General features: G+C 42.3%; 6 protein-coding genes across 7 annotated transcripts; 2 read left to right on the top strand and 4 right to left on the bottom strand.

Moving 5' to 3' along the window:
- The first annotated feature begins 21,836 nt into the window (after positions 1-21,836).
- Positions 21,837-31,260, top strand: LOC143211168 (uncharacterized). 2 transcript variants are annotated; one of them, XM_076428628.1, is made up of 3 exons: positions 21,839-22,346; positions 22,487-22,652; positions 23,971-31,260. In XM_076428628.1, exons 1-3 carry the CDS (start codon positions 22,252-22,254, stop codon positions 24,019-24,021), a joined length of 312 nt encoding a protein of 103 aa, XP_076284743.1. In that variant the 5' UTR covers positions 21,839-22,251; the 3' UTR covers positions 24,022-31,260. The 2 variants fall into 2 exon arrangements, with proteins under 2 accessions (XP_076284744.1, XP_076284743.1); XM_076428629.1 differs by having other exon boundaries at positions 21,837-22,346; positions 22,487-31,260.
- A 2,080-nt stretch (positions 31,261-33,340) lies between these two features.
- On the bottom strand, positions 33,341-38,191 carry LOC143211202 (uncharacterized). The gene is made up of 2 exons (XM_076428666.1): positions 34,276-38,191; positions 33,341-34,160 (listed from the first exon to the last, which is right to left on the bottom strand). The coding sequence occupies exons 1-2, from the start codon at positions 36,061-36,063 to the stop codon at positions 33,930-33,932; spliced, it is 2,019 nt and encodes a 672-aa protein (XP_076284781.1). The 5' UTR covers positions 36,064-38,191; the 3' UTR covers positions 33,341-33,929.
- Positions 38,192-38,750: 559 nt separating this feature from the next.
- Positions 38,751-44,092, bottom strand: LOC143211211 (uncharacterized). Its single transcript, XM_076428674.1, has 2 exons — positions 40,029-44,092; positions 38,751-39,075 (listed from the first exon to the last, which is right to left on the bottom strand). Exons 1-2 carry the CDS (start codon positions 40,407-40,409, stop codon positions 38,869-38,871), a joined length of 588 nt encoding a protein of 195 aa, XP_076284789.1. The 5' UTR covers positions 40,410-44,092; the 3' UTR covers positions 38,751-38,868.
- Positions 44,093-45,001: 909 nt separating this feature from the next.
- On the bottom strand, positions 45,002-48,856 carry LOC143211210 (uncharacterized). The gene is made up of 6 exons (XM_076428672.1): positions 48,797-48,856; positions 48,672-48,704; positions 48,493-48,605; positions 48,191-48,408; positions 46,384-47,727; positions 45,002-46,301 (listed from the first exon to the last, which is right to left on the bottom strand). The coding sequence occupies exons 3-5, from the start codon at positions 48,506-48,508 to the stop codon at positions 47,626-47,628; spliced, it is 336 nt and encodes a 111-aa protein (XP_076284787.1). The 5' UTR covers positions 48,509-48,605; positions 48,672-48,704; positions 48,797-48,856; the 3' UTR covers positions 45,002-46,301; positions 46,384-47,625.
- Positions 48,857-48,888: 32 nt separating this feature from the next.
- On the bottom strand, positions 48,889-58,309 carry LOC143211209 (uncharacterized). The gene is made up of 11 exons (XM_076428671.1): positions 52,301-58,309; positions 51,533-51,831; positions 51,392-51,445; positions 51,289-51,321; positions 51,158-51,190; positions 51,032-51,064; positions 50,909-50,941; positions 50,800-50,832; positions 49,928-50,048; positions 49,382-49,541; positions 48,889-49,295 (listed from the first exon to the last, which is right to left on the bottom strand). Exons 1-11 carry the CDS (start codon positions 52,307-52,309, stop codon positions 48,916-48,918), a joined length of 1,188 nt encoding a protein of 395 aa, XP_076284786.1. The 5' UTR covers positions 52,310-58,309; the 3' UTR covers positions 48,889-48,915.
- LOC143211208 (uncharacterized) lies at positions 50,585-55,454 on the top strand. Its single transcript, XM_076428670.1, has 4 exons — positions 50,585-54,967; positions 55,060-55,092; positions 55,159-55,271; positions 55,356-55,454. The coding sequence occupies exon 1, from the start codon at positions 52,756-52,758 to the stop codon at positions 54,625-54,627; it is 1,872 nt and encodes a 623-aa protein (XP_076284785.1). The 5' UTR covers positions 50,585-52,755; the 3' UTR covers positions 54,628-54,967; positions 55,060-55,092; positions 55,159-55,271; positions 55,356-55,454.
- Positions 58,310-71,293: the final 12,984 nt, after the last annotated feature.

Here is a 71,293-nt window from a genome sequence, read left to right as displayed (position 1 = left end):
CGTACGTGGCGAGCGCCCTCGCGTAGCATTCTGGGCCAGTAATACAGGCGACAGAGGCGAGTTAGCGTTTTCGCGATGCCCAAGTGGCCTGCTGTCGGATCATCGTGAGACTCGCGGAGCACTCGTTGTCGATCGTGCGTGGCTACGCATAATTTCCACTCGTCTGTCGCCGGGTGTTCGTCGAAGTCGAGCGTGTGCAAAATGTGGCGATACAGGCGCCCTTGCCTGATGCAGTATTCCGGGTGATCTAGCGGTCGTTCTCGAACTGCTTTCAGTTGGCGGTGGTACCATGGACACTTTTTCTTTTCTTTCCTACCGCATACTTGTACTGGTTGTCTGGATAGTGCATCGGCCACGGTGTTCTCCGGCCCTCGTCGGTATCGTATCTCGAAGTCCCACTGGCTTAATTCCATTGCCCAGCCTGCGAGTCTCCCGGACGGGTTGTCTATTTTTTCCAGCCATTTTAATGACTGATGGTCGGTCAGTACCACGAAGTGGTATCCTTCCAGGTAATGGCGCACTTTCCAAATGCCCCACCGCACCGCGAGGCACTCGAGTTCCGTTGTTGAATAATTACGCTCCGCCTAGTTCAGTGTTCGGCTTGTGTATGCGATCACTCGTTCTCCGCCCTCGCCTTCCTGCGTGAGCACGGCGCCCAGTCCTTCTTGGCTGGCGTCCGTTTGTAGGGTGAATGGTCGTTCCCAGTTCGGGACCGCCAGGACTGGGGCCTCCGTTAGCTGGCGTCTCAATTGGTCAAATGCCTCTTGTTGTGGTGTTTCCCATTTCCATTTCGTCTTCTTCTTTAGCAGTTAATGGCGCTGCGACTCTGGAGACGTCTGGTAGAAAACGGCGGTACCAGGACAGAAGGCCCAAGAATCGTCGTAGTTCTTTGACTCCGGTGGGCGGTGACAACTGTGTTACTACAGCCACCTTTTCTGGGTCGGTGTGCAGCCCTTCCTGATCTACGACGTGCCCTAGGTATTTTAACCTTTCGCGCGCGAAGTGGCATTTCCCCCAGTTCGGCCGCAGGTTCGCTGCTCGGAGCCGCTGGAAGACTTGACGTAGAATTCTGACATGCTCCTGGAAAGTCTTGCTGGCAATGACTATGTCGTCCAAGTACGAAAAGGCGTGTGGTGCCATATCTGGCGAGATTACTTGATCGAGTAACCGCTGGAACGTAGAAGGGGCTGAGTGGAGGCCAAACGGCATCACTTTAAATTCCAGTAGTGCCTTCCCTGGTACGGTGAATGCTGTCAGCGGCCTGCTGGCAGGTGTCAGTGGTACTTGCCAGTACCCGTTTTTGAGGTCGATTGTCGACAAGTATCATGCTCCCCGCAGTTTGTTCAGCGTTGCGTTGATGTGTGGCAACGGGTAGGCGTCCTTCTTCGTTACTTTATTCAGTCTTCGGAAGTCGACGCAGAAGCGATGTTTCCCGTCTTTTTTTCGTGCGAGCACAATAGGTGAGCTCCATGGACTCCGTGACGGTTGAACCACTCCATCGTTCAACATTTTCTCGACTTCTGCGTCGGTTATGGCCTGCATGGCTGGATTGCGTGGGCGATACCTCTCATTTGATCGGGGTTGGGTCTTCTAGTCGGATCTCGTGTTCCGTCAGTGATGTCGCCCCATGTATCTTCTCGAATTTCTTCTGCTCCTCCCGGATTAGCTCTTGTAGCTGTCCGTTCTCGTCTGCCGTCAAATACGTCAGCCCTTTCTGGATGGTGGCGGTACAGGCATTCGTTCGGTTCGGTCTTTTGATCGGGTAGATCTCCTGGTTGCCGATACGTATTATCAGGCCTAGTTTCGACAGGGCGTCCATACCCAGTAGCACTTCGTGCTCCATTGACCCCATCACGAAGTATTGGTGTTCCAGTTCTGGTAGCTAAAAGTTCTGTACGCTCCATTTCAGTTCTGTCTCCGTTCCGTCTGCCATGGCAGCCAGTGTATTTTCCTTGGCTACCTGCCATCCGGCGACGACACATTTCTTGGCCATGGTGTTGTTGACGTTGGAGCAGACGGAGCCTGAATCGAGAAGCCCTTCGGCGTGATGGTCGCTGACGGTGAAGTTTGTGAAGATCCTGTTCTCGGGAGGGTCGATGGCCGGGTCGTAAGTTACATCGGCCCGGCCAGTGACCCGTTTCCCTGGGTTCCGCGGTGGCACTGACAATCACGCGTTAGGACCCCGTCGCTGCCGCAGAAAGAGCAGAATTTTAATTGCCGGTTCGTACACTCAAAACGGTCGTGGCCCGGTTGCTTACACTTCCAGCAGTGTGTTGGGCGGGAGTACGGTGTTGTGACGGCCGTGGCTGTTCTGTGGAGCGCCTCTTGCTTGACGGTCGATGATCGTGCCCCTTCCGTTCTCCAGTTGTTGGCCTCTTTCTTCATGGTCATGAGGATCTCTTCGATCTCCCCCACTCTTTGGATGAGTTGGGCGACCCCTTTTACCTCGTCTCGGCGGATTCGGAGCTAGAACTCGCCTTTCATATTGTAGTAAAGGGCGTCTAGTTCCTGGTCTAGCGAGTATCCCCCGCGTCTTCGGATCAGCGTTGTCATGGCCGTGACGTAGGGCAGGATTTTTTCGTTCGGTCCTCGTCGTCGATCGGCGATCTGTCGGTCGAGGTGGCGTCGCTCTCCCGGCGGTAGGTAGTACTCTCGCAGTTGTTCCTGAAGCCCGATCCACCAGGTGACGGACGTTGCCGCACACCTATACCAGAGTTGAGCGTCTCCCCTTAGTAATTCGGGGAAACCCTCCAGTATGTGCCGGTCCGATAGGTGGTACGCCCGCTGGAGTTCGTTGACTCGTTCTAGAAACACACGTGGATCGCGGCCATCGAAATAGCAGTTCCATTTTCTCATCTGGTCGATGACGGTGTTTACGGCTGGGGCCGCCGTAGCCAGTTCGGGTGGGTTTCTCGCCGTTTGATTATTGCGAAGCGGGGTGGAGGTGCTCGAATTGAATAGTCCGGCTGCCAGCTCGTCGTGGAAGTCGAGCAGGTCTTTGGTGACGTCGGCTTCCTCCTTGTAGTCCGGATCATCTTCCGGTTTCTCCGAAAAGATTTCTGAGTTGCGGCGTACATAAGCCACTAGTCTTTGGCGCATCTGGACCACAGTCCCTTCGGTGCCGATTCCATGTGCGTGCAGCTCCTGGATGAGCTGCTCTTTCCTTAGACGGTACACCCATGAGACACCCATGGTGCCTCCTTGATGTGGACGTGCGGACGCGGACTAGTCGGACGTTTGATTCGATCAGGGGCGTTATTCCAGGCCGGTACGCGAACAATCAACAATTAACCGTGCGTAATAAAAAAAAATTTTCTGGGAACTCGCGGTAGTCCCTTACCCCGAAACGACGGGTGTTTCGGTTATCGGTGCGTATTATGACTGCGCTAGGTAACAATTATACGTGAATAGATAAATAATTACGAGTACGCAACTACGAACACGAATACATAATTCCGGCGGTTCCTCCCGTTGCTTCCGTTCGTGGGTTTCTGCGCGTTACGAGCGCGTATGGGTTAACCAATAATTGAACAGATAAATAAATAATTACGCGTACATAATTAAGAACGGACTTTAACAAACACTGGCCGGGGTTATCCCCTGTGACTTTTCGCGGGCTTCGCACGCGGTCGCCGGCAAAACCTTGTGACGTTGCAAGCGTGCGAACTCGGTCAAACAGCCGAATTACGTGTGGACCGGACCGACCTTTTTCGGTTACGAAAGCCACCTGCAAGCCATAAGAGCACTCCGAGAGGAAAATCTTCCGATTTCCATGCACCGTACTGATGCCATCTGTTGTGCGTACGGAGTACGACGTTTCAGGCAATCATCGACAATAAAGAAAGCGTACGAGTCCGAAAAGGTGCCGAAGGATCAAATACCGAATAAAAGGATGGCCAACGATCGAATCCGGCGCCGGAAGCAGCGAAACAAGTCATCACACACGGGCGAACAAACCCGGAGGCGCCGTCGTGGGACGAAGAGATCCTATAGCGAACAACAGCATTCACGAGTCCCGCCGCCGTCTCATCCCGCTCAACTAGGATCTCAGCGTGGGTGGTGTGTCGAATTGGCTGCCGAGGATTATGCGAACCGCTCGCCGAGGGCGAGCGGGAATTCAAATGTCGCGGTAAACTAAGAAGTCGCGTAAAGTCTGGGGCCCTAGGACTTTTTCGTAGTTGCGATCCTGCGACAACCTAGTTGCGTTGCGTACGGCACCTATCGGAAAATTCGGCAATACGCCCGGAGTGGGGGGAACCAGGATCGATGCGTTCCGTCGATGCGGATCGAGGAACCACTGTCGCACAGAGGCTCGTCGAGTATAGTCGCGTTTTCGCTTCACATAATCTCGTCCTTTTCCGACTACCGAATACCGTTCAGTTTCGCGTCGCGGGTGGCTTTTCCGGATCCAGCGCGGAATCTCGATCGAGGGGCAACCTTCAGCGAGGCCTACGAAGTCCGTCGGTAGCGGCTAGAACAAATATCGTCAACGGTAAGTCGATTCTGTGATTCCTCGATTCGTTTATTGTGGTGGCTCGTGTTATTCGCGCGAGGACGACACGTGTTGTGCGCCAGGACGCTGTGAGCATTCGCGACGAGAGTTCCCTTAATTTCGTAAATCGGAAGTCTTCCTCGGGAGTTGTGTCGGTATCGAATAGTCTTCGGTTCGGGTAGTCGGCGACAGTAGAAGCGTAGGCGGCATTACGCGTGAACCGCGGCGGTCTACGCGCCTCGAATCCCGCGTACGGCCGTGGATTATCCATCGCACGTCGGCAATTTCGCTTCGTCTCGGACTCTCGCGACAGTCTTAGGAATTGCGCCGTTCATGCGCGCCTCGCGGAATCTTGTATCGACGAAGAAATCGAATATTGTACCGTAGTATCGTACGTCCGCGATAAAATCACGATAGACTAACGCGCTCAGCGAACGACCATCTTCCGCTAAAGTGTACAAAGAGCGCGGGCTCCCGTTTCGCGGCCTCGTGGCCGCTCGCCTGTATCTTTTACTTTCGTGACCATTAAAGATCTAGAGCCAATTTCGTATTGTTGATTCTTGACCTGCGAGACCCGTCCTGCCGCGAGGGCTGTCCCCGTTATTCCCTGTGTCCGAACTCTTGGCAGTCCGTGTCGTCGAATTCCGTTCGTGATTGCGAGAAGAGTCGAAGCTCGTGTTCGACGTCCTCGAACACGAGACTTTAGTGTTCTTTAGTGCGGTACTTCCGAGTACCTGGCGCCCGAACAATAGTTAGCGTTCCATTCGATTTTTCTCGCCAATTACATTTGTCCCGAGAGGACCGTGTCCGCGCGGCCAAAAAGCCGAGCGAAGACGGGCAACGTCGCAACAGTTAATGTGGTTTTGGGTATTGTAAACGTGTCAATATAATATTAATAAACTTTGGGACATGTTAATAATAGAAAAGGTGAAATTAATATCCATCCATTTCACATACTTAATGTTTGCATTGCCAACTCTTCTTTCGTAAATACATGCACAAAGAGATTGTACGTGGTGATTGTTTTTGGTAATATATAATTTAAATAGCAGAAATACAATAATGGTATTATATTTTTCAGGGTCTCTTTTGAAAGTTTTCAAGGCAACAAGTATCAGCCAACTATCCAAGGATAATAGAAAATACTACCAGGCAGTGGTAGAAATGCATAAGAGGATTAAGCAGTGCAAGATTCAAAAACGGACATACATGCAGAGGTTACAAATAGCAAATAATGTTATGAACCATAATTTTTGTAATACTGGGCCCGAGCACATTAAAAATTTATTTTTATGCTACAAAAGGAACGTGAATATACCGCGATGTAGACGATCATTCACGTTGAATGAAAAAATAATTGCATTATCTATTGTGACGTGGCAGCTTAGCCGACGTCTGTCCGAACCCTTTTGACCGAGACCGGGTCACTCGCGAGCCGATACGAATCGAAGCGAGCGTAGCGATCGATCTCCCTGGAGACAACCGGCCTCCAGCGGCGGAAAATTTATCGCATTTGAATGTCGCGCCGCTGGGCGCGACACGGAGTTTCAGGACCTGCTCCCTTGCAAGGGGAGCCTACACCTATCCGCAGCTGCTAATTGGCGAAAGCCATTACGGGAAGACGCCCGGCCGACCTATCACGCAACGGCGCGAACGAGGAAGACAACGGGGATTGGACCGAGCTCGGATTCACCAACCCGGAGATGCCGACGAGGAAATGACTTCGTAGGGACGTTCAGCTGCCCAACCTTGCCGACTCTCACCCGGGAACAGCCACGAGAGCTCACCTGGAATAGCTCGGGTCCATCCCCTCGCCCTCGCAGCGTTATCGGACGCGGCCCCGAGAAAATGAACAATTGTCGGAGGCCCGGGTCCGAATTCCCTGAATTCGGCCCTGTAGCGAGGAGCCACGCGATAGGTCCGGCCGTCGTAGCAGCGAGGCTAGATGAGGAAGTAGTGGGGGACGCCCCGTTTCCGCGTTCCGAGCCGACGCGAAGTGTGTCACTAGGACGAAGGACCCAGTAGTAGCTTCACGTATCCTCTAACCGCGTTGTCGTCGAAAAAGTACTGTGCTACGACCGCCATTGTCGGGCTTTAGCCGTGCCGTTTGGTAAGTACCGGTCATAATACTGCGAATAAAGTTCTGTGATTGCTCGTGTTGGCTCGGGACGTCTTTTGGAAGGTTCTGTAACCTATTTGCGCGGGCTAAGTGCTTCGGCGCGTCCGGGGTCCGAGACGAGTGTTCTCGCGCCGGCGCCGAAGCAGTGTGTCGTAGCGATCCCGAGTGGTTTTGCGGGACGTACGAATTTCGATTGCGGCCCTTTAGATTCACGATCCTCGGAAGTTCCACGGTGGGACGACGCGACGCGCCCGCTTCGATCTCGCTACGTGTTTGCCGTCGTCGCCTAGTCTCTTCGCACTGCGACGCGTATTCTATCGGGGCTCGGCGGAAATCGTGCCTTTCCAGGCTTGTATCATTCACGCGGAATCCTGTGACCGCCGAGTCCGACGCGAACCGGGAATATTACGCGCGAACGACCGAACACCCGTCGAAATCGATCGAGATCGCGCCGGCGGCCATCTTGTTTGCCACCGGCTCTCGCCGGTGGCCTGTCAACGTTAATTCCCGAGATAATAAACGATCTTTGTCTGCCGTAAATGTCTCGGTTCATTCTTTCCCTGTGAGAAACGTTCCCGTCGCGGGGAATGCCCCGTCCTTCATCCCACGTGTAACCTTGGACCCTTCTACCGCTATCCCAGGTCGCGCAATCCTCGTGTGTTCGGAAAAGTGATCCCTCGGGTTTGAACCCCGATTGTTTTCGTGCGGCACGAGTGCGTGTCTGGCGCCCGTAGGTTCCTTTTCGAGCGCTCGAGGGAGAACAATTTCGAATACGCGAGTGATTGTTTGTCCCGGGAGGACCACGTTTCGCGCAACCGAGCGTGGCCCGGCCGTCAGGCCATAATTTCCCGAGTCCGGCCACCGATTCTGTCGAGAACCGGTGAACGGCGTGACAAATTGGCGCCCGAACAGTTCAAGTCTCTCGCAGAAGAAGCGATTTGAGAAAAGGCTTGTTCGTAGCGACACGCGGAGAGGCTCGGGGCTCTCACGGGAGAAAATATATTATCGGCGAGGAAAGACGAGTCACAGAGACGAAGCGAGCCGCGGCGTAATAGAGACACGCGACCCGTGTAAACATTTTTTTTCTCTCTCGTTCATTCAGTCGGGAGAATCGAGCCAGCACGGAATCGTATTACAACTTGATATTTACTGTCTACAAGGTTCACCTTGTAATTGTTTCGTGTGCCATTCCAGCGGCTAAGCGTAGATACCGGGTGACCACAATTATACCGATTAAATATTTGATTATTTAATAAATTATTATTTCTGAAAGTGTTGGTCTGTTGGTTGCAGTATTTATTTATTTATTTGTTTGTTGAAGAGTTTATTTATTTATTTATTAATTTATTTATTGTAAATCTCTAGTCATGTAATTCGTTCAAATTATTTATTGTTACTAAATTATTTATTTATTAATTTATTTAATTACTTATTTGTTGTCTACGAATTTTATCATTTATTAATTTTTTTTTAACGTCTCCAAAGAGGTTTAGGGGGGACAACCTTCGTAGGTTGTGGGGTCTCGCGGTCGGTTGCGTGGTACGGGCGACTATCGCACTTGCTGGTACGGGACGCGCCAACGAGTGCGACCCACCAGCAGGTCGAGGGTGCCCCTCGCAAACCGGCACGCGGGATATAGCGCGCGGAGGTTGTACCACTAAAACTCGTCCGAGGAGACGCAGTTTAATTAAACCCCTATTTTGTTTTGTCGGGGTCACCCGCCAAAAAGAAAATTAGTTATCGAGGCCTGGAATGACGCACGACCGATAGAATTTATGCAAAATTGATTGAAATTTGCTGTGTATTTTCCCCAAAAGAAAATTTTTGTCGCCCACCCACATGTTTTTTTTATATAATGTTTTTTTATGTGTGGTGTTGGGGGAGAATATGGTTTGAGGTGTCAATGTTGTAGCCTAGACGAGTGCCGTCTTAACCTCGATTAAATTAGTTCGGGTGTATTTGTGATTTTCGAGTTAAATTGGCAAAATATCGTACACCCCTCAAGTATACATTACGACGGCTAGCGCTGGCCGAGAAAAGGAGGAGGGGGTACGACGGGTAGTTACGATAAACGCGTATTAACACTGTCGACGGGCAGTAGAACGCGATTAGGATACTCAATAGGATACTTACTCTTTCCTGCCGCGAAAAGTAGAGGAAGAAATTGCCGGGGGAAGGCCATGTAAGAAAAATCGGATTTTTCGTTTGCTCGCGGGTACAAAATAGATACGCGTTCTCTCTCTCTCGAATAATTTCCGCAATTAGCGGGGCCGTCATTCGTGTAGCGCGGCCGGCGAACCCGATCCCTATCCATCATATCGTACAACCGCAACCAGAGTAGTCAGGTACCGAAACCCCGGACAAATGAGAAGCCTACTTAATATACCGAAAAGGGAACGGTCCAACTCGGAAGAGCGATCGGTTTACGGAGACGCGATGGAACAGGAATGGGTATCCGAAGCGGGCCCCTCGGGGTACGTAAGGGGCAACAGAGAGAGGTCACCCCCTCACGAAGTAATCCTCCCAGTCCCCACATCCCGAGTACCGAGCGGAGCGAGACCTCGAGACCTTTATTACCAGGGAACACCCATCGTCGACATAATGCGACGATGGAAATTAAAATTCACCGGAGAACCGGAAGAGGACCCTGAGGAGTTTCTAGAAGATCTAGAGCTACAACGGGAGTATTGTAATATCGCAAGAAGCGACTTGTTACGTTGTTTAGCGGTATGTCTCGGGGGAACCGCAAAGCATTGGTACAAGGAGGAGGGGGCGGAGTGTACAACATGGGAGGAATTCGCGGAGGCTTTTAGGGAATTTTTCGGGGAAACGGACTACCAGGACACTCTGGTACGCAGAATAAAAGATAATTATCAGGAGAAGGATGAACCGGTACGCGAATACATTATGAAAATGTCGGTCTTATTTAAGAGATTACAGCCACCGTGGTCGGAACAGAAAAAGGCGAAGCGGTTATATTGGGGCGCAAGGCCATCCCTGCAGCGTTCCATAGCGATCGGTTCGATAGCTACGGTGAGAGAACTGCGTAAACAGTTAATTGAAGCTGAACGGGAGATAGAGCAAAGGAACAAGAATGGGCCGAAATCCTCGCGGTAGGACCGCCCCGGTTCCGCTTCAGATTCCCCCCGATACTCGCGCTCTAGATCGGAAACGCGGAATAGATCAGTCCGTTTCGAGTATGCGAACGCGGTAGCAACCACCAGCGGGGACGAGACGGGAGATTCGGACGCGAGTTCATTTAAATCTGCCGGGGGGAGCTCGAGATCTGGGTCGGGAACTCGCGAACCCAAGGCGGCGCTAAGGAAGAGTGTTCCACAAGCCACGCCGAAGGGAAGCGAAAAATTCCGATCCGGAAAAACATCACGGGACCCCTCGCGTGAGCCCCGCCCTCGCGCGGCGGAGATGACCGCAGCCGTAACAACAGGCCAATGGGACTCGCACGATAAACAGCGTGCGAACGGAGGGATTCGGCTGCAATGTTGGAATTGCCGTAAGACCGGTCACCTCTCACGCCATTGCCGAGAAGAACGTCGGTTACATTGTTACGGTTGCGGGGCGGGAGGTGTCACGATGAAACGTTGCCAAAGGTGTCGACCGCGATCGGGAAACGACAGGGGGAGTCAATCGGAGCGGCCGGAGAGACTCCACCCGAATTGATATCGGCCCGCGTAGTAACTGTCGGGGACAAATACCGCCCTCCTTTGCTAACCGTAGACGCATTTATCGGCAAAATGGCCACGCGCGCCCTAATCGATTCGGGGTCGTCCCTGACATTTGTTAGTCGGGACGTCCTCGGTAAAGTTAAGGGCACTAGTATCGAGCGCATTAAAGCGGAAAAACCGTGCTATTTCCTTCTTGCTACGGGGGCTTTAGATCGTGCCGAAGACGAGGCACATTTTCAGTTAAGAATAGGCGAAGAGAGACGCGTGATAGCCGCGAAGGTCCTAGACAATCTCGTGACCCCCCTACTGCTAGGTACGGATTCGATAGCGAAGTTCGGCATAGTAGCGGAATACCATAACGCTGTCTGGTATTTCGCGTCGCGGCCCGGTGATAGGTTCCGTTTCGAAGACACCCCCCCTAGCGCGGTATGTTGTGGTCTGCAGATTTTAACGGACAGTGAAAGGAGTCGCTTAGACGCCTTCCTCGAGTCCACGTTGCCGGAATTCGGCAAAATGACGGGCATAACGGACTTGATCAGCCACAGAATCGATGTGGGTGACCATCAACCTATAAAACAGCGATATTATGCCGTCTCTCCGAAAGTACAGGAGGCCATATACCTGGAAGTAGATAAACTACTGGCCGACGGCATAATAGAGCCGTCGCAGAGTGCCTGGTCAAGTCCGATAGTGATGGTCAAGAAGGCCAATGGTACGTACCGCTTCTGTCTCGATTTTCGGAAAGTTAACGAGGTCTCGAGGAAAGACGCGTATCCGCTGCCGCTCATGACACAGATTCTCGACAAATTACGTTCGGCGAAATACATTTCAACAATCGACCTCAGTCAGGCGTATTTTCAAATTCCCCTGGAAGAGAAAAGCCGGGAAATAACAGCTTTCACGGTCCCGGGGAAGGGCCTATTCCATTTCCGCCGCATGCCGTACGGACTGTCAGGCGCTCCCGCAACTTTTCAGAGATTATTAGACCGATTGATAGGGCCGGAAATGGAGCCGCACGCGTTTTCGTATTTAGACGATATTATTATCGTCACCAAGACGTTCACGGAACATCTCGTGTGGCTCGATAGAGTGTTGAATAAGATCAAAAAGGCTGGTCTAATAATCAATGCGAAAAAGTGCGAGTTTTGCCGACAGGAAGTCCGGTACTTGGGCTTCGTGGTGAGCCGAGAGGGGCTAAAGGTAGATGCGGAGAAAGTGCAACCCGTATTATCGTTCCCTCCGCCGAAAACGGTGAAGCAGGTGCGACGTTTCCTTGGAATGGCTTCTTGGTATAGAAGATTCATCCCGGGATTCGCCACACTTGCTGAACCATTAAATGGCCTTTTACGGAAAGATCGCGCATGGGAATGGAAGGACGATCAACAAACCGCCTTCGAATCCCTTCGAGACGCGATAGCCTCAGCACCTACCCTCTCGTGCCCAAATTTCGAAGTCCCCTTCACAGTACAGACGGACGCAAGTACGGTGGGACTAGGCGCCGTATTAACGCAGGAGGTCGATGAAGTCGAAAGAGTTATCGCATTCGCGAGTAGATCTCTATCGGTACCGGAGAGAAAATATTCCGCCACGGAATTGGAATGCCTCGCGATCGTCTGGGCGGTAGAGAAGTTTCGACCCTACTTGGAGGGGTACGCGTTCACGGTGGTGACGACCACAACAGCCTGCGCTGGCTTAGAACGTTGAAGAACCCAACGGGTAGGTTAGCACGGTGGGCCCTGCAGCTAATGGAATACGATTTTAAAGTGGTATATCGGCAGGGAGCCCTGAATAAAGTGCCGGATGCACTATCGCGAGCATTCGAGGGGGAGGGGGTCGAAGAAAACGGGACACACGTTGTGGCAACAATTCGAGCGAATTGGTACGAGGGGAAGTTCGCGGAAGTAGAGCGAAACCCGAATAAAAATAAGGACTGGTCCATTCGGGACGGGGAACTATTTTGCCGCCGTACCGATCCCCTCATCGCGGAAACACTAGGGTCAGATGGGTGTGAATGGAAACTGGTGATACCGGAGGAGCGCAGAACCGAGATCCTGCAGGAGGCGCATGACAATCCGCAGGCAGGGCATCTGGGCGTCGAAAAGACGTACCAGCGTATCGCGTCCCGCTATTACTGGCCTGGCATGTACAGGACAGTGGTCGAATACGTGAGACGCTGTAATACCTGTCAACTCACGAAGGTGGAGCAAGCACTTCCACCGGGGTTGATGGGTCGGCGCCGTGTTGACACGCCATGGTCAGTGGTAGCAGCGGACATAATGGGCCCGTTTCCGCCTAGCAGGACCGGCAATGTTTACCTCCTGGTGATCCAGGATCTATTCACGAAATGGATTGAGTGTACCCCGCTCCGAAAAGCGACCGGCCAAAAGATTGCTGAGGCACTCGAGGCGTTAATCTTCTCGCGTTGGGGGACTCCGGACGTCCTATTAACGGATAACGGTACGGAGTTCGCCAACAAAAGTATTCGGGAGCTCGCGGAAGAGTACGGGATCCGACTCACTACGACCCCCCCGTACCATCCGCAGGCCAATCCGATAGAGCGCGTTAATCGAATTCTGAAGACAATGATTGTAGCTTACATCGGTAGGGATCACCGAGATTGGGACCTCAATTTACCGCAATTTAGATTCGCGTATAATACCGCGTACCATTCCGTACTACAGGCTTCTCCCGCGTTTCTGAATTTCGGGCGAGAGCCACGACCGGCGAAGTGCCTTAGGGCAAGCGTAGACCCTCCTGTCGACCTCGAGGTGACCTCCAACGATACGTGGAAGAAGAGAGTGTCACAGTTGCCGTCGTTAAGGCACTGGATGTTGGAGAACCTCGAGGACGCGTATAAGAGACAGGCGCACTATTATAATATGCGGCGGAGAGATAAGGAATTTAACGTCGGGGATAGGGTAATGAAGCGACAACGAGTACTCTCCTCGGCGGCAAACTATGTAGCGGCAAAGTTAGTACCGAAATTTATTGGCCCCGTCACGGTCACGGAAAAGTTATCGCCGGGGGTGTACGTCCTAACCGCGGAGGACGGACGCAGCCTCGGCAAAGCTCACATTGAGGATCTCAAACCATACTTGCCCCCCCCCCCCAGAGACCACCTAACACCAAGTAATACTATAAGATGTTACCACTATACAGAATACCGTTCGTTCCCAAGAAGAAGAATAACGGGTCATGGACACCTACGAATGGGTGGAAGCCTGGATTCAGGCGATGGCGGGACTTCCGAATGTGGAGGACGGGCCTGTAGTCGCGGAAAACGTACCGGGGGAAACCCCCGGCCAGGAGGAGGACCCGGCCGTACGAAGACGGGAGGGAACGCTGGAGTCTTCGAGTGAGGAAGAGGAGGACCGGGAGGAGACGGACGAGATGAAGGACATCATCCGTTTAGAACTCCTTACCGTCCTAAGGGCGCTGTACCCGTCGCAAACGGGCCTAGAGGAAGAACCGCCCTTCCAGGAAGAGGAGAAACTACCGGGGGGGCGCCAGTAGGACCCCTCCCTGTAAACAGGCCGACTTACCAGCTAAGGACAGAACCAGAGGAGGAGAATCTGGTTGCGGCATGGGCACGAGTGTTCGGCAGGGGAGGACCGCGAGGTCACGAGAGGTGGGCCAAGCTGCAGGACGCTACTTCCAGGGGTGTGCCGACCCTCAAGCCGGAAGTTAGACCGGGACCAACCCCGAAAGGACTGCCGACGGCCGTCGTGCCACCGGCGCAAGAGAGAGCGGTGCAGCAGGAAGGCGTGGCAGCACGTATGCAGCGCATACAGGCGCAACTCCGCCAAGCGGTAGACCTTCCGGCCCCGAGAAGGCAAGAACAGGCACCCCGGGGGCCGTATGGGGGAAGGCGCGAAGAGCAGATTCCGAGGGGCGGACCAAAATGGCGGGGAGCCGCGAAGAAGAAGCGCGGTTGCGAGGTGGAGTTTGGCTGCTGGCGATGCCACAGTATGCAACACACGCATACCGAGTGCCAAGCACCGCAAAAGTGGGAGTATTGCTTCCGGTGTGGGCGACCGTTCTACACGGTGAAGACCTGCCCGGAGTGCGCGGACTCGTGGAAGACAGGAGGACCGCGACACGACCGACGGGCAAGGCGGTGAACGGCCGCCCAACATTAGGAAAGGAGCCGCAACACCGCCAAAAAGGGAAAGAAAAAAAAAAGAAGAGAGAAAAGACTGAATCAATAAGAAAGGACACTTATATTTTCTTTTATTTTTTTTATTACTCCCACACAACCATTTTGCCGCACCAATAGGAGCGTAGCGGAGATACCTCGTTTTTTTTTTTTGTTGTGTAAGCGTTGCCGCACCTGGGAGCACAGTATTGTTTTGTTTGGGGTTTTTGTAAGGGAGAATACCCGACACTGCCGCGCCAGGCGCATATAAAGTACTTGTAATAAGACAAACAGGAGTCGCTTCATTCACCCCTACCCCGTCGTCGTCAAGCGTCCGGGCCAAGCGGGGCCCAGCAAAAGCGTAAGTTTCGTTTCAGATGCGTGCCGGCGGTGTGAGCAGGCCTCGTCAACAGGAAAGAAGTAAGGAGGTTAAGATTGCAGGTACTTGTCTGGGACTGGTGTTGTCGGGTTCGTACATGTCTCTATGTTCGTTTTGGGGTACACCGCGGAACTCTGAGGATGATCGATCGTCACCGAGCCCACGAATGAAATGACCGGTAACTGCCAAGCGGTGTGCCCCGGTCTCCTTTAGGGGGGGAGGAGTTGTGACGTGGCAGCTTAGCCGACGTCTGTCCGAACCCTTTTGACCGAGACCGGGTCACTCGCGAGCCGATACGAATCGAAGCGAGCGTAGCGATCGATCTCCCTGGAGACAACCGGCCTCCAGCGGCGGAAAATTTATCGCATTTGAATGTCGCGCCGCTGGGCGCGACACGGAGTTTCAGGACCTGCTCCCTTGCAAGGGGAGCCTACACCTATCCGCAGCTGCTAATTGGCGAAAGCCATTACGGGAAGACGCCCGGCCGACCTATCACGCAACGGCGCGAACGAGGAAGACAACGGGGATTGGACCGAGCTCGGATTCACCAACCCGGAGATGCCGACGAGGAAATGACTTCGTAGGGACGTTCAGCTGCCCAACCTTGCCGACTCTCACCCGGGAACAGCCACGAGAGCTCACCTGGAATAGCTCGGGTCTATCCCCTCGCCCTCGCAGCGTTATCGGACGCGGCCCCGAGAAAATGAACAATTGTCGGAGGCCCGGGTCCGAATTCCCTGAATTCGGCCCTGTAGCGAGGAGCCACGCGATAGGTCCGGCCGTCGTAGCAGCGAGGCTAGATGAGGAAGTAGTGGGGGACGCCCCGTTTCCGCGTTCCGAGCCGACGCGAAGTGTGTCACTAGGACGAAGGACCCAGTAGTAGCTTCACGTATCCTCTAACCGCGTTGTCGTCGAAAAAGTACTGTGCTACGACCGCCATTGTCGGGCTTTAGCCGTGCCGTTTGGTAAGTACCGGTCATAATACTGCGAATAAAGTTCTGTGATTGCTCGTGTTGGCTCGGGACGTCTTTTGGAAGGTTCTGTAACCTATTTGCGCGGGCTAAGTGCTTCGGCGCGTCCGGGGTCCGAGACGAGTGTTCTCGCGCCGGCGCCGAAGCAGTGTGTCGTAGCGATCCCGAGTGGTTTTGCGGGACGTACGAATTTCGATTGCGGCCCTTTAGATTCACGATCCTCGGAAGTTCCACGGTGGGACGACGCGACGCGCCCGCTTCGATCTCGCTACGTGTTTGCCGTCGTCGCCTAGTCTCTTCGCACTGCGACGCGTATTCTATCGGGGCTCGGCGGAAATCGTGCCTTTCCAGGCTTGTATCATTCACGCGGAATCCTGTGACCGCCGAGTCCGACGCGAACCGGGAATATTACGCGCGAACGACCGAACACCCGTCGAAATCGATCGAGATCGCGCCGGCGGCCATCTTGTTTGCCACCGGCTCTCGCCGGTGGCCTGTCAACGTTAATTCCCGAGATAATAAACGATCTTTGTCTGCCGTAAATGTCTCGGTTCATTCTTTCCCTGTGAGAAACGTTCCCGTCGCGGGGAATGCCCCGTCCTTCATCCCACGTGTAACCTTGGACCCTTCTACCGCTATCCCAGGTCGCGCAATCCTCGTGTGTTCGGAAAAGTGATCCCTCGGGTTTGAACCCCGATTGTTTTCGTGCGGCACGAGTGCGTGTCTGGCGCCCGTAGGTTCCTTTTCGAGCGCTCGAGGGAGAACAATTTCGAATACGCGAGTGATTGTTTGTCCCGGGAGGACCACGTTTCGCGCGACCGAGCGTGGCCCGGCCGTCAGGCCATAATTTCCCGAGTCCGGCCACCGATTCTGTCGAGAACCGGTGAACGGCGTGACACTATATGGAAGAAGAGCCCGAAGAACTATAGGTTCTTCCAGGACCTTCTATTATTGCCCTCTACGACAACTCTACAAAAATTAATTATAGAGTTAGGTATCAAACCAGGACTATGCCCTAGTGTCTTCGATGCAATGGAGAAAAACACAAAATTCTTTACATCTCAAGAAAAAAAGTGCATATTAATTTTTGACGAGATGCAACTGTCTGCAGGGATAAATTACAATGCAACAGCTGATCACGTAGAGGGCATCTATATAGACAGACAGGGCAATTTGCAATTTGCGGACCACGCAACAGTGTGGATGTTAAAAGGCGTCTACGGTGCAAGGCCGTGGAAGCAAACTGTTGCATTTACATATGGAAATAGTAACAACACACATTTTGATATTATAGAAATGTTCCAACAAATTGTAATAGCAGCTCAAAATATCGGTCTTGAGATCATAGCGTGTGTTTGCGACCAAAATGCAAGTAATGTTAAAGCGATAAATGCGTTAATACAAAATTCGTTGAATCAGACAATTTGTATTAACAATCGGGAAATAATTCCTTTATATGATGTTCCTCATTTAATGAAGTGCATTAGGAATAATTTGTTAACCAAAAATTTGCATTTCTCCCTCGATGGCAAAAATTCGTGCATCGCAAAGTGGGAGCACATTGAAGGGACGTACGAAATTGATCGTACCAATGGACCGAATCGTCTCCTCACAAAAATCACAAACGAACATGTCAAAAAAGAAAAGATTAAAAAAATGAAAGTGGCATACTGTACCCAAGTTTTTAGTGCAACCTTTTCGAAAACTATTTACTTTTATGCCAATTATAGACCCATTCAAGGAGACCATAACATTATACTATCGCCAAATCCAATTCACACTGCAGATTTATTAAGATTTTTTAATAACTTGTTCGACAGTTTGAATAATTTTTACACTGAAACCTGAAAACAGCACAATATATTCGCGTAATATGAGCATATCGAATGAAGCTATTAAAATCATTTCATCAATGAAATTTATTAAAAACAAGCCAAAAGATAAAAGTTATCCAGTCGTACTAAAAAATTGGGTTTTTACGCTTAAAAATATGATTGCATTCAATTATAAATTAAAGGTTTTACATATTAATTTCGCAGGAAGAAATTTAAATCAAGATCCACTATAGAAAACTTTTTTAAATGCTAATCCCACATGCAGTTCATTTGGACATTATTATCAAAGCATTTTTATTAATAACTTCGGTAGAAGGACATCATATAAAGGAAATTGTAAAAACGATCATGCAGACTATTTCATACAAACAAAGCATCTTATTGATATGAGAAAAAGGGAAGATGCCGAAGTAAACGAGTCCTTCGATAATTTAAATATATGTTTAAACAGCGTAAATGACGCTCATGTAACCAATATCTTAGCTGCTGTTACGAAAAAATTAAAAACTGAATGTCAAAGTTGTAGGGAATTGTACAAAGTTGCAGAGATTGAAAAATTATTCGATTGTGGCCTGTTTATAGACATTTGCCATTCCATAATTACTAGGAATACAATATGTGAAAGAAATATAAGCAAGAAAGCTATGGCGTATTTTGAAGAAAATATCATTTTCGAAACGTCACATAAAGAACATAGCGCACAATTGAAATACATATAGTCTTTTTAACCAAATTTTTCATCATATTTTAAATATGCATATAAAACATGTAAACCAGTTATTAACTGGAAAATTACAAAATGTTAAACCGTCACAACACCCTCTATTTGACAAAGCATGTAATTATTATACACGTAAATGTAAACGTAAACGTATACCAAAGTAGTTTACGCATACCAAAGTTTACAATAAACATTTAATTTCATTTGAAGCTGTATAAATTTACTTTTCCCTATAATTTCCCTTTTCACTTTAAAGATTAATTGTATGTGTGTACATTAAAGTACATGCCTGGTAGGACCTCAGTTTACTTCAATGATGCCATATGCGGGGAGTCACGGTGAAATGATGTACCCCTTCTCTGATGACGGGGAATGAGTGGGACGAATGGGAGACACGTTGCACGAGCGCGATGGGGACCGTGGAGTGTGCGCCTGCGCACGGTGCTGGAATGGAATAATGGAAGGGATATGTAGGAGAGTACGGGAGCTCCGTTTGGAGCTTATTATGGCATCACTGGTTTACTTACTGAGTTGGTTAGGATCAGGTCGGGGTGGAGGGCGACAAGAACCGGCGATTCTGCTCGGTAAGCGGCTCGCGGTCGTCACTACAAACCAATATGGCGGCGCCCTTACCTGTCAAAAACACTGCAATAAGGTGAAGTGCCCTAAGTCTGGACAGTCCAAAAGTGATACCTAAATCTGGACAATTAAATTTTCATAGTAAAATCAGTAATTAAGAGATTAAATAATTATATTATATATTCTGAGGCCTCTTAGCTACAAGTAGGTGTGAATATTATTTCATTATGACATCAATTGACATTTAAAAATAAATTCAAAGTTCATCTGAAAACAGTATACAAAATAGTCTATTTACATGCGAATCATGTGCATTTATAGTTCGAACTTTTGTTAGAAAAAAAGATATAATTTAAGCCCTCGGACAAAAAGTAATTATCACGCATAATAATATTGATATTTTAAAATAAATTGGCAATCAAACTTAACGTAAACAATAATTATTAATCCGAATATTAGATGTCCAAGATTAGGACTGTTTTCAAATATAAGTACTCCATTCTGGGACGCGATGACAGTAGCTGTCCCACTTTAAGGTTATACGCAGTTTGCTTACGCTTGAAGCCGGACACGCGTTTGTAAACAAAATCAACGCATTGTTTGCAAAATATTTAACTAAATATACGTATAACTAGTCTTCCATTAGCTTGAATAACGTATGTAGAAAATGTATTCCAGTTGTGACGTTAATAATACTTTATGTTTACATCATAAATCTATCCGTATTACTACCTAACCTTAAAAGTTGTATTATGACAAGTTTTCTTAAAACAGTAAATGAAAATTAATTATTCATGTCGGTATAATTCTTTAAAAAATGTTTTTTCAGATTGTAAACTTGCTTTAAAAATTAAAATGTCAGGATGACCATCACTAGAAGTAAAACTCTTGATCCTAGTCGAAACAGAATTAATAAGTATGATAGAGTACAAATTAAAAGTAACAGCAAGCCAAAAGTCTTCATAAAATCTAAGGATATTATTAAAAATGACGGATTAAAGGACAGTAGAAGATTTAATAAAAATAAAAATTTAAGAGAATTGAAGAATCTCATTCCGTTGAGTCCATCATACAAGCTCTCAATGCAATGGATGGTGGGTTATCGTTCAGGGAAGCTGCTAACCTGTATGAGATTCCAAAAAGCACATTGCATTCAAAAATGAAAAATTTAAGTTCTGTGGATGCTAAGAAAGGATCACCAACTGTACTGTCTAAGACAGAAGAAGATGACATAGAAAAATGGATTATTTACTGTGCCGAGCAGGGATTTCCAGTAACAAAAGATATTGTGTGTGATCAAGTTCAAAAATTTATCACTTCAGAGAACAGAAAAACACCTTTTAGAAATAACAGACCAGGCCACCGCTGGATTAATGGATTTATGAAGAGACATACAAACCTAAGCAAGCAAATCGCACAAAATCTTACTGTAAAAAGAGCGTCAGTTTCTGAAAGTGATTTGTGGCTTTGGTTTCATGATGTTGAAAGCAAAATGAAAGATAAAGGAATACCCTTAACAGATCCTAAAACAATATTCAACTTGGACGAATCCTCTTTCATGCTTGTACCCAAAGAAAGTAGTGTTTTGGCAGAGAAAGTTGCACCAGTAAAAAGAATTGTTTCAAACAATGAGAAGGGCTGCTTAACAGTATTGTTTACAGCATCTGCTGAAGGGGTAATTCTACCTCCAATGATCATGTTTGATCTAAAAAATGTACCCAAAAAAGAAATCTTAGAAAAGATTCCAGAAATCTGGGGAGTAGCCTATAGTGATAATGGCTGGATGACAGCAGAAACTTTTTTCCAGTTTATAGCAAATATTTTTGTACCTTGGCTGAAGAAAAATAATTATCAATTCCCTGTAATTTTGTTTGTAGATAACCATGCGTCACACGTTAACTTGCCTTTATGCAAGTTTTGTGTAGAAAACCAAGAGGAATTGGTCGCACTATATCCCAATTCTACTCACATAATAGGTCTAAAGCAACTAATGATACAAAAAGAGATGAAATTAAAGAAGAAAAAGCAAAATTATGCACTCAATTAGACAATATGGAAAAAGAAGTATTGTCTCTTGAAGTGATTGCTTTACAACAAAAAATAAAAATTAGAGAATAGAATTTAATAGAATAATATTTTTGTATGTAATTTGTTAAAAATTTAATAAAGTTCGATTTAATAGACATAATTATATGTTGTGGGTTCGTAAATAACGAGAAGCACCTTCAATGGTTAACGATATAAACATATATTTGGTTAAATAATACAATACGCAAAGCATCTTTTATTCGTCATGCGCAACCAACCAACGTTTTAGGTTATGTTCGTTCGATCAACTCGTAAATTGAATTTGTCCCGGTATAGGGTTTACTTCTGTCCAGGTACTAGCTTAGATTGGATTTAATATGTCCCACTATAGGTTTGAATTATTCTTGTTAATACAATTAAGATATTAACCTAAACAATGATTTTTTTATTTTAAATTACGTTACAAACTCTGAACTGTATGTTAAAAATATAAAAAAATTATTTTTGTTTATTTAAAGTGATAAAATTTAAAATAGAAAAATATGCTGTCCAGGCATAGGGCACTTCACCTTAGCTCCTGAACGATTGATCCTACAGAATGGAAACTTCGATTTGCAGCCGCCATGACACAATATTTTTCCTTTTACAAAAAATGGTTGAATTTACTGGTTGAAGTGGTAATTAAAATCGATTACAAGATATGTAAAGACTAAAAAGTAGAAAATAAAAATATATATAAAAAAACTTTTTAAAAACCATGCTTATATTAAATTGCACTAAAAAGGAGAAAATAAATTTTTTTACACATTAACGACAATAAATAAAAGCGTGGAGCGCTAAACTATATTGACGCAATCTTCGTAGGCGCTCCACGCTTTTATTTATTGTCGCTAATGTGTAAAAAAATTATTTTCTCCTTTTTAGTGCAATTTAATATAAGCGTGGTTTTTAAAAAGTTTTTTTATATATTTGTTTATTTCTAGTAGGATTCTAGTTATTTTCTAGTTACAATCCGAGCCTATACTAGCCACGGACCTAAGGACTGAGCGTAACTCTGGGGGGGTGTCCCCAAAGACGGAAGGGGAATCAACTTGTTGGCCACCTTGGATGGCAGCATTGTGGTGCGCTCTATAGGCGACTTTAAATACTAGTGTAGCGTCTGTAACACGTATATAGTGTCAGTGTAGTAGACTGTACCAAAGAGGATTTGGTGTGTACACCTGTACACTGTACACTTGACACTTGATAAATCGTCGTTGATCGTCGTGCTTTGTGTTTTCTGCGCGTTGATACACATTAATTTTAAAAAATGCCAGCGTATATTGTGAAAGGATGCACAAATAGATCATCGGTAAAGAATCGTCAACAAGAATTGGAAAAAACAATGAAAATTACTTTACACGCGTAAGTAACAGTAAAATACAGTGATACTTGAAACTTTCATTGCATGTCTCATTAATATAATATTAATATACGTAAAGAAGGAATTTCACGTACAATTTTAGTTTATGGAAAAGCAATGTTTTTGTATAATGTATTTTCAGATTTCCCAAATGTCGTATGAAACGCCAATTGTGGTTAAACAGTCTGGGACTCGAAAATTCAGTTGTACCAAAATGTGCGGCTGTGTGTTCGGTTCATTTTAAACCTGAAGATTTGGATAGAACATCTTTAGCATGTGTAAGATTAAAGGAGAATGCTATACCATATGTATGTAATATTTTATGAGCTCTTTACATTATACCATGCATTTGTGGTATGAAATTTCAGATTTTTCTCAAATATAAATATGTTGATTTTTGGCGTCAAATATTTGTATATGAAATATTTGTCCTCAAGTTTGGAACCAGAAGTGCGTTATCAAAATTTACAAACTTTTCAATGTTCTCATCCATCACTTTTACTCTGACTCTTCCTTTACCTTCAACATTCGTGGAATTCTCATCAGCCAGATGCAGGTTTTCATTCAATGGTTCCATTTCGCAAAACAATTCTCTATTTTTACATAAATGAGCAGTGCAGCCACTGTACAAGCACCATCGCTCTTCCAGTTGTCTCTCTATTTTTGTATTTACAACTGCTGCATAGTACGTTTCTTCCACTAGTTTTGCATTACCTCTATTTTCACCAATAGTTCTATTCTCCTTTGAGGTAATTTTTGAATAGCATTTTGCAGCGATATGCCCTTTCTTATTACATCTGAAACATGTTACGTCATATTTTGATATATTTCTATTTGGCATACCTTTTTAGTCATTTCTGCTTTTGTTCTCTTCAATTTCCTTTCTCCTCTGGAATTTCTGTGGCCCACATTGATCCTTCTTCGCTGTTGCCCACATCGCATTTGAAGACCCACTTGTATGACAACTCTGCTTTCTTGCATCGCTCTCCTCGAGTATTTTAATTTTCAAGGCTTCTGCCCCAGGCAAGTTATCATGGGACTCGATGGCACACCTGAAGTTCTCATAACTTCCTGGCAAACTATACAACAGCATGATCGACAATAAATCAGGATTTATTTCCACGTTCATCTCCTCCAGTTTGTCCACTGCGTCAAAAAACTTGTTGATGTGTTCTCTCACATCATTATTTTCCTGCATCTTTTGTAACTTTAACTGTTTGATCAATGTGGCCTTCCTCGCAGGCCCTTTTGAAGCATATATTGACTCTAGCTTCAACCAAGTCTCACGTGCTGTCCCACAACCTTTTAATTGTTTCAATTCACTTGGTGCAATACTTAATATTAAATCAGACTTGGCTTTCTTGTCATCAGTTAACCATCTGTTATGAGCTACCAACGAAGCCGCGTTTCCTTCTACAATTTCTGGCTTCACTTTCTCGCCAGATACATATTGCCAATAATCATTTTTCACCAATAATGCCTCAGCCTGCATTCGCCACGTATCATAATTATTCTTATTAAGAGCCTCAACTCTTGCCAAATTTAGATTAATTTTTGGTTATACGACACACGTGGCAAACCTAACCTCACTCTTAGAAATTTTTATTTTTCTATCTTAATTTTCAGCACTGGGCCCATAACCTGTTAGAAACCAATATGGGAGGAAAGGCAGAATAACAGGCTGACACTGGTGAAACTGATACTGAATGAAATACTATGTAATATATACTTTATTGTATTAACGGTTCTTGAACGAACACGTGGCACACAACCGCTCTCTTATACGCAGCACAACTGAGCACAACCAAGTGATCAAACGACGATCATCCTAGTGAAACGCACGACGCTCAATTCAAACGCACGATACAGTGGTGCTCATTTGTGTACCATTCACATACCTCACACATACCGCGTTCGAGAGCCGGAAGGACGTGGGTGGATGATGCTGTAGGGAGCAGTATGTGACTCCCTAGCACTCCCGCAGATGGCGTAGTCAGCACCACTGTTGTAAGGATTGGTCCGGAAAGGATCAATGATGGTCTTGAATCACACGTGGTGAGCCTTACTCTCAGCACGTGGAATAACTCACTTGTAGACACCATTAACGAGTGTAAACAATATCAACAATTTATTCAGCAACACTGAGAAGTTACACGCACTGTACAGTGCCTAAACGAGGCAATAAACCGTATTACTTTGTAACGGCTCCACCAGCCACAATGGCGGATCGAAATAATCATAGAGCAATGAGTAATCACGCGTGTGTACAGTTCGAGAGCACGAGGAAGAAGAGATCGATCGGCACGATCGACGTGCCGTCGATAATGGCGTCAGTGGTCGTGCGCAGGCGCGGCAGCTCCCCACTATGCTGTCGATGCAGAGTGGTACGCGCGACCCCACACACTCCCCCCCTAGTGCGTTGCTGCAGGGAACGCATGATACAATATAATCACAATTATATTTGTATGAAAAGGGTGACGCACAAAATTGAGCACAATGGCTCGTACATTAATGATAATTGATATGTCTTTCTTCCCACACTAGGGGAGAAAGACGCGACGAACGCACACTATTATCCTTTTTACAATGAAACAGATTTTCTATGCACCAAGGGCTGTGCTGTGACTGATAAGGGGAATCCCACGATGCTAACGCATCATCAATTCACAGCACCGCCGATGGAAAGAGAATTCCACAGGAATTATATTATACAGTATTTAGCACTGCCGCTTGTTAGGTCGAGCAAGTGACCTTTTTTCTCGTATACGTTCTCAGCGGGGGGGCAGATCCACCGCTCAAAGAACCGTCAGAAGCGATCGTGTCGTCCAAGTCTTGTGAAATCGAGTAAGCTGGTTTCAACAATTCTATGGATACATTGCGAGACGCTCCATTGACGTCTATTTGAAAGACTCGATCGCTTATACGAGATAGGACCTTGTGCGGGCCCGTATATGGCCTCTCGAGAGCCTTTTTGGCCATATTACGCATGAATACATGGGAACGTTCCCTGAGGTCCTTATAGACAAATGCTTTTCGAGAATTTCGGTGCGCCGCAGGTACGGGACGAATCTGTCGCATAAACTCGCGGTGCTCCTCTAAAAAGATATTTGGATCCGGCGAGAAATCGTCAGGGAGAAAGAATTCTCCCGGGAGAAGCAATGTCGTCCCGAACACGAACTCCGCCCGAGAGGCGTTCGTGTCCGAGCGGACATGCGACCTTAAACCCAAAAGGACTGTCGAAAGCGACTTTGTCCAGTCAGCATCCTTATGACACATTAAAGCCGCCTTTAAAGGGCGGTGCCAGCGCTCGATCAATCCGTTCGATGCCGGATGATAGGCCGTAGTTCTAATTCTCTCGCTTCCTGTAAGGGATAACAGTGCGGAAAATAAACGCGACTCGAATTGCGCGCCTTGGTCCGTCGTTACTATCTTCGGAGAACCGTAACGCGAGATCCAATTGTCAAAGAATCCACGCGCAATCGTTAGGGCGGAGGTTTCCTTGAGGGGAATAGCCTCAACCCATCGAGAGAATCTATCGATCATGGTCAATAAGTACTGAAAGCCATCACGAACTGGTAACGGACCTACTATGTCGATATGCACATGGTCAAAACGACCATCAGGAGCTATGATCTTATCCGGAATCATTTTCACATGACGCGATGTCTTTGACTGTTGACAGTCGAGACATTCCCTACACCAACGTTGAATATCGCGATGCATATCAGGCCACACATACCTATGTCTAATAAGCTTGTCAGTGACTTGCGGACCAGGATGTGCGGGCGCATGGAAAATATTGAACGCTATTCGACGTAAACTCGCCGGAATATAAGGCCGAATGGCCTCGCCAGAAATTTCACAAAAAATTGAAGTATGCTCAGGGCCCCAAGATATAGCTTTGAGCACTAAGGAATGAGTAGACGACTTGCGGAGTTCCGCCAGTTGTTCATCATCCTTCTGAGCATTTGCGAGATCAGAGAGACTGATCTCACAGGGGAGTCGAAGTGACTCAATCCGAGAAAGAGCGTCGGCCACTACATTCTCCGGGCCCTTCGCATATTCAATATTAGTGGTGAATTGCGCAATCAGTGACAACTGGCGCAATTGGCGCGGAGACGCTTTCTCGGGGCGCTGTTTAAACGCATAGATCAATGGTTTGTGATCCGTTAGCACTTTAAATTCGCGCGCTTCTAACAGATAAGAGAAGTAACGGATCGCTTCGTAAATGGCAGTTAACTCCCTATCGTACGCACTGTAATTTAGTTGCGAGGGGGTTAACTTCTTCGAAAAGAACGCGAGGGGTTCCCAGGCCGCGCTCGACGCGTTGCGTCCAAGACTCTTTTGTTCCAAAACAGAGCCTATCGCGCGATCGGACGCGTCGGTTACTAAGCGTAATTCAGCACCGGACCGAGGGTGAACCAGAAGAGCGGCTTTCGCAAAATCCTGTTTAATTTTGTCGAAGGCCTGCTCGGCCTCACGAGACCATACGATCTCCCTCCTATCATTCTTTTTTGAATCATTAAAATAGGCATTCAAGGGAGCCTGGATATTAGCAGTATTAGGAAGATTCCTATGATAAAAATTTACCATGCCTAAAAAACGTCGCAATTCGACTATGGTTTTTGGCTTGCCAAAATCTAGAATGGCTTCTACCTTACTAGCCAGAGGACGAATGCCCTCAGAGTTGATTGTATACCCGAGGAATTCAAGTTCCTGGGCTGCAAAATTGCATTTATCAACGTTGAGGCGAAGGTGATAATCCTTCATCCTCTGAAACACTATACGAAGATGCTGGATATGCTCCTCCCGAGTGGAAGAAGCAACAAGTATGTCGTTAATGTAAAGGAATACAAAGTCTAAGTCGCCCAGCGCACGATTGATGTATCGCTGGAACGATTGACTCGCATTACGAAGACCAAAGGTCATATATTCGAATTCGAATAACCCGAAAGGGGTTGTGATGGCAGTTTTCTGCACATCTTCTGGCGCTACAGGAATCTGATTAAACGCCTTATGCCAGTCTAAAGATGAGAAAATCTTTTTTCCTGCTAGATTGTTACAACAATCATACAAGTGGGGAGTAGGATACTTGTCTGGAATGGTGACAGCGTTTAATTGTCTGTAATCACCACAGACTCGCCATGACCCATCTTTCTTTTGCACCATGTGCATGGGACTAGCCCAAGGGCTACTTGAAGGTCTGCAGATACCTGCCTCACACCACTGTTTGAACTCCTGCTTAGCAGCAAGGAACTTGTCCGGCGCTAAGCGACGCGGACGAGAAGAAATGGGTGGCCCTTTCGTAAGGATGTGATGAAACACCTCCTTCGACTTGGGCAGATTCGGAAACGAAGTTCCTGTAATTTCTGGAAATTCAGAAAGTATGTCAGCGCATTCCGTGCCAGAGGCAGCGGTGTGGACTGACTGATATTGAACATCTTTCAGTTCACCAGACGAAGTTATACAAGTGGCTCGATCCACCAAGCAACGCTTACGAATATCTACTACAAGGCCGTAATGCCAGAGTAAATCTGCCCCAATTATGGGATGAGGAACATTGGCTATACAAAAGTGCCATTTGATTGCCCTACGCAGTCCTAAGTCGAGCGTGCGAAAAGATTCGCCAAACGTGTCGATCGAGGATTCATTGGCGGCGACCAATTTGAGTCGACTCGGCTTACCTCGAATCCTCGAATCTGCAGGAAGCAAAGACACGTCTGCGCCGGTGTCGATTAAGAATACCTGACCGGATATCCGGTCTCTTATATGGAGACGTCTGGAATCACCTGTACCTTCCGCCACGGTCTCCGCGTGGGCAGGTGAGGTTAGTTTTTTGCAGCCAACCATTCAGAGTATTTGCTGCATCCCTCCTTGCAAGAGATGGGATTATCTGGATAGCGCGTGTGCGCCAGGCACAAAAAACGTGCATTGGCTGAGGGCTTCCTAGTCTTGGATCGACCACGCGACTCTGCTTGCTGGCCAGATCCCGAGGAAGCAGAGCGCTGTTTCTTTTAATTAGAAACCAAGGTTTTAAGCAAAGACTCTATTTTATTGAGTTTTGCCGTCAGAGCGGCAATGCCATCCGAAGATGGCACAAAAGAAGAAGTCTTTTTACTGGGAGTAGCATCAGAATGCCTCAGATTCCCAACCGAACTGACTACGGGCTTCGGACCATGGACGGCCACTAGCTTATCTGCCACCTCTGCTAATTTATCTAAATCTTTGCTTTCGGTCACCACCAAGATTTCTTGTTGGTGATCCGTCAGCTGTTCTAAGAAAATTGATTTTAAGACAGAATCACTGCAATTGCATCTTTCATTAAGATAGCGAAGCTGCCGAAGGATTTGGGACGGTTTACAGTTCACGTCAACCTGTCCTCTTAATAACCTTCGCAGGTTCTCCTCATCTGTCGGCGCGAAGACCGACAAAAGACGTCTTTTGGACCTAGTGTAAATGTCAGGATAAGGAGGCTGCATCGTGATAATATCACTAAGATTTGCTAAGGAATCCTCATCTAATGACATGACTAAATAGTCGAATTTCGTCAGTTCGTGCGTGACGCCCGAACGACGTAATGATGCCTCTAATTGGCAGAACCATAATACTGGCCCTTTTCTAGAAAATTGTGGGATTTTGGGAACGCGCGCGACCGCGACCTGGGAAACATCCCTACGTTCCTCTCGCCCTAACCTATTTTCCAACTGATCCCTGAGAGCGTCGCGCTCTCGCCGAATTTCTTCGAGAGTTTCATCCGGATTGAACGGGTCTGCTGGAGCCGGAAGCGGAGGAGGAGCCGGAGCCGCCATTTTCTATAAGGGTTAGGCTCTAAAAATTAACTTACGCTTCAGCGTTTACAACCTGACCTAAATCACGCACAAGCGCGTCACAGGGACAATTGCAAGAAGTTACCCGCGACCAGGATTCGATATTTTCGTGAACACAGGGTTGCCTACTCGACGCGAGGTATTGTTCATGCGACAGATTCGCGAACGCGACGCGGAAGCACGAACACGTAAAAAAAAACTAATGTCTTTAACAATATGTTAACGCGTGAGAAGCCGTGCTGTGACTGATTAGAGTTTTTAGCTTCTCACAATGCTAATGCATATGTCAAATCACAGCACAGTCGATGCTACACAAAAGGCACCATTGACAAGGCACGACGACAAGCTCCGTTGACGATGTCAGCCGACTTCAATGTGACCTTGGGCAGACCAAGCCACAAGGTAAACAGTTTGATGGCGTGGCAACAGAGCAGCGTCCTTCAGAGAGCTCTCGAGGACAATGGGCCCCGGGATAAACAGCCTCTGGCACAGCAACAGGCAGCGTCCTTCGATGTGACCTCGGGCAGACCAGGCCACGAGGTAAACAATTTGAACGACGCAGGAACAAAGAGATGTCCCTCAGCGTGACCTCGGGCTAAACGGGCCACGAGGTAGGCGGCAACGGACAGCAAGCTCGGCGTGACCTCGGGATGACCAGGCCACGAGGTGGACAGCCCACTGGATCTCGAAAAATCGCCTCCTCCAGATGTGACGTCAGCGTTAGCTCAGCTCGCATGTATCGTGAAGGATGTGAATACCTCACGAGGCGAGAACTGCCGTGCCTTGGTAGAATTTCTGGAACTTTTCAGACAATGAGCCGGGTTCCCTACTTACCACACGCTGGCGTCTTCCGTGTCTTCCTTTTGTACAGTTGAATACCCGTTCAGGCAGACACAGAGGCTCGTACTTCTTAAAATGGCGGCTTGGTCCCGTAGTCGATGAGCGAAATTGTACCGCCAAAGTCGAGCTGTGCAGATATGGACTGCACTATTACCGCTTCTCCTGGGCTCCGTATTATTCTTCTCAGATCCGTGATCACGTCGGGGCAGAGATGGGCAAAAATTTATCTAAAATTTTCAAATAAAAGATAAACGTAAGTTATCTTTTATTTGTTCTGATTTTCCTGAAATACATATTCGACACAGTTTATCTGTAAGATACTCTCCAGAAATTTCATTCGTCATCTGTTTTTTATCGAATCTCGAAGTAACTGCGTATACGTATTCAACGCCTCTAGCGGCGAGAAGTTATTCGAGAGGCATTGTTCGCAAGATGACAGCTGAGAATTTTCAGTTTATCTTTCACCGTTATTTGAGAGTCGAAGACAGCGCCACCATTTATCTTACGGTGTATTCGTCAGATTTTGGCTATGCAAATTTATCTATGAGATTTCAGTGGAACGATTTTCATCTTAACCTCAAGATTTATTCGAAGCTCGATGTAGCAAGATGATTTATTCGATTGTTTTATTCGTGACGAGTAATTGGAATAGATAAAAATCACATGTATTTTTACTCGTTATTTTTATTCGACTTGAAATAACTGACACCTTGATCCGACGTTGCCAAGTCGTAATACTAAATGTACAAATGAACGGTTTAAAAACTGTGGAGCTCATGGAATATGGAACAAGGGGAACTTGTAGCTACTAGACATTTCTTATTTTTGAAGGTTTAACAAATTTATTTAAAATGTAACGAAATGGAACCTTCGAAAATATAACAATTTATTTTGGAAAGTGTGTAAAGTGGCAGCATAATAATAGAAACATTGTAATTGTTACTACTATATCGCTTATTTACCACGGTTATGTACGAAATATTGTCAATGTTTGTGAACTATTGTCAATATTTAATTGTAGTAATTGTACCTCATACTTCATACCATAGATACATTTAACTAACAATAAGTATAAGTATAAGGGAAGGACTTGGTAATAGAAAGAAATAATACGTTATTAATAAAGTAATTCGGTTTATTTGTCAGAAATGTTTAAAACAAATCTTGGTCGTCAAATAACATGATAATTGTAGTTTTTATTATAATTTGTGCAGGGTGTATAAATCATTTCTACTGATTTGTATTAATAATTTTTATTTATTTGAATACATGATTTTTACATATTTGTCTAAATAATTATTACTTATTTTTACTCTTATTTGTATAAATAAAAGTTATATTTAGGTTCTACGTACATACACAAAAATGGAGATGTGGTGGATATAGTGTTTGATTAAGTACATATACACACAATTAATATTATTTTATAATATTAATTTATAATATTATTTTATAATATTAATTTATAATATTATTTTATAATATTAATTTATAATATTATATTTATAATAATATAATTATATAATTATTTGATTTGAGACTGATTTAATCAATTGTTTAATTTAATCGCCGTACGATCTATCCATAAATAATAATAAAGAGGGAGAGAGAGGGAGGAGGGAGCGGATGGAGAATTGACAGAAATAATAATATATTTCAACAAAAACATGTTTATTTTCAATAGTTTTTTGTATAGGAAATCTCTTATGATTTTTATTACAACATACAGTTCATTACAGAGTATTACAGAATATGGTGAATAATGAGAACGTTAGTAGCATTGTGAAAAAGAAAGAAAACAAAATGAAAGGAATGTAATAATGTCCCCTCGGTATCTGCATAGAGAAGGCGGCAGTTGGGCAGTGTCGTTCATCATCCTCTCGACGACGAAATACAGTGAGCCACGAAAGTATTCGAACGCGCCCTTTAAAACAGAATAACTTTTTTATAATTGTGCAAAACGATCTGATTTTCTATAATCGATTACAATAGAAGCATTGGTTTACGAAATGATATGCAAAACAGATTTTTCAAAAATTATAATTTACAAGGTTACATGCAAAAAAAGGCATTTCTAAAACTTTTTTATATAGGGTTCTTAATGGAAATTTAAAATATTTGTTTTGTAGATCTATGAAGGTTATACACATACTGAACATTTTATCGAAATCAATTAAAATACACACGAGCTACAAGTGGTTCAAAATAGTGAAAATAGTAGTTTAACATGACTTTTGATCAGTTTCTCCTTAAAATCCACAGAACCGTACATTTTTCGATGCGTGTTGTTTTTTTCCTGCGTTAACCGATTTTGATCAAATATTCAGCATGAGTATGACATACACATAGATTTACAAAACATATATGTATTTTAAATTTTCATTAAGGGCCCAAATAAAAAAGTTTACAGAAATGCCTTTTTCATTTTTGCATGTAACCTCTGAAACTATAATTTTTGGAAAATCTTTCATGCATAACATTTCATAAACCAATGCTTCTAATTGATTTTAAAAAATCAGGTCGTTTCGTACAATTACAAAAAGGGCGTTCGAATACTTTCGTGGCACACTGTAATTCAGACGATTCTTGGCTAGAACAGAATGAAAAAAGAATTAGCAACGCACGAAACAAATTGGGATCAGCTTGTAAATATGGAAAGCAAAATTCAACTCCCCTGTTTCCATTGCCAGCTGATGCTCGATCAACTGTCGACTCGGTATCTGCAAGAACTTGAGTCAGTTGTGCTTCGTTGTCCATCATCCTCTCGTCGACGAAGTAGTTCAGACGATTCTTGGCTAGAACAGAATGAAAAAAGAATTAGCAACGCACGAAACAAATTGGGATCAGCTTGTAAATATGGAAAGCAAAATTCAACTCCCCTGTTTCCATTGCCAGCTGATGCTCGATCAACTGTCGACTCGGTATCTGCAAGAACTTGAGTCAGTTGTGCTTCGTTGTCCATCATCCTCTCGTCGACGAAGTAGTTCAGACGATTCTTGGCTAGAACAGAATGAAAAAAGAATTAGCAACGCACGAAACAAATTGGGATCAGCTTGTAAATATGGAAAGCAAAATTCAACTCCCCTGTTTCTATTGCCAGCTGATGCTCGATCCTTGTTATCATATACCACTGTGCCACACTTGTGGTGTATTCGTGACGAACAGTCTAGATGACTCGAAGCTGTAACGCTGTAACAGATCTAGAAGTACAATAAATGCGAAAATATAATTTACGCGTATCAATAGATTTCCACATCACCCATGAGGTACTATTGCCGATGCGTTTTTTTTCAGTGGTATCCCCTGTAGGCCTATTCCACTGTGTCGCACACTGCGACGTTTCTGCACACTTATTTTAAAGTGTGCAGCTCGACGTCGGTCAGTAATAATTTTACTGTCATATTTATAAATAATTTCTCCCATCGCTGATGGAATCAGCGATTCTGCACACTACCTTTCGAGTGTGCAGCTCGACGGCGGTCAGTAATAATTTTACTGTCATATTTGTAAACAATTTCTCCCATCGCTGATGGAATCAGCGATTCTGCACACTAACTTTCGAATGTGCAGCTCGACGTCGGTCAGTAATAATTTTACTGTCATATTTAAATAATTTCTCCCTCTCCCATCGCTGATGGAATCAGCGATTCTGCACACTAACTTTCGAGTGTGCAGCTCGACGTCGGTCAGTAATAATTTTACTGTCATATTTATAAACAATTTTTCCCATCGCTGATGGAATCAGCGATTCTGCACACTAACTTTCGAGTGTGCAGCTCGACGTCGGTCAGTAATAATTTTACTGTCATATTTAAATAATTTCTCCCTCTCCCATCGCTGATGGAATCAGCGATTCTGCACACTAACTTTCGAGTGTGCAGCTCGACGTCGGTCAGTTACAACTGAAAATTCTAATTTTTACATTTCCATGTAATTCAAATTTGCTTTCAAAAGAACTCTTTTCTCAAAGAGTTTAGCCGATGTCCTATTCCTTTTTGGACAATTTGCCATCGTCGCATATGAAAATAGTCTTTCTACGGATGCGGACGACGGAACGGGTGTATTATACTTACGGAATATCTTTTTTATGTGGGCATATTTATCCAGGACTGACAAATCTCTGCACTCGTCTTCAAAAAAATGTAGAATCTGAAAATATAATTAGAAAATGGAAAATTAGGATTTCATATTATCATAAATAACATCATATTTCATATTATTGAAACCAGTAATATATTAAGGTGGAAGAAATTTTTTGACCAACCTCTAACGATGCTTTTGACGAATAATCCGGGACTTGTTCCGTGTCAGTGCTTTCTCCAAAATAGTAGAAGTCTTCGGCCGATGTTGATGGCGTTGCTGCTGCAGCAATTACCACGTTTTGCTTCTTCATTTCTTCTACTACTGCACCCTTCAAATTCTTTATTAAGATGTCCTTCTGCGCGTCCTCTACACAAGGAAACCACCGATTTTTGAAGTATGGGTGGCTCAAGGCTGCTATTGCCGCACATTTGGATTCTTCCGATGAAAACGTTAATAAATGTTGAAATCGTTTCTCTAGGCTTGCTAATAGCGAGGCACTAATTACATTGCAAAATCTCCAATTGGTTGCACTCAAAATACGTAATTTTCTTCTCAAGGAAATTAAACATGGCACGAGGTTCCCATAGCATATGTTTTTATCGCCTTGTAATATATCAATCGCTTGTGCGATAGGTGCCGTGCATTTTAAATGCTCTTCAATATATAAAAGCTCATTGTCTTTTAACATATTTTTTAGCCCCAAAGCTCTCGCAATTTCAATAAATTTGGGTTTCAGCTCTACTATTTGCTGTAGAGCATCGTACAGCGAGTTCCACCGAGTGTCCCCCGGTCTTTTCAATATGTGGCCGGTTACGTTTTTAAATATTTCAGAAGACTTCGGTCGATTGCAAAGTTTCCACAATGTATTGCACTTTTGCATGACCTCCGTGTGCAGTACTGCCACTTGCTCTGTCTTCCTTATCGTTTGCGCCAGGTCGCTCGTGACGCACAAATGCAGTGTATGCACAGCGCATCGAATGTGCCGGGGTAACACATCATCTGGAACTGTGTTTACGATTCCTTCTTCTCTTTCTTCTTCTCTTTCTTCTTCTATTTCTTCTTCATCTTCTTCATCTTCTTCTTCTACTTCTATTCCGGTTTCTTCTTCTTCTTCGATTTCACCGTTGACTGTTTCAATTTCGTCTATTCCAATACAATTTCGTTGCACACCAAAAGTGTTAAATGCTTTTACGAAATTGCTGGCATTGTCGGTGACAGTCGCCACGATCTTCCCTGTATCTGAGATGAAATCTCGATGGATACAATGCAGCAAGTTTTTTAAGCGATCGTAGGAATGCGTTCCGCAAAATTGCCGACATGCTATAGCTGCAGATTTTCTCTCGTAATTGTCAGCTATCCAATGGACAGTTACTCCCAGAAAACTGCGGTGTTTTCCACTCCAAATATCCGCTGTCGTACATAGGTATGGAATGGTGGACAAATCTGATTTTATTTTCTCCGTCATCTCAACATACAGTCTGTCGATACGGCAACCTATTGTCCGTCGACTAATATTTTTGACTCTATTGGCCATGTCAAGATTTTCAAATATCCGTCTGAAACGAGGTAACTCAACAGCTTGGGCAGGTATCATTGCCTCAATGATGAATTCTGCCACGTCCATCTCGAATCTCTCTTGCGATTTCGCACCACGTTGGACAGCATTCTTCCGTTTCGCTTGCGATACATCATTTAGATATTCTATATATTCCATTTGGTGTTTCCGTTTTAGATGGGAGATGAAATTGGAGGTGGAAGACCATTGGCCTTTAATTTCCTGCACAGTAGAGCATAAATTACACCGTGCAGTCGCGTTAGTTCCATTACTTTTTTCCTGTACTATGCTGTAGTATCTTCCTCTCAGAATAGTTGGAACTGCAGCAGGTATCGCTGAGGATTGCTGTGTTCCAGCTTCACTGACGAACGAGATGTTTCCCATGTCGAAAGCACTTCCTTCGCTTGAACTCATGGTTCACTGTTCAATACACTGTCACGGAACAGACACAAAACACTTATTCACTTATTCCTACCACTCTAACACTAACTGTATTTAGTCCTTTAGCTAATATTATGTAGATGATTGCATAAGCTGTATGCACGATGGTTAAAAACAAATTCTTTTTAATAAAAGAAAAAAAAAGGTGACTAATAAAACTTTAATCTTTAAAATTTAACCAGCGAATTTTATTTTCAAATCGGGCACGATCTTATGCAATCATCCGCGCGCGATATTAAATAATAAACTATTATTAAAAGCTTATATAAAGTAAAATAACAAGCTCTTCTGTACTCTGTACTCTCCGAGTGAATGCTTGCTAGAAACTGATTCGCAATTTTCTTCAAAACGGCTCAACACACCACAAAAACAAATGCCAAACGCGACAAAAGAACGTAGAGAACAAACGCGACAAGACAATTTTAAAATCAAACGCTACACGATGACAAATGCAAAACGCGACACGAGAGCAACGTTCGAAAGAACGAACGTGACGACCAGAGGCAGACATCCCTATTATTAACCAACTTCGAAAAAGGAGTAGGATACTCAATTCGATCTGTATGTGCCTTTTTTCGCTTTTTTTCTATGTATGTTCACCGATTACTCCGATGGATGGACCAATCAGTGTAGGATATATCTCCCGATTGGTCCCTTGATAAAAAGTGTGAAATAAAAAAATTTTGTAAAAAAAAATTAAACCGACTTCGAAAAAACGCACGAAATAGTACAAAATAATTTCCATTTAATTTATGTGAATACACACGAACTTAAATACAATACAATCTTTTCGGAGGCGGCGCAAAATTGAAAATTTTCGACACTGGAAATTACGAAAATCCTTACATTCTTCTACATGCTTTCACATATTAATGTATATTCTCTTCCCACCTACTGATTTCCAAGCCCACCATATTCCAATGAAATCATAATCAGCAACATCTGTCATTTGGAAAATTTTTAATTTTGCACCGCCTGCGAAAGGATTGTATTGCATTTAAGTTCGTGTGTATTCACATAAATTAAATGGAAATTATTTTATACTTTTTAGTGCGTTTTTTCGAAGTCGGTTTATTATTTTTCACAAAATATTTTTATACATGTATCTAAAATGTAAATACACGTGTACACGTGTAGTAAACGAATCCGCTTCAAATAAATCTTGGAATTATTAGGTCGGAAAGAAAGTTCTTACTGTTTTTGTTATTTTGATTATAGTTAAAAACCGCAAGAACTTTCTTTCCGACCTAATACTTTGCTAGCTTGAATAAACGATGACGAGGCCGACGAGGCCCAACCAGCACCAAACGTCAAAGACCCAGCGACTGACAAACGGCATATAAAGGGTTTTTCAATAAGGACATGACAACTTTAAGTTTAAATAAAACACAGAAAAATTGAAATATCGGGCTGAAATTTATTAGAGTTGTAGTACACATGTTACAATTATGTGTGGAATTCGATATCGTTCATAATGACCTCCACGGGCACGACGGCAGCAATCTATTCTTTGAATCCAGTTTTCAACTACTCTCCCACACATCAGCCGGAATCTTGGTAATTTCGTGTTCAATATTGTTCCTGAGATCGTCTAACCAGTGTTGTGAACTGGTACGGGAAAAGTCGCTTCTACAGTCCGTAGCTTATGGGGCAAGTTGGGGCGAACTGTTACAGCCGGGAAACCGGATGACGCACGACCACAAGACGCACATATATATCAATTTTAGATATCAATTAGAATATATTTATATATTACATGTACATACACATCAAATTTTAATATAACATACGCATGTTAAACGTCATATTTGAAAATCGAGAAGAAAAGATTTTGCGAAGCTATGCGGGGCGACCAAGGTACCCGATTTTGTACTTCAGTGACGCTAGAATCGTCGCGCATGTGCGAGTTTTCCCGTACCAGTTCACAACACTGCGTCTAACGTCGTCGGATTTTTTCTTGTGGGGTTACCTTAAGTCGAAAGTTTACACCAACCATCCAACGACGTTAGACGATCTCAGGAACAATATTGAACACGAAATTACCAAGATTCCGGCTGATGTGTGGGAGAGTAGTTGAAAACTGGATTCAAAGAATAGATTGCTGTCGTCGTGCCCGTGGAGGTCATTATGAACGACATCGAATTCCACACATAATTGTAACATGTGTACTACAACTCTAATAAATTTCAGCCCGATATTTCAATTTTTCTGTGTTTTATTTAAACTTAAAGTTGTCATGTCCTTATTGAAAAACCCTTTACATATGTGCAATGTAAGCAGACGGGGAATGAAAAACAATAGTAAAAATTGATTTTTACGACATTTTCAGCTGGCTCAATGACGAAAATTGAAAAAATGTGTTTGGTCAACTCGTACAAATTATATACGTTCTGAAAATTTCATTGCAATTGGTTAATTGATTTACGAGTTATAAACGATCAAAAGTGGTAAAAAGGCCGAAAATCACGAAAAATTGCAATTTTTACCACTTTTAATCGTTTATAACTCGTAAACCAATTAACCAATTTCAATGAAATTTTCAGAACGTCTATAATTTATACGAGTTGACCTAACACATTTTTTCAATTTTCGTCATTGAGCCAGCTGAAAATGTCGTAAAAATCAATTTTTACTATTGTGTTTTACAATTCTGACCAGATGCATTTTTTCAACATATTTTGTACACGTCGTTTACTCAACTAATTCTTCTAGCCTTACAGAGATACTAAAGTCCTTTGGTTCATTCATAAAAAAGTTATTCTCTCTCTTATATGATAGTTACATATTGGGCTGCAGATTGATATAATTATATATAGGGCCCCCTCTGCCCCTCCCGCCGCTCCCACGGCCGGAGCCTCGTATGCCCCCACGACCGAAGGCTCGCCCGCCCCTACGGCGGAAAAATCGTGTCCCCCGTCGGCCGCGGTCGCCTAGCTGGCGGTAGATATCGCTGCGCACCACGCGCAATAATCGCTTCTCCAACATCTAAAAAGTATTAAAAAAATATATAATTAAAAATAACACATATATCGAGTCGTGTCGAGTGCCCGCACTCGCACTGAACTGGGTTCAAATACTCTAGCTTGCCTGCAGACTGCAGGCCTATTAGTAGGAACATAAGTAACTCGGATTAATATCCGGACTCGCTAAAAAAGACGAAAAATTTTTAAATATTGTACTATACGATTTGAACTTTTTTGGGAAGCTAAAGCAATTGGCTTACTACAGGATGTGAACAAAATTTTTTTCAAAAATTGCAATTAATCGAAATTGTAGAAAAAATACTAAAAATTGCATTTTACAACTTTTTTATGTATGTGTAGGCTTATATTGAAAATATAAAGTGTACGTTTCGTAGATCTGTGGCAATTAAACATATTCTGAAAATTTCGTCAAAATCAAAACGTTTAAAGATGGTAAAAATGTCAGATTTTTACGATTTTCGGCCTCTAACTGCAATAAATCTAATGCCTGTCGTTTTTTCTCGGATCAACCGATTTCGATGAAACTTTCACAGCACATATAATCGACACAGATTTACAGAACGTATATTTTAATTTTTCAATATAGGGACCCACATAAAAAAGTTGTAACATGCAACGTTTCGTATTTTCTCTACAATTCTGACCAACAGCAATTTTTGAAAAAATTTCTTTTCACATCCTGTAGTAAACGAATTGCTCTAACTTCCCAAAAAGTTCAAATCGTGTAGTATAATATTTAAAAAGTTATCGTCTTTTAAAGATAGTCCGAATATTAATCCGAGTCACTTTATGTAATTTCGATAATTGTGCATAAAAGGTTACTCACCGATTTCGATGATTGTTTAATTTAATTAATTGTTTATTAAAGCATTAGTTTTAGAACGTATATAAGTTTTATCAAATTTGGTGAGGTGTAACCATTTATGCACAATTACTGTAATTTCCGTAACTCACCATCAGGTCGCTTCTCTGCGCCGTCGATCCCGGGGCCGTCGTCGTCGATGCCGGGGCCGTCGTCGCCGGGGCCGTCGTCGCCGGTATCGGGGTCGTCGTTGCCGAGGCCGTCGATGCCGGTGCCGAGGCCGTCGATATCGGGGCCGTCGTTGCCGGTGCCGGGGCCGTCGATGTCGTTGCCGGTACCGAGACCGTCGTTGCCGGTACCGAGGCCGTCGATGTCGTTGCCGGTGCCGAGGCCGTCGATGTCGTTGCCGGTGCCGAGGCCGTCGATGTCGTTGCCGGTGCCGAGGCCGTCGTTGCCGGTGCCGGGGCCGTCGTTGCCGGTGTCGAGGCCGTATTTGCTGGTGCTGCAGCCGACAATGTTGCTAGCTTTTCCATCTTTGTTGTGAACAAATACAAAATAATGAAATATTATCACACAGTACAGTGGTCACTCGATAAATGTCCAAAATATCTGGCAGAAGTGTAATTATAATTCTGGTCGGGTACATCGGTGTGAATGTGAGACCAGGAAGACCATTACTAAAATCCAATAACAATCTGACTTTCACCAACATATTCGTGGCATTTTGCTAATGCAAATGATACCAAATATAATATAATTAGGATAATACTTACTTGTGTAATGAAAGAAGAAAGTTTCGGGCGCAAGGAAAAAACACGGAGAATCGTAATGTTACGCGCCGACACAGTTCAAAGCTCGAAACTTTCATCGTTCATTGCACAAGCATCATCGGAATTATATCATATTTGTTATCATATTACTTAGAAAAGTTCCACGAATATGTTGATGAGAGTCCCACAAAAAAATAATGAAAAATAAAGAACTCTCAATTATAACTCGCAATTATATATTAATTAATAGGTCAGCTATTTTGGATATTTATCGAGTAAACAATTAATAAATTTATTTGGGACGAGGATTTGTAGAGTACTTACTGTAAGTGAAGAAAGTTCAGCAGTCAAAGGTGGTCAAAGGAACGAACACCCGAACACCTACTTATAGGACGACTATGCAGAGAATGCGTTCCTCGTGATCGACGTCGACCACGAAACCTCTGCCGATCGTCTTTTGTCAATCGCGCCAGATCGCCTCGGACCAATCAACGGAGGGAACCACTACAGCCCTGCTGCAGGCAGTTGTGAGACATCGTCCAAGATGTCTAGCGAATGCGCGGCGATTTTAAAAAATCTCGAAAGGATAAAATTTTCGAAAAGATTGGATAGCTTGAACACCCCGTAAAATATCGGTACTTTCCTGTCAATGTAATATTTCCCCGGGCTCCGCTACACACTGTTCGAAAACGCCGAAAAGCTGGCCAAGCATTAAAAACACTAGATGAACACTAAAAACCTTTCTAAAAATACTGTGTACTAAGGTTTTTGAGGTCGCTGATCACAAATATAATGCTAAATTTGCATTTTAATTAACCGATCGTTAAGAAAAAATTAAATTTTGATTAAAAAGGGCCAGGGCCAGAGCCCTAAGTGGGCAACTGATTTTCTGTTTCGCCCCTGCTGATCGTCCTTCCGCGTTGTTTAATAAAACTGTTTAAAAACGAATTCTCCAGCGTTTTCAGTCATTGAGATACCAATTCCCAACAAAGTGAAACATCAATGTTTTAAACAAATGTCCATACATCACAAGAAGTTTATATTCTTATAATAGTAAGGTGTACAAATATAAGAGAGAATAGTAACACAAATGATAAATACTTTTCTTAATCTATTTATTTATATGAAGTCTCATCCTGTGCATTTGAATCAATGCACTGACATGAAATGCCCATCGTATTCACATACTTTTATACGATACCCGATCTCCAGCACAAATCTACTAAATATTTTACGTCGCGTTTACGCGACCCGTGCGTCACTCAAAATGAAACAAAAATAATTACTAATAACACCAATTTAGCGGTATTAGTAAAAACATAGAAATTTATATAATTTTCAATATAGTTAATCAATACAGTTTCGATAGCATCATAGAACTCTCAATTTATAAATATTCATGTATCGACACTGAATTTTCAATTTTTATTACAAAATTGATTCCCTAAATTAATATCATTATTATATCTTGTTAAATATATAAAAATTAGACTTCAGGAGTAGTATTGTTCAAACAATATACTAATGAGTTGGATCCTCAACTCATCAAAATTCTTTACTTCGAAAAATGATCCTATGGGCAGCTTTTCGATGTTTTCGAACAGTGTGCGTCGCGTCGTCCGTCCAATGACCGTAAATATATAACTTCCAAATTCCAAAGTATGCATTGTATGAAAAAACTTTTCTAGAGAAATTATGTAATTCATACACTTTTTTTGTAAGTGGAGGCGTTTCGGTGATTTGAAGATCAATTTCGTTTTTCTTTAAGGAATGCTATATTTTTTATTCTAAAATATCGAAGAGCGTTAATTTTTTAGTAAAAACAGTACTGACCTTTATTAGCAGTAAACCTAATAATTATTGAATAATTTCACTGTGTTTCTTGAAAAGGGTCTGTGCAATATGTCAAGTAATAGTTTCAATACCAGCAAAGATTTTCGAAAGACCGCGGAATTGACGTGACAATGTTTATCAACATGGAATCGTAATCGTCTATTCTGTTCGTGATTCACTGTTGAAGTTATCATCAACGTTTACACGTGACTATCTCAGTAAGATCACAGCAAAAATGAAGGCTACTCTTTACTTTACGAGACCAAAAATTTTTGCCTTTCCCCTATAAATTATTATCTATTTGGTACGTAATTCAGTTGCTTTGAACGAGGAGAGCTGAAGAAGAAGCAAGGAGTGTTACGGAAATCTTTGCTGTGCGGTATTTTGATATCATGTACAGACCCTTTACAAGAAACAAAGTGAAATTATTCGTTAACTATTAGGTTTAAGGCTAATAAAGGTCGGTACTTTCTACTAAAAAATTAACGCTCTTCGATATTTTGGTATAAAAAATATATATTCTATTTAAAAAAACGAAGTTGATCTTTAAATCACCGTAATGCCTGCACTTACAAAAAAGTATATGAATTACATAGTGTATCCCTTCAAACTATACAATTTTTCTGGAAAAAGTTTTTTCATACAATGCATACTTCGGAAGTTATTGAGGCTGAACAAGTTGCGTGTACCACCCTTGTATTTGTGGCCGCTTCGCCCGCGGCGAACGTATGTAGATAGAATAAGACACGGCCGCGCGGCCGAAGGCGCAACAAAAAGACAGTACATATACATTGTACAACCCAACTATATGTATTATTATCCGATTTATACCGTCTTTGGGCTTACTTTGTTCAGGAAAACATTTTCAATCGAAATAATATTGGATTTAGTTGGTAAATGCCAACACACTATTCGTTACAATGTTGCTTCTGATGCTGAAACACGTCACGACGATAATATCGAACGCCGAGACAACAATGTATGCGTTTCGTGCCACCAGTGGCTCCAGTGGTACATGCAGCTTGAATGGATTTAACGTGGCACGGAACGTGTTAATAGCAATAAAATGTTTGCTACAATGCTGCCATGGAAGTCGATTGCTAATAGTTTGCTGATGAAAACAAGTCTAAACACGCCACAAATCACATAAGTTAGACGGTGCCAGTATTGAAATGTTTCCTTTGAAGTTCATCAACGAACTTCATTTGTGGGATTTGACGACGAGACTTTTTAATATATGTACATACAAATATCAGCGTACACATACAGTGATTCCCATTAATATTCGGACGCTCTCAAAAAATCGATAACTTTGTTAATATTGGACTATGCGATTTGAACTTTTTTGGGAAGCTAGAGCAATTAGTTTACTACAGGATAGGAAAAGAAATGTTTTCAAAAATTGCATTTGGTCGGAATTGTAGATAAAATAGTAAAAGTTGCATTTTACAACTTTTTTTATGTGGGCCTGTATTGGAAATTTAAAAAATACGTTTTGTAGATCTGTGTGAATTACACTGTCCAACAGCCAAAAAGTATTTCGATTCCCACTATGCGATTCTTATAGAGTTTTCCGCGCTGATTCCGAATCTGTTTTTCATTTTTTTCCTATACGTCCAGTTTTTGAGAAAATGGAGTTTAAAAAAAGACATATTTTTCAACTTTAAACAAATGTTGTGATGTTATTATAAAAGATATTGAATTGTTCTTTACAGCAAAAGATTCTGTAGACTTTCCCGAAAACAGTGATATCCAATATTAATACATTATGATTGTTTAAACATGTTTAAACAATGATTAAAGACGGAGAGACACCACTATTGCACCAATTTTTGCGGATATTTTCGAATTTATCTCAAAAAATAAGGGTCCAGCGAAAAATTGAACTACATCACGCGAAAGAGCAGACTTTTATCTTGAGAAACCCCCCTTTGAAGTTTGCATGGTCGACGTTTTTTTCGAACCAGAAAGCAAAACATCTTCGCCCGACATGAGTTGTCACCAGTGGCGCTCACCACCAGAACGGTCGTTCGCCGCTCCGTATCCCGTCGCTGCGCCGCGCCGTATCCCGCCCCGAGCGCCACTGGCGGAAACTCATATCAGACGAAGATATTTTGCTTTCTGGTTCGAAAAAAACGTCGACCATGTAAACTTAAAAGGGGGGTTTCTCAAGATAAAAGTCTGCTCTTTCGCGTGATGTAGTTCAATTTTTCGCTGGACCCTTATTTTTTGAGATAAATTCGAAAATATCCGCAAAAATTGGTGCAAAAGTGGTGTCTCTCCGTCTTTAATCATTGTTTAAACATGTTTAAACAATCATAATGTATTAATATTGGATATCACTGTATTCGGGAAAGTCTACAGAATCTTTTGCTGTAAAGAACAATTCAATATCTTTTGTAATAACATCACAATATTTGTTTAAAGTTGAAAAATATGTCTTTTTTTAAAACTCCATTTTCTCAAAAACTGGACGTATAGGAAAAAAATGAAAAACAGATTCGGAATCAGCGCGGAAAACTCTGTAAGAATCGCATAGTGGGAATCGAAATACTTTTTGTCTGTTGGACAGTGTTATATGCACTGTTTCGTAGAAATTGGCTGATACGGAAAGAAACGACAGGCATTGAAAGATGTAAGAATCCTTAGAATTACTGAAGTTGGAGGCGAAAAATCGTGAAAAACTGCAATTTTTACCATCTTTAAATATTTGTAGCTCATTACAACAATTTTGATGAAATTTTCAGAACATGTTTAATTAATACAAATCTACGAAACGTGTTTTCGAAATTTTCCATAACGAAACGTGTTTTCTAAATTTTCCATATAAGCCCACATAAAAGAGTTGAAAAATATAACTTTCAGTATTTCCTCTGCAATTCCGACAAATTGTAAGTTTTTCAAAAATTTTTGTCACGTTGTGTAGCAAACCAATTCTTCTAACTTCTCAAAAAAATTTTCAAGTTTTATATTTCAATATTAAAAAAGTTATGGCGTTTTTAAAATTTTTTCATTTTGGCCACTAGTGTACATTGTACATGTATTTTATTTCATTACCCGTTCATTTTTACTTTATTCTTATTATTTTAAATATGGCTAACTTATTTTGTCGAATATAATTTGGAGAAAGTTAAACTTTAATGTAGAAGTTAATAATATGAAATCTGTATTTATTTCTTTACAACTTACTTTATTTTTAAAAAAATACAGTAAGAACAATAATATGAATTGGTGGATGGAGCAACGTTGAATGTGAGATGTCCAAATGTTAAAATTTGATGGTAGGACAATAAAAGCTAATAGATCTTAAGGAAATCTCACATCCAACGTTGCTCCAGCCATCAATACTAATAATAATAATAATATTAATAATATTTATTTATGAATAATACATATAATACAATAAACACTTATTTTATTCTTAATTATTGATTACAAAATAAAATAGTTCTTTTTACTTTAAATCTTATCCTATTATGACCTGCAATTAAAACATTACATCAAACAAACAAAAGACTATTTTAAAAAGTTCAAGATCTAACTCTTTTAAAGATCTAACTCTAAATCTTCTGTTTGTTTGTTGTAATGTTTTAATTTGATAGTGCTTTCCAACTAAAGTTCTTGTAGTGATACATTCACGCTTCTCTTATGAAATTCGATTCAATAATTCATTTGAATCTCCAACTTTATACGCAGTCTTCTGTTTGTTTGTTGTTTTTGCTCTTCCTTTTCAAAAGTATCTCTTGAAATGATAAATTGTCTTCATCGGTACAAGCAGCAGATTCTAAACTATCACCTTCATCGGCAATTTCATTATTTAAGCTGAAAACAAATAATATGGAAATTATACAAATTTAATCTATCGCAGACTAAGTTCAAGTTTTGATTATAAAAAGATTTATACCTTGCACTTTCATTTTCTACTTGAATACATGGGACGTTCACTACTTCTATTGGTTGTATACGTGACACTTCAGGTACACAACAACAAAGCCATCACTTCCAAAATGTTAAGACAAACACACAATGAATTGGTTTCATCCATTTTTTTCTTAATTATGGATCTTTCGGAAATCTATAAATAAATTTGTTTACATAGGTTATATAGGTTATACATATAGGTTATGCGATATTAAGTATAAAATACTTATTTGTGAAGAAGATATATTTGCATTACGGTTCTGCCGTTTTTCCAAATGTTTACGTCATATATTTCACTAGCTGACCGTTCCATTTCGATAGAATCCGCTACCTTACCAGAGCATTTTCTACAGAGTCATTGCATATTGCATGCAATGTCTGTAGTCTGTGTATATATACCCAGCCAACCAAAAATCTAAATTTGGTCGACCTCCCGTGCGCGCATATGCCGAGCTAGTGTCGACCGTAGGACCAGGGTTTGGACATGGGCATGAGGTCGGCATCAGGTCGGCACGAATCGACCGAATGTGCCTTTGTGGCAGCACTGTCGCACTGATGAATATCGTTTTACAGGGCAGCACCGTCAGCGAGCGTAGGTCGCACTAATGTGGCAGATGGCGGCGAAGTAAATTTCTATCGTACCAAATACACAGCACTTGTCCCTTTTATTCACGCATTCATTCTCAACAATTCGAAATACCCATACAAATTTTATTTAGTTCTCCTATTTGTTATTTTTTCTAGACTAAGGATCTTTATGCGAAATAAAAATTATCTGCATCGATTACAAGAGACACAAGCTAAAAATTACAATGCCGTACAAATCTCTTTACAGTTCAATTTCAACTAATTTACATTTAAATTTATTGAATACACTTATTTTAATGTAAAATATTAAGAATTTTAAATTTTTATTACTACATATCGCAGGGAGTTGGTGGGTGAAGGGATTCTAAATGAACGAAACAGGAAATAATTAATAAATAGTATATTTTGTAATTTATTTTGATTAGTTTTCTTTATTACTCAACTTAGATTCTTACATATTAGGGATTCGCTGTACATACATAGGCACACCTGGTCCATGGAAATTTCATTACTTCAGAAGCATCTTCTGGTTGGGATTTCTGGTCGAGTCTGGACATATTTTCCTGATTCTGCGCCTCTTCTCCGGAACGGCGTGCTCCTTCAGGGTAACTCGAACATAAACCAAATATAAATGAAACTAATATAAAGGCTTGCGCGGACACTGCTCGTTATTTCGCATTAATCTTGCAGTCCATTCATATGCGGGGGAGTCACATGTCCTTGTAGTCAGGTTGCAGAGCTGGAGAGAATACTATTTTAAATAGTAAATAATAAATAATCCTATTTATTTTAAAGTATATGTACAATTTCGAAAATAAAATGATTTATTTGAGGCAGTAATTTTTGCAAATAGTATTTGAAAATAGTATTTTATTTTAGGAATATTGAAAATATTTGGACTTTGTCTTTATATTTTCAATTTCAATTTTAAATAGTATTGCTGAAAATAATGGTTCGCATTCGAGAAACATACACTGTATGCTTATCAACTAGCCTCAGTAGGCACAAGAAATACAATATTCTATTTTGTGTTTCAGATTATTGAAATAGAAATATTTTATTTTGTGGTTCCGATTGTTAAAATGGAAATATTTTATTTTCGAAACTGTATATCTTATAAAAAATACTATTTTCTTTAAGCAAAATAAGGTTGAAAGTATTAAATAGTATTTGAAATATTTGTTTCGCCAAATAATGCCCACCTCTGTCAGGTTGGTAGTTGAGGACGGCTCGGCGCCGTCGCCGTTTTTGTCACCGGGGTAAAAGTGGTCATCTTCGTAGTCGCGGCCTGTCCAACATCCGCGGGCATCGGTGACGGCAAGGGCGTCGCGGAAGGTTCGCTTGACGATTGAAGTGCGCTGCCTTCCCCGCCGCCGCGAAATCCGTCGTCGTTGGTACCAGGTTGACCGGATCGTAGTCTCTGTAACATTCATGTGATAAATAAATATATTAATCGATGAATTAATAATTAGATTCAACTGAATAAAAGATGTACAATGCTTACCGTGGATGGCCCTCATTATCCGTCTGTAGTACAGTAGGCGGGTCCCACGGATACCCGACCACGTGCGCAACGTCACGACAGTGCCGCGATTCTCCCAGTTATTCCGCTGTTGGCTGTGGAAAATTTGTACATTAATATTAATTAATTACAATTATTATATATAACCTCGTGTTACTTACTCCACCTTCTTCTCCAATTGCTGCAATCTGATACTAAAACAAAGGTTGATAAATTAATACATTTATATTAATTAATTATAATTATTACATGCTAACGATTTCATATATAACCTCGTGTTACTTACTCCTTTTCCGTTTGCACGCGTAACCAATAGATTTCCGCATTACCCTGGAGGTACTATTGACAATGCGTTTTTTTTTTCAGTGGTATCCCCAGTAGGCCTACTCCACTATTTATAGGTCGTTACATGTCGTTGAACTCCGGTTCTAAGTACTCTATACCGTCATCGTTTTCGGCACGGAGGTACTCGAAAACGGCATCGTCGTCGTTTTGGTCCAAGACGTAGTCGATAACGTCGCCGTTTCTGTTATTGTGGTCGTCGTCGTCGTTGCAGTTATTGTTCGAGTTGTCGTTGTCGTCGCCGTCGCCGTCGTCGTCGTCGTCGTCGTCGTCGTCGCGACCTGTCCAGCATGCTCGGGCGTCGGTTACGGCGAGGGCGTCGGCGGAGGGTACGCTTGCCGATGGCCGTGTCCGTTGCTTTGCGGCTTTGAGCGCCGCCTTCCCGGCATCCGCGAAATCAGCCTTCGTACCCTTTGGATAGGAGGCTGACCGGAGCGTAGCTTCTGTAACATTCATTTAAATAAAATATATATAATAATCGATAAATTAATAATTAGATTGTACTGAATAAGAGATGTGCAATACTTACCGTAGATGGCCCTCACTATCCGCGTGTTATACAGCGGGCGGGTTCCACGGATGCCCGTCCACGTATGCGTCAATGCCACAGTGCCGGAGAGGGCATCGTCGAAACAAGCTCTGACTGCTTCTCGCAACGAGTGCCCTCCTAATTGGTGCAAATACCCAACCTGAAAAAAAATAAACATTACTTTTTATATTCATAAACTTAACCTTTTGAGTGCCGGGAGCCGATATATCGGCTCCTGCTACACTGGCGAGAAGTGCCAGAGCCGATATATCGGCCCGCGCCTCGTAGCGCTTTACTATTCGCATTGTGGGAGAAAAAAAAAACTAACAAAAAAACTAGTGTCATTGTTTAGTTCTGTATTTCATCTATAATACGCAGCTTTTTGAATCATGTAAATATCGTTTCTCGTTTGGTTTTTATAAGCATTTTCCCGAACCCTTGTAAAACTGTGAAATTCGGCCAATTTTTCTCGCATAGGCACCTCTATTTCGCCCGGCACTAAGAGGGTTAATAACACAATATTCTCCTTTATTGCAATATACTTACGACACTGTGGTAGTCGCTATCGGGACAATTCTCAAAATTTTGGATATCCTCTTGAGAATCTAGCGGTAGCCAGTGCGGTCGTTGCCCTAGATACTCGGCCCGTACCATCCCAGTTATTTTCCTGACGGTTGTAGAGAAATTCGTACATTAATATTAATTAATTACAATCATTATACAGGGTGAGTCCGCAGAAACAGAACACCTAAATATCTCCGTTACTTTTCGTTGTACAAAAAAACTTCTTAGGACAAAGTTACACTGTTTGAAGGGCCACATGTAACGGTGTGAGGGAAAAAATTTTCAAGGTTATTTTTTTACAAGATTTCAAGGTCATTGATATTTTTTTTTAAATGAAATGAGGTATTTTTTAATACATCAATCGATGCAACTGGACATTCGTTATAAAAAAGTACTAACCTATGTATGTCGAAATGTTAGTAGTTCACGAGATATTTCGATTTGAGTAACTGTAAAACACCATTACTGTCGTAGTAAAACGTTACACAAGTAGACGCTAACGTCTTATTGTTACTACGACAGTAATGGTGTTTTAGAGTTATTTAAATCGAAATATCTCGTGAACTACTTACTTTTCGACATAAATAAATTAGTACTTTTTTATAACGAATGTCGAGCTGCATCGATTGATGTATTAAAAAATACCTCATTCCATTTAAAAAAATATGGATGACCTTGAAATCTTGTAAAAAATTACCTTGAAAATTTTTTCCCTTACACCGTTACACGTGGCCCTTCAAACAGTGTAACTTTGTCCTAAGAAGTTTTTTTGTACAACGAAAAGTAACGGAGATATTTAGTTGTTCTGTTTCTGCGGACTCACCCTGTATATAAAACCACGTGTTGTTACTTACTCCACCTTCTTCTCCAATTGCTTCGTACTCATTCTAAAACAAAGGTTGTTAAATTATTACATTTATATTAATTAATTACAATTATTATATATAACCACGTGTTACTTACTCAACTTTTTGCTGGATTTCCTGCAGTCCCATACTAAAACAAAGGTTGATGAATTGATAAATTAATATTAATTAATTACAATTATTACATGCTAGCGAATACATATAACCACGTGTCACTTACTCTACATTCTGCTGCAATTGCTGCAGTCCCATACTGAAAGAAAGATTGAGAAATTGATAAATTAATATTAATTAATTGTAATTTTACATGCTAGCGAATACGTATGTATAACCACGTGTCACTTACTCCACCCTCTGCTCTAATTGCTGCAGTCCCATACTGAAAGAAAGGTTGAGAAATTGATAAATTAATAAATTAATATTAATTAATTCCAATCATTACATACTAACGATTAAATATAACCATATGTAACTTACTTCATCTTCTGCTCCAACTGCTGCAGTCCCATACTAAAAGAAAAGGTTGATAAATTAATATTAATTAATTACAATCAATTGTAATTGTTATTGTATTACTTACTCAAACCTCTGCCCCAACTGCTGGACAAGATGCAGCAATATCGTCATACTAAAACTAATACAAACGTGATACCATTTACTATACAATTTAATTACAATTATTACTAAATTTTAAAACAAATGTGCAACTCGTGCTTCTCACCTGTCTTGCTGCGGAGGAGGCGCCTGGAGTGTCGGAGTCGGGATGGGGATGGGAAGTGGTGGGGAAGGTTTAGGGTTGTTGGACGAGGAGGAACGATTCTGGATCAGAGGATTTGGCGGGAATTGAATGTTCATCTGCGGATCCGACGACTCGATACTGGACTGCAGCAGTAACAGCATATCCTCGCGTGAGGGGTTTTTTTGCTGCTTCTGCGATATTTTGCGGGGTGGCTCTGCCTCCCCCGAGGCTGTTTGATATTTGGCTGGCAACTGTTGCCGCCTTTTTGGACGTTGTTGATTCTGAAATGTATGAACATCGAAAGAAAATATTAATATCATTAAACAAAGAATGGGAAGAAAAAAACAGACGATTGTCGCTGACACTCCTCGTAGGCTGTGCGAGACACTGTAATGTAATTTTAATTGAACATGTATTGTCGATAATTATATTTTCATTTACACAGGAAGTAAGGTACATAAGTGTATTTAATTTTTTTAACTTACTTCTTGTCAACGAATTTTTCAACTTCTAGTGATGAAAATAAGGAAATAAGATATCGTCAGTAGTTGACAAATTTGTTGATGAGAAGTAAGTTAAAAAAATGTAATACATACTTACCTTGCTTCCTGTGCAAATGAAAATATGTACAATAGTTATCTAATTTAAATTACATTACAGTGTCACGTGCAGTCTACGAGGAGTGCCAGCAACAATGGCAACGATACGATCAAACAATTCGGCAAGTAGAAATTAAAAATTCAAGCTTACTTTATCCATGATGCTGATGTTCGGAGAATTTTTATGTCGCAAGTGAACGGGAGCGCTTCTCAGGATCTATTGCCGGCAGAGATAGTAATGCCAGAATCGTGGGCCGTTGTTCGATTGTCTTTTGTCTCGACGTTATTCGTCTGTTTTTTCGCGGAACGCGCGTTTCACCTGTTCTTCGCGGGAGGCCCATTTCGCCTGTTTTCGCTGGACGCGCGCTTCGCTTGTTCTTCGCGGAGGCGCGTTTCGCCTGTTTTCGTTGGACGCGCGCTTCGCGTGTTCTTCGCGGGCTATTCACCGCTTCTATTGCTATTCACGACAGTAGGTGATACTAGTGAGTGCTTATAGGAGCTTATAGGTGCTTAGTGGTTTCCTCATTGGATTACGCGATTTGACCAGCACGTGAAAGGAAGGTATTTATATTTTTTTTATATCGGTTATTCGATTTCATTTTGCCAATGTCTAGCAAAAGCTTACGAACGTCGTTACCGCGGAAACCATTTCGGGAATTGAGTTCCAGTCAAAAACGGCGCGTTTTGAATGTAGTAAGAACAAAGTTGAGGTCGCGTAAAAAAGCAGCACGCCCCGCTAATGTTAGTGTACCGGATATTCCTCTCACCAGCTCGTCTTCGTTCGCGTATTCTAATGTCGAGTCTTCGCGTCAACCTACTATCGACATAGATATTGATCACGACATGCCCGGCACTTCGAGTTCTTTTCCTTCGTCAATTCCGTCGCGCAATGACACAGCCCGGCCATCTGCTGTCGCTGTGTCAGAACCCTCGTTTCGCGATAGTTTAGCCACTTGTTTCGTGGACAATAACATATCGCACACCCAGGCGAATAACATATTACGCGTTTTGCACAAACATTCGTGTTTTCGGAAGTTGCCAATAGATGCAAGAACTTTACTTTCCACGCCACGCACCAGAGTCACCACGTCTGTGGTGGAGCCTGGTGAATATGTTCATTTCGGGGTAGAGTCTAAAATAATAGAATACTTATGTGAAACCCTCGAAACCATTCCCGAACGTTTAATTTTAGATTTCCATGTTGACGGGTGCACCATCGACACCCACAAAAAAGTTCAGCTTTGGCCAATTCAAATTCGAATCATAAATATGCGTAATAGCAAACCGATGGTTGTAGGCATCTATAAAGGTCCAAATAAACCCGGGGATTGTAATATTTACCTTAAAAAATTTGTCTCCGACATCAATGTGATGATGTCGAAAGGAGGCATTATTTTTCAAGGTAAAACAATCCCTGTGCAGTTGAGATGTTTTATTGCGGATGCACTAGCGCGGGCTTTTATTTTAAATCACAAAAATCATTTATCTTCTAATCCTTGTTCCAAATGTAAATTGTGCGGTACCACAATAGGGAAACGTCGGGTTTTCCGTGGCATCAATCATCATCGTCGATGCGATAATGATTATGCCAATAGCCCTGATAAATATCATCAAAAAGGAAATAGTCCATTAGCGGCCCTCCAAATGGGAATGGTTTCTCAGGTTCCCTTCGAATACATGCACCTTGTTTGTCTGGGCATTGTAAAGAAATTGTTATCCGCCTGGGTGTCTGGTAATTATTCAAAGGAAACAAGATTGTCCCGAAACATGATTTCTATCATCTCCGCGCGAATGGCAGTACTCGATAAGTACTGTCCATCCGATTTTTCTAGACGCCCGAGGCCAATAGAAGAATATTCAACTTTTAAAGCGACCGAGTTTCGCCAATTTCTCTTATATACCGGCCCGGTAGTAATGTACGGGATATTAGCTACGAATGTGTATACTCATTTTTTGTTGCTCCATATCGCGATTAGGATATTAGTTTCACCCTCGCTTATAGAGAAACATGTGAATTTTGCAAAAGCGGCATTGGAATTGTTTGTTTCTACTTCCGAAGAATTTTACGGTTCATCTTTCTTATCGTATAATGTCCACTGCCTCCTTCATTTGGCGGATGACGCCAGCCGTTTCGGAACGTTAGATTCATTTTCCGCGTTTGCGTACGAAAACACAATGTCCATTTTTAATAGATATATCAGAACGCCGGGTAAACCCCTCCAACAGTATGTAAATAGGATGGCGGAATTAAAAAGTCATGGTAGCACGGAGGGATGTAGTGATTATTCCACTACCACTGTCCATGCTTCCATGATTAAATTTTTCAATTTAGGCTTTTCCAAAAACGATCGCGACAACTGCTGCATTTTACGCGACGGATCAATTTGTATTATCGCATCAATTCACCCGTGCGAAGATGCGTACACGTTAGGTGTTAGACGTTTTGAAATTATAGATCAATTTTACGATGTATTATAATCCTCTTCGGATTTGGATATTTTTAAATGTGCGGCTTTGAGCACAGATGTAACCTTTGTAAGTATACAAGATGTCACGGCAAAATGTTATCGAATGCCGCTGAACAGCACGCATGCAAACGGCGATGACGCATTGGGTATCTCATCCCAATGGGTTGTCAAAGTGCTTGCGCACGCTGAGAAAACGTAAGGACATTGCACCCTTTTATGTCCTTGCGTGAGTATTTTTTATGTATAGTGGAGTAGGCCTACTGGGGATACCACTGAAAAAAAACGCATTGTCAATAGTACCTCCAGGGTAATGCGGAAATCTATTGGTTACGCGTGCAAAAGGAAAAGGAGTAAGTAACACGAGGTTATATATGAAATCGTTAGCATGTAATAATTATAATTAATTAATATAAATGTATTAATTTATCAACCTTTGTTTTAGTATCAGACTGCAGCAATTGGAGAAGAAGGTGGAGTAAGTAACACGAGGTTATATATAATAATTGTAATTAATTAATATTAATGTATAAATTTTCCACAGCCAACAGCGGAATAACTGGAAGAATCGCGGCACTGTCGTGACGTTGCGCACGTGGTCGGGTATCCGTGGGACCCGCCTACTGTACTACAGACGGATAATGAGGGCCATCCACGGTAAGCATTGTACATCTTTTATTCAGTTGAATCTAATTATTAATTCATCGATTAATATATTTATTTATCACATGAATGTTACAGAGACTACGATCCGGTCAACCTGGTACCAACGACAACGGATTTCGCGGCGGCGGGGAAGGCAGCGCTTGAAGAGGCAAAGCAGCGGGTGCGCGGGCACTTCAATCGTCAAGCGAACCCTCCGCGACGCCATCGCCGGAGCCGATGCTCGCGGATGTTGGACAGGCCGCGACTACGAGGATGACCACGTTTACCCCGATGACGAAAACGGCGACGGCGCACAGTGGAACTTTTCGTCCATTTCGGAGACAAAATCAAAGAACTTCCGATAGAAATGAGATAGAGAGCTGAAATTTTTTTTAATTATAGCTGAAACTTGGCAGAATATGGGAAAAATAGGGAGATTATGGTACGAACATTTTTTAACCTTGAAAAAAATCGTCAAACTTGCACAATGTCACGAAAATTGTGGTTTTTGCAATACCACGGGTAGAAAAAAATTTTTATGTAACATGCCATACATCATTTCCTGTAGATTTTTTCACGCTGATTTTAAATCTGGTCTCAAAATTTGTCTACGACCTCAGGATTTTACAAGAAATCGATTTTTGTGAACAAATTGTTTAACGAATTTTCTCAAGGTTATAAAACGTTCGTACCATAATCTTCCTATTTTCCCATATTCTGCCAAGTTTCAGCTTTAATTTTAAAAAAATTTCATCGCTCTACCTCATTTCTATCGAAAGTTCTTTGATTTTGTCTCCGATTTGGACGAAAGGTTCCACTGTGCGGCGCCGAGCCGTCCTCAACTACCAACCTGACAGAGGTGGGCATTATTTGGCGAAACAAATATTTCAAATACTATTTAATACTTTCAACCTTATTTTGCTTAAAGAAAATAGTATTTTTTATAAGATATACGATTTCGAAAATAAAATATTTCCATTTTAATAATCGAAACCACAAAATAAAATATTTCCATTTTAACAATCGGAACCACAAAATAAAATATTTCTATTTCAATAATCTGAAACACAAAATAGAATATTGTATTTCTTGTGCCTACTGAGGCTAGTTGATAAGCATACAGTGTATGTTTCTCGAATGCGAACCATTATTTTCAGCAATACTATTTAAAATTGAAATTGAAAATATAAAGACAAAGTCCAAATATTTTCAATATTCCTAAAATAAAATACTATTTTCAAATACTATTTGCAAAAATTACTGCCTCAAATAAATCATTTTATTTTCGAAATTGTACATATACTTTAAAATAAATAGGATTATTTATTATTTACTATTTAAAATAGTATTCTCTCCAGCTCTGCAACCTGACTACAAGGACATGTGACTCCCCCGCATATGAATGGACTGCAAGATTAATGCGAAATAACGAGCAGTGTCCGCGCAAGCCAAGGTTTGTAAAAATTTATTTGGTTTATATTAGTTATATTTTATATTAGTTTCATTTATATTTGGTTTATGTTCGAGTTACCCTGAAGGAGCACGCCGTTCCGGAGAAGAGGCGCAGAATCAGGAAAATATGTCCAGACTCGACCAGAAATCCCAACCAGAAGATGCTTCTGAAGTAATGAAATTTCCATGGACCAGGTGTGCCTATGTATGTACAGCGAATCCCTAATATGTAAGAATCTAAGTTGAGTAATAAAGAAAACTAATCAAAATAAATTACAAAATATACTATTTATTAATTATTTCCTGTTTCGTTCATTTAGAATCCCTTCACCCACCAACTCCCTGCGATATGTAGTAATAAAAATTTAAAATTCTTAATATTTTACATTAAAATAAGTGTATTCAATAAATTTAAATGTAAATTAGTTGAAATTGAACTGTAAAGAGATTTGTACGGCATTGTAATTTTTAGCTTGTGTCTCTTGTAATCGATGCAGATAATTTTTATTTCGCATAAAGATCCTTAGTCTAGAAAAAATAACAAATAGGAGAACTAAATAAAATTTGTATGGGTATTTCGAATTGTCGAGAATGAATGCGTGTATTTGGTACGATAGAGATTTACTTCGCCGCCATCTGCCACATTAGTGCGACCTACGCTCGCTGACGGTGCTGCCCTGTAAAACGATATTCATCAGTGCGACAGTGCTGCCACAAAGGCACATTCGGCCGATTCGTGCCGACCTGATGCCGACCTCATGCCCATGTCCAAACCCTGGTCCTACGGTCGACACTAGCTCGGCATATGCGCGCACAGGAGGTCGTCCAAAATTAAGCCAATCAGGACTTGAGCACCTCCGAGCGTAGATTGGACAATGATTTGCCGATCTGTGCCCTAGGCACGGCTTGCCCAAGGCACGCCTGGTTAGCTGGGTATATTTACAATGCTTATAATAATACTGTCATCTAAAGATGGTGAAACCCAATGACATTTCCATTTATTCTACAGACTTTTACTCATTGCAAAAACTGACGAAAATTGTTTAAATAATACAAATTTGTTGTTTAAACAATCGTTTAAGTAATAAAAAATTGTTGATTTAAACATTTGTTTAAATAATAGAAATGCATTTGTTTAAACAATCGTACAAATAATGAAAATCTATTTGTTTAAACATGTGTTTAAATAATAAAAATTTGTTTGTCTAAACAATCGTTTAAGTAATAAAAAATTGTTGATTTAAACATTTGTTTAAATAATAGAAATGCATTTGTTTAAACAATCGTTTAAATAATACAAATGTACTTGTTTAAAGAATCGTCCAAATAATGAAACTCTATTTGTTTAAACGTGTGTTTAAATAATAAAAATGGTTTGTTTAACCAATCATTTAAATAATACAAATGTATTTGTTTAAACAATTGTTATCGTCCTTATAAGAGTGTCCGAATATGGAATAATAATGAAAGTCACCGTAAATACGTACCACGTATTACATTACAATACATTACGTATACAGGGTGTCCCAAAATTCGTGAAAATCCCGAAAGGGGGTGGTCCCTGAGACCATTCTAAGAGACATTTTCCTTTGCACCAATGTCAACTGCGGCTTTGTTTAGGAGTTATTAACGAAAAACACGGACCAATCAGAGCGCGTCCTGGCCCGCCGCGCCGCGCCGCGCCGGCAAGCGAGTGTCGGTGGTACGCCGTGACATCGCAATGAACAAGAGTTTCTCGATAATGTGAATCCTCTCCGATTTCGATGAGCTTTGGATACGTTGTCCAGACCATGATTCCGAACAACATTTCTCTTTAGAGTTTTTGGCGATCGGCTTTAGTTTACGAGATAATCGTAAAAAAAGAGAAGAAGCAGAAACTGATTGAATTAAAAACTCACGTATTCAGCCGTAAATCCATTTGCTGCTTCGAAATGTGTGTCACTGGGTCACTCGGTGACGAACTGCACAGATGTCTTCAGGTACACGGCAGTACCGAAAGCCAAGGGACGTACGGCCAGGTCGACGAACTGCACAGCCGGTGGTAGAAGGCCTAAGGGATGCGCGGTCAAGTCGACGATCCAGAATTTAACTTTCACTTTCGAATCGATAAATAATTCGTATGTTTATTTTACACAGATGCCTTGAAATTTTTCCACACTCACAATCACTGTTCACATTTGTCAACACATAGTTATGCACTAATAATAATTGCCATATCCCTTGTACTGCTGCACAAATCACAACAATCAGGTAATGCAATCACTAGACTGCGGATTTCATGCATTTGTAGCAAACATGAGTAGGTGCATTTTAATACAGTAGAGAGATTAAAATAATTTCAAAACACCAATGTATTATTTTCAAATTCTTAAAATGATCACAGTAAGAATCAAATATCTGTCTGGCTCCTGCCCCTTGTAATAGCGGCAGCCAACATTCATTTTGCATAAAGATTCGCAGTCTAGTGATTAGTTTAAATATCACAGTCAAAAAAACAGCTAATACATAGCAACCGTTAGCTTTGAATTTACAAGTCTTTGGAGATGTTCTCTCTACCGCGATTCGAACGACACTGATTTTCCGCAAGATTTTTCTAAAGAATTTAGGAAGGGCATTTAGAGTGTCGAAATTCGAAATGCACGCTGTAGCACGAGAACGACGGGACGGTTGGACGAAAAACAGGATACGAGAAGGACCGCTTTAAGACTTATGGCAATCACATGTTTAGTTTTTCCTGCAGGTTGGTACGTAGAGTCGATGGGTAACCGTTCGAAAACGTCGTCTGTCCTTCTTTTAGAAAGTTTCTTAAGGAAGGTATAGGACAATAGGGATGCTACGCTGACCTGACATTTTTACCCCCTGCTGGGTAAAAGGACGGATGACGTTTTCGAACAGTTACCCATCGACTCTACGTACCAACCTGCAGGAAAAACTAAACATGTGTTTGCCACAAAGCTTACAGCGGTCCTTCTCGCATTCTGTTTTTCGTCTAACCGTCCCGTCGTTCTCGTGCTACAGCGTGCATTTCGAATTTCGACACTCTAAATGCCCTTCCTAAATTCTTTAGAAAAATCTTGAGGAAAATCAGTGTCGTTCGAGCCGCGGTAGAGAGAACATCTCCAAAGACTTGTCAATTCAAAGCTAACGGTTGCTATTAGCTGTGTTTTTGATAGTGATATTTAAACTAATCACTAGACTGCGAATCTTTATGCAAAATGAATGTTGGCTGCCGCTATTACAAGGGACAGGGGAGCCAGACAGATATTTGATTCTTACTGTGATCATTTTAAGAAGTTGAAAATAATACTATGGTGCTTTGAAATTATTTTAATCTCTCTACTGTATTAAAATGCACCTACTCATATTTGCTACAAATGCATGAAATCCGCAGTCTAGTGATTGCATTACCTGATTGTTGTGATTTGTGCAGCAGTACAAGGGATATGGCAATTATTATTAGTGCATAACTATGTGTTGACAAATGTGAACAGTGATTGTGAGTGTGGAAAAATTTCAAGGCATCTGTGTAAAATAAACATACGAATTATTTATCGATTCGAAAGTGAAAGTTAAATTCTGGATCGTCGACTTGACCGCGCATCCCATAGGCCTTCTACCACCGGCTGTGCAGCTCGTCGACCTGGCCGTACGTCCCTTGGCTTTCGGTACTGCCGTGTACCTGAAGACATCTGTGCAGTTCGTCACCGAGTGACCCAGTGACACACATTTCGAAGCAGCAAATGGATTTACGGCTGAATACGTGAGTTTTTAATTCAATCGGTTTCTGCTTCTTCTCTTTTTTTACGATTATCTCGTAAACTAAAGCCGATTGCCAAAAAGTCTAAAGAGAAATGTTGTTCAGAATCATGGTCTTGACAACGTATCCAAAGCGCATCGAAATCGGAGAGGAGATAGTTCAGATAGTACATCGATCGATTTACAATTACAAGTTACTTATCTCGTAAACTAAAGCCGATCGCCAAAAAGTCTAAAGAGAAATGTTGTTCAGAATCATGGTCTTGACAACATATCCAAAGCTCATCAAAATCGGAGAGGGTTCACATTATCGAGAAACTCTTGTTCGTTGCGATGTCGCGGCGTACCACCGACACTCGCTTGCCGGCGCGGCGCACAGTGGGCTGGATCGAGAAATTTAGTGACATTTCACGAAAGAGTCGACTTTCTCATATCGATTTCTAATAAATTCGTATTGCTTCCTAAATGTCCATCAACATCGAAGCGGAAAATATTAATATTCGTTCACAAAAACTGTAGTTAATATAAATTGACAAAGATAGACATTTGGGATGCAGTATTTTTCAGCGAAAAATTGCTTCTTTTCATCGAGGTGTCCTGATTACCCTATTTAATATTTCTTCTGGGTCTTTTGTGTAAATGAAAAACAGTCCTTTGCGGTAACAATTAACGCTGTTAGTTGAGGATGGTTGCTCGCAATCTATTAACAATTAATATTTAATGAAATGAATAAAATCTATATACTTTCTTAGAATTTGCAAGGTGTATCTTTTAGGGAACCTAACGGAACCTAATCAGATAAGTCAGATCATTTTCATTGGACCTTCCTCTACATATCCCCACAAAAATCATATCCGAACCGATCCGATATTGGAAGTTATGATTGTTTAAAGTTATCGGGACGTGCCACCTGACGCATAGCAACTCACATATAGTACTTAAATACCATCCAAATATGAATATTTTTGCAATTGCATTGAAAGTTCGTACCTACCTAAAACAAGTATGTAATTTTTAACAATTAATTAAATAAAAAAAAATTATTGTTAAAAATATAATGAACGATAATAATATAACTAGACTAAGAGTTTCTTAAATAAGTATATGTATAGTTTATTAAGTGTATTTAAGTATTATTAAGTTTATTAAGTGTATTTAAGCGTTATTAAGTTTATCAAGTATTGACACATTTGTGATATTAATATACATAATACATAAATATACATAAATATATAAATTTGGAAATTTAGTAAGTACAATGATGTTTAAGCATTTGTTATAACAAAGACGATACTATGCTCATGCATAGTGCAGATATTGTAAAATATGCCTTAGTACCAATTGGCCAACTTAGCGAAGAAGCACAAGAAACTCGGCACAAAGATTTTAAGAAATTTAGGAGCAGAAATAGTAGGAAAAATTCAAGAACAAATACAAATAAAGACATATTTTTATTTATTTTTTAAAAAATTTTTTTTTCTTGTTTTTTTTATTAGTGATACTCACTAAGAAAAACTAAGAGACTCTTAGTCTAGTTATATTATTACCGTTCATTATATTTTTAACAATAAATTTTTTTTTATTTAATTAATTGTTAAAAATTACATACTTGTTTTAGGTAGGTACGAACTTTCAATGCAATTGCAAAAATATTCATATTTGGATGGTATTTAAGTACTATATGTGAGTTGCTATGCGTCAGGTGGCACGTCTCGATAACTTTAAACAATCATAATTTCCAATATCGGATCGGTTCGGATATGATTTTTGTGGGGATATGTAGAGGAAGGTCCAATGAAAATGATCTGACTTATCCGATTAGGTGCCGTTAGGTCCTCTAATTATTATTATTATTATTACTAAACAAATTGACCAAAAGTTTACCAGTTACCATCAATTTAAAAACGTTTTGGTAAGATAATTGGATTATCTTTTATATTTGTTATCTTTTTGTTGATATTTTTATCTTTTATAAACACATTACACATACATGAAATAATACGAAATAACAAAGGTCGTAATATATAGAATAGACATGATTTTAAAACAATTAAATTGAAAAATTATTTATAATTATTATAAATTATTATAAAAAATATCTTTTGACACGCTTGTGAGACGTTTTTACCTCCTCAGTACATTTTGTATGCGTTGATTATAAAAAGATTTCTTGAATTTATATTTTACGTATTCTATAAAACATTACATGTATGAAATGTAAATATAAAATACATATTTAGTAAGTAAAAAATAGTTTGGAAGATTATACTTAAACAATTTTATTTTAATACAAAAATTCAATGAAAATTAATTAACAATTATTGTTTAACAAAATAGACAAAATTTTATTTGTTTACAGTTAAAATTCACTATTTTTTTAATGAATTTTAGTGCAAATTTCATCCCGATATCTCTTATGGTTCAAGAGTTATAACAAGATGTCACTAAATTTCTCGATCCAGCCCACTGTGCGGTGTGGCGCGCCGGGCCAGGGCGCGCTCTGATTGGTCCGTGTTTATCGTTAATAACTCCTACACAAAGCCGCAGTTGACATTGGTGCAAAGGAAAATGTCTCTTAGAATGGTCTCAGGAACCACCCCCTTTCGGGATTTTCACGAATTTTGGGACACCCTGTACATTGTATGTATTACGACGTGGCAACGTCGGATCGAGATCTCAGTTATTTGAAATCAAATAAAGATAACGAATAAAGATACATGTGATTTTCATCTCTTCCAGTTACTCGTCACGAATAAATGCGTCAAATAAATCGTCTGGCTAAATCGAGCTTACAATAACGAATAAAGATGACGGATAAATCTCGCGCGACATCTGGGGATTCGAATAATCCATATGATTACAAATCTATTTCATCGAATAAAATCTGACGGATACTCTGCAACCAAATTAACGACAGATACAACCGTAAGATAAATCGTGGCGCTGTATTCGACTCTCAAATAAAAGTCGAAGATAACCAGAAAATCGTCGGAGAGACAAACGAATAAACTCTCCAAATCGAGCGCTCGACAGATGAAGTTACAAATACATTGTGGCGCTGCATTCGACTTCGAATAAAAGACAAAAGATAGAGGTTATTTTATCTAGAACTTATTTGAATAATTTTTAACTTCCCGATTTTATAGGGAAGTTATTGTAATGACCCCGAAAATCGAAAATCGATTTTTTAGCAGATCTACACGTTTCAAGGTCATTGCAGACATATTAGACTATTTTCAGCAAAATGTTCGTATGTGTGTGTGTGTGTGTGTGTGTGTGCGCGCGCGCGCGCGCGCGCGTATGGCCGTTTCTATGTAATCAAATTTTTCGTTAACGTTTTCAGAAAAAGTAACAACGCGATCAGGATGATGAATGATGCAATCGATGTGCCCCGCTGTAACTTAGAGCTGATTAGATTTTGGTCCATTTTGGTCAAGTAGTTTTTTAGTTTTTTTAGTTTTTTTCGAAAGAAGTTCATTCAACAATGCAATTTATACGAGAGAACGGAAAGTTTCCACCGAAGAAACAAACGTAATTATACAAAAAATTTTTTTTTCAATTTTTAAAAAAAAAATTTTTTTTTATAAAAAAATTTTTTTGTGTCTTACGACGAATTTTACGCTTACAATAATCGAAAATTATCCCAATGCAAGAGTGAGTTAATCATCTCTACTGCCGAGAATACATTTTCGAAGAATATCGATGAAAGTACAAAAAAAATGTATATTACAATCTTTAAAAACACAATCAGTTCAAAACGAATTATTAACTGAGATTAAATTGAAAATTAATATAAACTATATGATAATTATTAATAACATTGATGTTGAAAACGGATTGGTTAATGGAGCACACATGCGGAATATTAAAATTTATTACTTTTCAAGAAAATACTAAAATTCCGTCTATATTTTTTGGTTAGATTTTCAATTGGCCAGAGTAGGAGTGAAAGTAAGAACTCGTTATCGTGATTATATGAAAAATGCCAATATTGATCATTTAGCACCAATAATAAAAATATCGAATCAAGTAAATATGTCGAGAGAGGAAAAATATCAAATCACACGTAGTCAATTTCCAGTTGTTCCTGCTGAAGCGATTACGATTCATAAAAGTCAGGGACAAACATACGAGAAAGTATGTTTGGATTTTAAAAAATCAGAAAGGCGAACTTTACAAATTTTGTATGTAGCACTGAGCAGAGTTTCACAATTGAGCGCGGTTTATATATCTTGGGACAATTTAAATTAACAGTATCGAAGAAAACCAAGATCAATACTGCAAACCCGGATAATGAGGAGTTGTATCGTTTGCGAAAAACTAATTAAGACAATTTATTTTGCAACATTAGTATGCTATAACAAGGAACCAAGCGAGCAACGAGCCTACGATGTTGGTTTAATGCGACGCCATATAGCAAACATTTTGATAAGTAGAAAACTATTGAATTTCCCTGAAAACGTATAATCTTCTTAAAACGTACACTTAATAATGATAATAATATACTGCAACTAACGAATCGGGAAGTTCTTTGTGTGGCTCGTGGAGAGTCACACACCAAATAACATCCGTACCACTAACCCTCTCGCGAGCTCGCAAAGCGAGCAAGCTACGACAACCCTACTTGCGAAGCTCGCGAAGCGAGCGAGCAACAACACCCCTCTAGTTTATTTAGATACTGCCCATCTCTGCGTCGGGGTCACCAACGTAAGGATTGGTCCGTAAAGGATCAATGATGGTCTTGAATCACACGTGGTGAGCCTTACTCTCAGCACGTGGAATAACTCACTTGTAGACACCATTAACGAGTGTAAACAATATCAACAATTTATTCAGCAACACTGAGAAGTTACACGCACTGTACAGTGCCTAAACGAGGCAATAAACCGTATTACTTTGTAACGGCTCCACCAGCCACAATGGCGGATCGAAATAATCATAGAGCAATGAGTAATCACGCGTGTGTACAGTTCGAGAGCACGAGGAAGAAGAGATCGATCGGCACGATCGACGTGCCGTCGATAATGGCGTCAGTGGTCGTGCGCAGGCGCGGCAGCTCCCCACTATGCTGTCGATGCAGAGTGGTACGCGCGACCCCACACTGTGTAGGGATTATGGGGGTAGTATAGGCTCGATTTGTAACTAGAAAGGGACTAGAATCTTACTAGAAAAATGGCTCGAAACATGGGTTTGCGCGCTGTCGGTTTTCGTCCTTATTTGAGCTAATTGTGGGCTGGATGAGGGCTCATTCGAAAGAGGAAGGTTAAACACACTGCGCCCTGGTTACGAGGTTAACGAGATTATGTTTATAACTAATAATATGAGGGCCCAAAGTAGAGAAAAAATCTAGGAAAAAAACCAGCACATTTCAATGCATTTTTCTGTCTCCAAAAGACTTTATGACTTATGAGATGACCAGGGCGCAGTGCGTTGAACCTTCCTCTTTAGAATGAGCCCTCACCCAGCCCATACTTTGCTCAAATAAGGACAAAAACCGACAGCGCGCAGACCCACTTTTTCGGATCCAAAATCTAGTAAGATCCTAGTAAATAGCAAATATCTAGCAAATAACTAGAATCAGCAAATATCTAGCAAATAACTAGAATCTTACCAGATTTTCGATCGAAAAAGTGGGTCTGCGCACTGTCGGTTTTTGTCCTTATTTTTGCAAAGTTTGGGCTGTGTGAGGGCTCATTCTAAAGAGGAAGGTTCAACGCGCTGCGCCCTGGTCATCTCATAAGTCATAAAGTCTTTTGGAGACAGAAAAATGCATTGAAATGTGCTGGTTTTTTCCCTAGATTTTTTCTCTACTTTGGGCCCTCATATTATTAGTTATAAACATAATCTCGTTAACCTCGTAACCAGGGCGCAGTGTGTTTAACCTTCCTCTTTAGAATAATCCCTCACTCAGCCCAAAATTTTCTGAAATAAGGACGAAAACCGACAGCGCGCAAACCCACGTTTCGAGCCATTTTTCTAGTAAAATTCTAGTAATTTTCTAGTTACAAATAGAGCCTATACTACCCCCTTAAATGGTTCTCGTTGAACTACAAATTCTGCAGTGAATTTTATCCTCAAGTCCTAACCACGTGTTGCAAGTAAAACGTAGAGTAGGCTACGTTCTTCGGTACCTTCCCCGAAGCTTCTGATTCTCTCCGAGAGTATCCATCTTCATACATCCTACAATTGGTGACCCCGACGTGATCTGAATCCGTCGGCCGTCGTGATCTCGCCGATCACCAGAAGGAAGGACGTCAGCACGCGGTCTTGGGGACATCCCGTGCCTGCAGCTATTCTGGCTGGCACGCACCTTCATCGAGGAGCGTCGAGGATCCAGCCAAGCAGAGTGCAGCGACACGCCGACGCCACGATCTCTCGAGGAGGACGCACTCGAGTACCGGTTTGCTGTTTTGCCAGGCCACGCGGTCGGAAGGACGTTTCCTGTCCGCCATCTTTGCTGCTGCATGAGGCACGCCGCTGTGAAGTCGCCATCTTGGTCCTCGAAGGAGCTGTTCCACAGGTGAATTCCGGCGTGCATAGAAGATTGCGAGCGACTTCCGTAAGTGCGAGCGTCTAATTTAGCCGTTAACATCCGTTATCGCGATTCCGGTAGAATACATGGCGCATTGCATCTCCGACGCGCGTTCAGTTCCGTCGTGATAGTGTAAGACCCACCGCCGCGGGTCCTGTGAATTAGCATCACGTGCGCGCGCAGATAATCAAAATGACTGCGCCGGCACCACTTCCGGGTACTGAGGAAATCTTGAAATCGCTTCTCGAGAAGCACGTCGATTCATATCGCGTACCAAAGGTACCTTCGTTCTTTCGGGAGGATCCTTCACTATGGTTCATGCAAGTTGAATCGTCCCTCTCCGCTGCCCGCATAACCACACAAAAGACGATGGCTGACATTGTTATATCCGCGTTAACGTTTGAAGAAATAACCGCGATAAAAGATATTCTCTCTTTGTCACCGCAGCCTCAGAATCTTTACGATCAGGTAAAAGCGCTTATAATTTCAAACTTCTCCACGTCGGCGGAAGCGCGTTTACGCCGACTTCTAAAGGGCGAGGTGCTAACGGAAGGAAAACCTTCACAAATATTGATGCGACTTCGCAACTTAAACGACGGGTCGTGTTCGGATGACATAATTCGCACGATTTTCATGGAGCAGCTTCCTGCTCAAATCAGGACAGTCTTGGCCATGTCCAAGATTACCGACCCGCAAGAATTCGCCGAATTGGCCGACAAAGTTGTCGAAGCATCGGGTTCCGTCGCGATTTCATCAATTTCGCCGCGAGCCTCTTCTAGACGCGATGTCGAGGCATCGGGTGCCGTCGCATCCGCAGTTTCTTCTCGGGGTTCTTCAAACCGCGAGCTTGAAGCAAAAGTCGACCGTCTCGCGAATCAATTGGCCGAACTGACCAGTATCGTGAGACGAAGTTCCCGCGACGGGCGCCGTAGAACTACTTCCCGTGGGAGACAAAGTTCGCGTTCCAAGTCACGCGGTTCCGCATTGTGCCGTCTGCACCGGAAATACGGAAGCGATGCACGTCATTGCATAAAACCCTGCTCGTGGCAGGCGGGAAACTAATATGCACTAGCCGCGTGGAGGCGAGCGCGCTGAGTGCTACATCACATCGTCTCCATGTTCGTGACCGCGACCTCGGTCTCACGTTTCTGATCGACACGGGAGCGGATATCTCTCTGTTACCGGCTGATGAGGCCGCGAAAAAACGTGCGACCGGTTTAAAATTGTTCGCGGCAAACGAGACAACGATCGAGACATATGGAGAGAAGCGACTCAATTTGAATTTAGGCCTTCGCCGTGCCTTCTCTTGGAACTTCTGCGTCGCCGCGGTACCGTACCCGATTCTAGGCGCGAATTTTCTCAATCATTTTAGCTTGTTGGTCGATCTGCGTCATCGTAAATTGATCGATCCGTTGACGCGAATTTCCACTGTCTGCACAGTCGGAACCTCGCCGGTGTTCAACGTGAAATCGATCGATCCCGCATCTCCGTTCGCGGGAATACTCTCCGAGTTTCCGGGAGTTATAGGACCATCGCAATCGAATTGCGATTCGCCGCGCGACGTCTTACATCATATTGTGACCGAGGGTCCCCCCGTAGCCGAGCGTGCGCGACGACTGACGCACGATAAACTGCAGGTGGCTAAGGCCGAGTTCCGACGGCTCGTTGCTGAAGGAACATGTCGTCCATCGAGTAGCCCGTGGGCTAGCCCCATCCATCTTGTTCCTAAGAAAGATGGGGGTTGGCGGGTATGTGGCGACTATCGTCGTTTGAATTCGGTGACTGTTCCCGACATGTACCCAGTTCCTCATTTACATGACTACTCAGTCAATTTACACAACAAAACGATCTTCACCAAGCTCGATCTTCAGAGAGCGTATCAGCAGATTCCGGTTGCGCCGTCGCACATCGCGAAAACTGCCGTGATAACACCTTTTGGGCTCTTCGAGTATACCGTGATGCCTTTCGGCCTCCGTAACGCCGGGTAGACATTTCAACGGTACATCCATCGTGCCCTCGGAGACCTTGACATCGTTTTTGCCTACATCGACGACATCCTCATCGCTTCGTCGAACCTCGAAGAGCATGAGCGTCACCTCCGCATAGTTCTGCAACGTTTGCAGGAACACGCGCTGCATCTGAATCTTGCCAAATGCGAATTCGGCAAGTCCCGTCTCGAGTTTCTGGGACATGTGGTTGATCGGAACGGGTCTGCACCTATTCCCAAAAAAGTCAAGGCCATTCAGGACTTTCCGAAGCCCAAAACAGTCTCTGACCTACGCAGATTTCTGGGTATGGTCAACTTTTACCGACGCAGTCTGCGTCGCGCCGCTGACGTGCAAGCACCCTTGCACGAGTATCTTTGCGAGTCGAAGAAAAATGATAAACGCGAGATAGTCTGGACTTCTCAAGCCGAGGAAGCGTTTGCACGAGTCAAATCTGACCTCGCCAACGCGACCTTACTAAATCACCCTGCTCCTGATGTAGTAACGCGTCTTGTTACCGATGCATCCGATTTTGGAATGGGAGCGTCGTTAGAACAAAAATTCCAAAATTCATGGAAGCCCTTGGCATTCTTTTCTCGCAAGTTTACTCCATCTCAAAGAAACTACAGTGCGTATGATCGCGAGTTAACCGCTGTTCACGAAGCGCTCAAATACTTCAGGCATTTCCTCGAAGGTAGAAATTTCGTAATTGTGACTGATCACAAACCACTCGTGTACGCGTTCCGGCAACGCGCCGATAAAGCATCGCCTCGCCAACTTCGGCAATTATCATTCATATCACAGTTTACTACTCATATCGAGCATCTCCCTGGCTCCGAAAACGTCGTCGCCGACTCGCTGTCGCGTGTAGATACCTTGCACCTTGCCGCAGATATCTCCTTGGAGGAGCTCGCGAGATTGCAGGAATCCGACGACGAATTGAAAAGTTTATTGGCCTCTACCGATCACTCGTTAGCTTTACGGCGAATTCGGTGGGGACCCTCTCACATTGCGATTGTATGCGATTTAGAAGGAGAAGTATTGCGTCCATACATTCCGGGCCCGTCACGCAAGGCCATTTTTGATAAATTTCACAAACCCGCGCACCCGAGCGCGAAAGTTACCGATCGCGTGATTCGAAAGCGGTATGTTTGGCCGCGAATGCATCATGACATCACGAAATGGTCGAAAGAGTGTCTGGATTGTCAACAATCTAAGATAACGCGCCATAACCATGTAAAACCAGCGGAATTCGTTGCTCCCGATGAGCGTTTTAGTCATGTCCACATGGACATTATCGGCCCGTTGCCGATATCGGAAGGCTATCGTTACTGCCTGACCATGATAGATCGTTTCTCGAGATGGCCAGAGGCGGTTCCGCTCGCGAATATTGAAGCTACTACCGTATGTAGAGCGTTCGTAGATCACTGGATCTCACGTTTCGGCGCCCCTGAAACTCTCACGACCGATCAGGGCAGTCAATTCGAATCGAGACTTTTCACCGCGCTGCTGCAATTATCCGGATGCCACTGAATTCGGACGACCGCTTTTCATCCAGCGTCGAATGGAATGATCGAACGATGGCACCGATGCCTCAAAACTGCGATTATGTGTCACGCGAACCCTACGTGGTCACGCGTGTTATCTACCGTAATGCTTGGTCTTCGAAACAACGTTATGGATTCGGGCTCGTCGCCCGCCGAATATCTATACGGCACCTCGTTGCGAATTCCGGGCGAGTTCGTACTCCCCGATGACGGTCCCGCGGATCCGCAATTGTTTATGGAAGAATTTCGAGACCACATGCGCAGTGTTAAACCTGTTCCCGTAGGACAGCGTCATAAAAAGCGTGTTTTCTTATTTAAAGACATAGACACCTGTTCACATGTATTCTTGCGCGCCGCACAGTGGTCCCAAAGCCCGAAAACGTGGACAAAACCTAAAAAATGAACTTTCAGCTAGGTAAGTTTTAATTGTGGGGTTGGCTACTCTAAGAGTATGTCTACTTGGAGGTAAACGGCAAAAAGGTCGCATTTTTATACCTAACCCACAGTCGCAGTCCGAACTTCGGTTTCATTAGACAGTGCCTTCTTACTCTTCCAAGTCTCGGTGCGAGTTCTAACTGTACAGTGCGTAAATTGTATTGGAACGTATCGATTTTAAGTGTGCATTATGGATGCTGTTTGTGGAGGTAAGTTGCATAGTTTTTAGTGCAAAATATTTATTATTAACTGATAACTATGTATGGAGAAGAAAGGGTAAAAGTGAAGGCATAAATTTTAAAGATTGGGGTAAAAGTTGAGTCTCGT

Source organism: Lasioglossum baleicum, chromosome 8, assembly GCF_051020765.1.
Source record: "Lasioglossum baleicum chromosome 8, iyLasBale1, whole genome shotgun sequence".
Lineage (NCBI taxonomy): Eukaryota > Metazoa > Arthropoda > Insecta > Hymenoptera > Halictidae > Lasioglossum > Lasioglossum baleicum.
The sequence above is the reverse complement of the archived record's forward strand: the minus strand, read 5'-3'. Positions and strand labels throughout refer to the sequence as shown.

What these genes read in the sequence shown, in the direction of transcription:
- LOC143211209 (XM_076428671.1), bottom strand. An exon ending in CAGTTGGGGCAGAGGTTTGA is followed by an intron (nt 51,322 to 51,391) that starts GTAAGTAATACA and finishes CTTTTCTTTTAG; the next exon opens with TATGGGACTGCAGCAGTTGG. An exon ending in CAATTGCAGCAGAATGTAGA is followed by an intron (nt 50,942 to 51,031) that starts GTAAGTGACACG and finishes CCTTTGTTTTAG; the next exon opens with TATGGGACTGCAGGAAATCC.
- LOC143211210 (XM_076428672.1), bottom strand. An exon ending in CAACTACCAACCTGACAGAG is followed by an intron (nt 47,728 to 48,190) that starts GTGGGCATTATT and finishes TATTCTCTCCAG; the next exon opens with CTCTGCAACCTGACTACAAG.
- LOC143211202 (XM_076428666.1), bottom strand. Translation starts at nt 36,063, where the DNA reads ATGAGTTCAAGCGAAGGAAGTGCTTTCGACATGGGAAACATCTCGTTC. An exon ending in CGTCAAAAGCATCGTTAGAG is followed by an intron (nt 34,161 to 34,275) that starts GTTGGTCAAAAA and finishes TTATATTTTCAG; the next exon opens with ATTCTACATTTTTTTGAAGA.
- LOC143211168 (XM_076428628.1), top strand. Translation starts at nt 22,252, where the DNA reads ATGCCAGCGTATATTGTGAAAGGATGCACAAATAGATCATCGGTAAAG. An exon ending in ATGAAAATTACTTTACACGC is followed by an intron (nt 22,347 to 22,486) that starts GTAAGTAACAGT and finishes ATGTATTTTCAG; the next exon opens with ATTTCCCAAATGTCGTATGA. An exon ending in AGGAGAATGCTATACCATAT is followed by an intron (nt 22,653 to 23,970) that starts GTATGTAATATT and finishes CTTAATTTTCAG; the next exon opens with CACTGGGCCCATAACCTGTT.
- LOC143211211 (XM_076428674.1), bottom strand. Translation starts at nt 40,409, where the DNA reads ATGGAAAAGCTAGCAACATTGTCGGCTGCAGCACCAGCAAATACGGCC. An exon ending in CGCAGAGAAGCGACCTGATG is followed by an intron (nt 39,076 to 40,028) that starts GTGAGTTACGGA and finishes AATACTTTTTAG; the next exon opens with ATGTTGGAGAAGCGATTATT.
- LOC143211208 (XM_076428670.1), top strand. Translation starts at nt 52,756, where the DNA reads ATGTCTAGCAAAAGCTTACGAACGTCGTTACCGCGGAAACCATTTCGG.